This window comes from Triticum aestivum, chromosome 7D (assembly GCF_018294505.1).
Source record: "Triticum aestivum cultivar Chinese Spring chromosome 7D, IWGSC CS RefSeq v2.1, whole genome shotgun sequence".
NCBI lineage: Eukaryota > Viridiplantae > Streptophyta > Magnoliopsida > Poales > Poaceae > Triticum > Triticum aestivum.
In genome coordinates, this window is record NC_057814.1 from 15284052 (window position 1) to 15356140 (window position 72089).

Genomic DNA, 72089 nt, shown 5'->3' on the forward strand with positions numbered 1-72089 from the left:
TACATCTGGAAGGATTTTAATTTTTGAAGTTTTTATCATTTTCTTTTACTTTTTACAAAACTGAAAAGGCGATCAAGGGGGGGGGGGGGTAGAGTTTGAAAATGGGACCTTTAGTACCGCCTTCGTGCCACGAACCGGTACTAATGCCTCAAACCCCATTAGTACCGGTTGGTGCCACGAACCGGTACTAATGGGCATCGCACCCTTTAGTCCCGGTTCGTGGCACCAACCGGGACTAAAGGTCCCATTTGAACCGGGACTAACGCCTGTATGGTGCCCTTGTTGGGAATCGTAGCATAATTTAAAATTTTCCTACGCTCACCAAGATGCATCTATGGAGTCTACTAGCAACGAGGGGAAAGGAGTGCATCTACATACCCTTGTAGATCGCGAGCGAAAGCGTTCCAATGAACGTGAATGACGGAGTCGTACTCGCCGTGATCCAAATCACCGATGACCGAGTGCCGAACGGACGGCACCTCCGCGTTCAACACACGTACGGTGCAGCGACGTCTCCTCCTTCTTGATCCAGCAAGGGGGAAGGAGAGGTTGATGGAGATCCAACAGCACGACGGCGTGGTGGTGGATGTAGCGGGTCTCCGGCAGGGCTTCGCCGAGCTTCTACGAGACACAGAGAGGTGTTGCAGGGGAGGAGGGAGGCGCCCAAGGCTGTCGGTTGCTGCCCTCCCTCCCCCCACTATTTATAGGACCCCTGGGGGGGCGCCAGCCCTTGGGAGATCAGATCTCCAAGGGGGGCGGCGGCCAAGTGAGGGGGAAGGGGTGCCTTGCCCCCCAAGGCAAGGGGGAAGCTCCCCCCCCCTAGGGTTCCCAACCCTAGGCGCATGGGGGGAGGCCCAAGGGGGGCGCCCCAGCCCACTAAGGGCTGGTTCCCTTCCACTTTCAGCCCACGGGGCCCTTCGGGATAGGTGGCCCCACCCGGTGGATCTCGGGACCCTTCTGGTGGTCCCGGTACAATACCGGTAACCCCCGAAACTTTCCCGGTGGCCGAAACTTGACTTCCTATATATAATTCTTCACCTCCGGACCATTCCGGAACCTCTCGTGACATCCGGGATCTCATCCGGGACTCCGAACAACTTTCGGGTTTCCGCATACATATATCTCTACAACCCTAGCGTCACCGGACCTTAAGTGTGTAGACCCTACGGGTTCGGGAGACATGCAGACATGACCGAGACGCCTCTCCGGTCAATAACCAACAGCGGGATCTGGATACCCATGTTGGCTCCCACATGCTCCACGATGATCTCATCGGATGAACCACGGTGTCGAGGATTCAATCAATCCGTATGCAATTCCCTTTGTCAATCGGTATGTTACTTGCCCGAGATTCGATCGTCGGTATCCCAATACCTTGTTCAATCTCGTTACCGGCAAGTCTCTTTACTCGTACCGCAATGCATGATCCCGTGACTAACGCCTTAGTCACATTGAGCTCATTATGATGATGCATTACCGAGTGGGCCCAGAGATACCTCTCCGTCACACGGAGTGACAAATCCCAGTCTCGATCCGTGCCAACCCAACAGACACTTTCGGAGATACCCGTAGTGCACCTTTATAGTCACCCAGTTACGTTGTGACGTTTGGCACACCCAAAGCACTCCTACGGTATCCGGGAGTTGCACAATCTCATGGTTTAAGGAAAAGATACTTGACATTGGAAAAGCTCTAGCAAACGAAACTACACGATCTTTTATGCTATGCTTAGGATTGGGTCTTGTCCATCACATCATTCTCCTAATGATGTGATCCCGTTATCAATGACATCCAATGTCCATAGTCAGGAAACTATGACTATCTGTTGATCAACGAGCTAGTCAACTAGAGGCTTACTAGGGACACGTTGTGGTCTATGTATTCACACGTGTATTACGATTTCCGGACAATACAATTATAGCATGAATAATAGACTATTATCATGAACAAACAAATATAATAATAACCATTTATTATTGCCTCTAGGGCATATTTCCAACAGTCTCCATCTTGCACTAGAGTCAATAATCTAGTTACATTGTGATGAATCGAACACCCATTGCGTCCTGGTGTTGATCATGTTTTGCCCTAGGGAGAGGTTTAGTCAACGGATCTGCTACATTCAGGTCCGTGTGTACTTTACAAATATCTATGTCTCCATTTTGAACACTTTCACGAATGGAGTTGAAGCGACGCTTGATATGCCTGGTCTTCCTGTGAAACCTGGGCTCCTTCGCAAGGGCAATAGCTCCAGTGTTGTCACAGAAGAGAGTCATCGGGCCCGACGCATTGGGAATCACCCCTAGGTCGGTAATGAACTCCTTCATCCAGACTGCTTCCTGTGCTGCCTCCGAGGCTGCCATGTATTCTGCTTCACTTGTAGATCCCACCACGATGCTTCGCTTGCAACTGCACCAGCTTACTGCTCCATTCAAAATATACACGTATCCGGTTTGTGACTTCGAGTCATCCAGATCTGTGTCGAAGCTAGCGTCGACGTAACCCTTTACGACGAGCTCTTCGTCACCTCCATAAATGAGAAACATATCCTTAGTCCTCTTCAGGTACTTCAGGATATTCTTGACCGCTGTCCAGTGTTCCTTGCCGGGATTACTTTGGTACCTTCCTACCAAACTTACGGCAAGGTTTACATCAGGTCGGGTACACAGCATGGCATACATAATAGACCCTATGGCCGAGGCATAGGGGATGACACTTATCTCTTCTATATCTTCTGCCGTGGTCGGGCATTGAGCCGTGCTCAATTGCACACCTTGCAATATAGGCAAGAACCCCTTCTTGGACTGATCCATACTGAACTTCTTCAATATCTTGTCAAGGTATGTACTCTGTGAAAGACCAATGAGGCGTCTTGATCTATCTCTATAGATCTTGATGCCTAATATATAAGCAGCTTCTCCAAGGTCCTTCATTGAAAAACACTTATTCAAATAGGCCTTTATACTTTCCAAGAATTCTATATCATTTCCCATCAATAATATGTCATCCACATATAATATGAGAAATGCTACAGAGCTCCCACTCACTTTCTTGTAAACACAGGCTTCTCCATAAGTCTGTGTAAACCCAAACGCTTTGATCATCTCATCAAAGAGAATGTTCCAACTCCGAGATGCTTGCACCAGCCCATAGATTGAGCGTTGGAGCTTGCATACTTTGTTAGCATTCTTAGGATCGACAAAACCTTCCGGGTGCATCATATACAACTCTTCCTTAAGGAAGCCGTTAAGGAATGCCGTTTTGACGTCCATCTGCCATATCTCATAATCATAGTATGCGGCAATTGCTAACATGATTCGGACGGACTTCAGCTTCGCTACGGGTGAGAAAGTCTCATCGTAGTCAACCCCTTGAACTTGTCGATAACCCTTAGCGACAAGTCGAGCTTTGTAGATGGTCACATTACCATCCGCGTCCGTCTTCTTCTTAAAGATCCATTTGTTTTCTATGGCTCGCCGCTCATCGGGCAAGTCAGTCAAAGTCCATACTTTGTTTTCATACATGGATTCTATCTCGGATTTCATGGCTTCTAGCCATTTGTCAGAATCCGGGCCAGCCATCGCTTCTTCATAGTTCGAAGGTTCACCGTTGTCTAACAACATGATTTCCAGGACAGGGTTGCCGTACCACTCTGGTGCGGAACGTGTCCTTGTGGACCTACGAAGTTCAGTAACTTGATCCGAAGCTTCATGATCATCATCATTAACTTCCTCCCTAGTCGGTGTAGGCACCACAGGAACATTTTACCGCGCTGCGCTACTTTCGGGTTCGGAAGGGGTGACTATCACCTCATCAAGTTCCACTTTCCTCCCACTCAATTCTTTCGAGAAAAACTCCTTCTCCAGAAAGGACCCGTTCTTGGCAACGAAGATCTTGCCTTCGGATCTGAGGTAGAAGGTATACCCAATAGTTTCCTTAGGGTATCCTATGAAGACGCATTTTTCCGATTTGGGTTCGAGCTTTTCAGTTTGAAGTTTCTTGACATAAGCATCGCATCCCCAAACTTTTAGAAACGACAGCTTAGGTTTCTTCCCAAACCATAATTCATACGGTGTCGTCTCAACGGATTTCGACGGAGCCCTATTTAAAGTGAATGCGGCAGTCTCTAAAGCATAACCCCAAAATGAGAGCGGTAAATCGGTAAGAGACATCATAGATCGCACCATATCCAATAGAGTGAGATTACGACGTTCGGACACACCATTTCTCTGAGGTGTTCCAGGCGGCGTGAGTTGTGAAACTATTCCACATTTCCTTAAGTGTGCACCAAACTCGTGACTTAAATATTCTCCACCACGATCTGATCGTAGGAATTTTATTCTCCTGTCACGTTGATTCTCAACCTCACTCTGAAATTCTTTGAACTTTTCAAAGGTTTCAGACTTGTGTTTCATCAGGTAGACATACCCATATCTACTTAAATCATCAGTGAGAGTGAGAACATAACGATATCCTCCGCGAGCCTCAACACTCATTGGACCACACACATCGGTATGTATGATTTCCAATAAGTTGGTTGCTCGCTCCATTGTTCCGGAGAACGGAGTCTTGGTCATCTTACCCATGAGGTATGGTTCGCACGTGTCAAATGATTCGTAATCAAGAGACTCCAAAAGTCCATCTGCATGGAGCTTCTTCATGCGCTTGACACCAATGTGACCAAGGCGGCAGTGCCACAAGTATGTGGGACTATCGTTATCAACTTTACATCTTTTGGTATTCACACTATGAACATGTGTAACATCACGTTCGAGATTCATCAAAAATAAACCATTGACCAGCGGGGCATGACCATAAAACATATCTCTCAAATAAATAGAACAACCATTATTCTCGGATTTAAATGAGTAGCCATCTTGAATTAAACGAGATCCAGATACAATGTTCATGCTCAAAGCTGGCACTAAATAACAATTATTGAGGTTTAAAACTAATCCCGTGGGTAGATGCAGAGGTAGCGTGCCGACGGCGATCACATCGACCTTGGAACCATTCCCGACGCGCATCGTCACCTCGTCCTTTGCCAGTCTCCGTTTATTCCGTAGTTCCTGCTTTGAGTTACAAATATGAGCAACCGCACCGGTATCAAATACCCAGGAGCTACTACGAGTACTGGTAAGGTACACATCAATTACTTGTATATCACATATACCTTGGGTGTTGCCGGCCTTCTTCTTGTCCGCTAAATATGTGGGGCAGTTCCGCTTCCAGTGACCACTTCCCTTGCAATAAAAGCACTCAGTCCCGGGCTTGGGTCCATTCTTTGACTTCTTCCCAGTAACTGGTTTACCGGGCGCGGCAACTCCCTTGCCGTCCTTCTTGAAGTTCTTCTTACCCTTGCCCTTTTGAACTTGGTGGTTTTATTCACCATCAACACTTGATGTTCTTTTCTGATCTCCCCTTCTGCTGATTTCAGCATTGAATATACCTCGGGAATGGTCTTTTCCATCCCCTACATATTGTAGTTCATCACAAAGCTCTTGTAGCTTGGTGGAAGCGACTGGAGGATTCTGTCAATGACCGCGTCATCCGGGAGATTAACTCCCAGCTGAGACAAGAGGTTGTGCAACCCAGACATTCTGAGTATGTGCTCACTAACAGAACTGTTCTCCTCCATTTTACAGCTGAAGAACTTGTCGGAGACATCATATCTCTCGGCCCGGGCATGAGCTTGAAAAACCAGTTTCAGCTCCTCGAACATCTCATATGCTCCATGTTTCTCAAAACGCTTTTGAAGACCCGGCTCTAAGCTGTAAAGCATGCCGCACTGAACGAGGGAGTAATCATCAGCACGTGATTGCCAAGCGTTCATAACGTCTTGGTTCTGTGGGATTGGTGCATCACCTAGCGGTGCTTCTAAGACATAATCTTTCTTGGCTACTATGAGGATGAGCCTCAGGTTCCGGACCCAGTCCGTATAGTTGCTGCCATCATCTTTCAGCTTGGTTTTCTCTAGGAACGCGTTGAAATTGAGGACAACGTTGGCCATTTGATCTACAAGACATAGTGTAAAGATTTTAGACTAAGTTCATGATAATTGAGTTCATCTAATCAAATTATTTAATGAACTCCCACTCAGATAGACATCCCTCTAGTCATCTAAGTGAAACATGATCCGAGTTTAACTAGGCCGTGTCCGATCATCACGTGAGACGGACTAGTCAAGATCGGTGAACATCTCCACGTTGATCGTATCTTCTATACGACTCATGCTCGACCTTTCGGTCCTCCGTGTTCCGAGGCCATGCATGTCTGTACATGCTAGGCTCGTCAAGTCAACCTAAGTGTATTGCGTGTGTTCCGAGGCCATGTCTGTACATGCTAGGCTCGTCAACACCCGTTGTATTCGAACGTTAGAATCTATCACACCCGATCATCACGTGGTGCTTCGAAACAACGAACCTTCGCAACGGTGCACAGTTAGGGTGAACACTTTCTTGAAATTATTATAAGGGATCATCTTACTTACTACCGTCGTTCTAAGCAAATAAGATGCAAAAACATGATAAACATCACATGCAATCAAATAGTGACATGATATGGCCAATATCATTATGCTCCTTTGATCTCCATCTTCGGGGCACCATGATCATCTTCGTCACCGGCATGACACCATGATCTCCATCATCATGATATCCATCATTGTGTCTTCATGAAGTCGTCACGCCAATGATTACTTCTACTTCTATGGCTAACGCGTTTAGCAACAAAGTAAAATTTACATGGCGTTATTCAATGACACGCAGGTCATGCAAAATAATAAAGACAACTCCTATGGCTCCTGCCGGTTGTCATACTCATCGACATGCAAGTCGTGATTCCTATTACAAGAATATGATCAATCTCATACATCACATATATCATTCATCACATCTTCTGGCCATATCACATCACATAGCACTTGCTGCAAGAACAAGTTAGACGTCCTCTAATTGTTGTTGCAAGTTTTTACATGGTTTGTAGGTTTCTAGCAAGAACGTTTCTTACCTACGTATGACCACAACGTGATTTGCCAATTTCTATTTACCCTTCATAAGGACCCTTTTCATCGAATCCGTTCCGACTAAAGTTGGAGAGATAGACACCCGCTAGCCACCTTATGCATCTAGTGCATGTCGGTCGGTGGAACCTGTCTCACGTAAGTGTACGTGTAAGGTCGGTCCGGGCCGCTTCATCCTACAATACCGCCGAAACAAGAAAAGACTAGTAGCGGCAAGAAGAATTGGCAAACTCAACGCCCACAACTGCTTTGTGTTCTACTCGTGCATAGTAACTACGCATAGGCCTGGCTCTGATACCACTGTTGGGAATCGTAGCATAATTTAAAATTTTCCTACGCTCACATAGATGCATCTATGGAGTCTACTAGCAACGAGGGGAAAGGAGTGCATCTACATACCCTTGTAGATCGCGAGCGGAAGCGTTCCAATGAACGTGGATGACGGAGTCGTACTGTCGTGATCCAAATCACCGATGACCGAGTGCCGAACGGACGGCACCTCCGCGTTCAACACACGTACGGTGCAGCGACGTCTCCTCCTTCTTGATCCAGCAAGGGGGAAGGAGAGGTTGATGGAGATCCAGCAGCACGACGGCGTGGTGGTGGATGTAGCGGGTCTCCGGCAGGGCTTCGCCGAGCTTCTGCGAGAGAGAGAGAGAGAGGTGTTGCAGGGGAGGAGGGAGGCGCCCAAGGCTGTCGGTTGCTGCCCTCCCTCCCCCCACTATTTATAGGACCCCTGGGGGGGCGCCAGCCCTTGGGAGATCAGATCTCCAAGGGGGGCGGCGGCCAAGTGAGGGGGGAAGGGGTGCCTTGCCCCCCAAGGCAAGGGGGAAGCTCCCCCCCGCCCCCTAGGGTTCACAACCCTAGGCGCATGGGGGGAGGCCCAAGGGAGGCGCCCCAGCACACTAAGGGCCGGTTCCCTTCCACTTTCAGCCCACGGGGCCCTCCGGGATAGGTGGCCCCACCCGGTGGACCCCTGGGACCCTTCCGGTGGTCCCGGTACAATACCGGTAACCCCCGAAACTTTCCCGGTGGCCGAAACTTGACTTCCTATATATAATTCATCACCTCCGGACCATTCCGGAACCTCTCGTGACGTCCGGGATCTCATCCGGGACTCCGAACAACTTTCGGATTTCCGCATACATATATCTCTACAACCCTAGCGTCACCGAACCTTAAGTGTGTAGACCCTACGGGTTCGGGAGACATGCAGACATGACCGAGACGCCTCTCCGGTCAATAACCAACAGCGGGATCTGGATACCCATGTTGGCTCCCACATGCTCCACGATGATCTCATCGGATGAACCACGGTGTCGAGGATTCAATCAATCCGTATGCAATTCCCTTTGTCAATCGGTATGTTACTTGCCCGAGATTCGATCGTCGGTATCCCAATACCTTGTTCAATCTCGTTACCGGCAAGTCTCTTTACTCGTACCGCAATGCATGATCCCGTGACTAACGCCTTAGTCACATTGAGCTCATTATGATGATGCATTACCGAGTGGGCCCAGAGATACCTCTCCGTCACACGGAGTGACAAATCCCAGTCTCGATCCGTGCCAACCCAACAGACACTTTCGGAGATACCCGTAGTGCACCTTTATAGTCACCCAGTTACGTTGTGACGTTTGGCACACCCAAAGCACTCCTACGGTATCCGGGAGTTGCACGATCTCATGGTCTAAGGAAAAGATACTTGACATTGGAAAAGCTCTAGCAAACGAAACTACACGATCTTTTATGCTATGCTTAGGATTGGGTCTTGTCCATCACATCATTCTCCTAATGATGTGATCCCGTTATCAATGACATCCAATGTCCATAGTCAGGAAACCATGACTATCTGTTGATCAACGAGCTAGTCAACTAGAGGCTTACTAGGGACACGTTGTGGTCTATGTATTCACACATGTATTATGATTTTCGGACAATACAATTATAGCATGAATAATAGACTATTATCATGAACAAACAAATATAATAATAACCATTTATTATTGCCTCTAGGGCATATTCCCAACAGCCCTAGCCGCTCGAACCGGGACTAATGCTCACATTAGTCCCGGTTCGTAATGCAACCGGGATTAATGCTCTTTTCTGGCCGAACCAAAGCCCTGTTTTCTACTAGTGTCCCCTAGCCATGTATCCTCCCAGAATCTTGTGGAAGTATCATTTCGAACTACGAACTTTGTCCTATTGAAGAAAGCTGATTTCACTCGCATGAGTCCCTTCCAGAAACGCGAATCAGTCAGTCTTACCGTCACCTGGGATAAAGTTTTGGGTTGGAGGTACTTAGACGAAAGAATCTGTGCCCAAGTGGCATCCGTCTCTACTTATACAGCCATTTGCTTAGAAGACATATGTTCTTTACCTCTAAATTTTCAATGCCTAGACCCCCTGTTCCTTAGGCCTACAAATGATATCCCACTTAGCGAGTATGTACTTTATTTTTAATTCATCGCTCTGCCAGAAGAAACGCGGTCAATAAAAGTCTAGCCTTTTCCGTACTCCAACTGGTACTTTGAAGAAAGACAATAGAAACATAGGCATACTCATGAGAACCGAATTGATCAGAATCAATCGTCCTCCGTATGACATAAGCTTGCCCTTCCAGCAACTCAGTCTTTTCTCAAATCGATCCTCAATGCTCTTCCCCTCTTTGTAAGAGAGCTTGCGATGGTGAATTGGTATACCCAAATACGTGAAGGGTAAAGAACCCAATTCACACCCGAACAATTCTTTGTATGCTTGTTGTTCTTCTTTAGCTCTTCCAAAGCAGAACAATTCACTTTTTGTGGAAGTTAATCTTCAACCCCGATAATTGTTCGAACAAGCATAAAACCAGCTTCATATTTCTAGCTTTAACCAAATGATGCTCCATAAAGATGATAGTATCATCAGTGTACTGTAGGATAGACACTCCCCCATAAATTAAATGCGGGACGAGGCCACCTACCTGACCATCATCCATGGCCCTTCCTATTAAGATTGTCAACATATCTACGACAATGTTAAATAGAATTGGCGACATCGGATCTCCTTGTCGCAGGCCTTTGCGTGTCTGGAAATAATGACCTATATCATCATTAACCCTAATTCCAACACTCCCTTTTTGCCCACATGGAGGAGAACGAGCTCATCCTGCTGTCATCATCACCAAAGAAGACAACATTGAGCCCCGTTGCAGCGCCAAGCTCGTGTGTGAGCGCCGCCACCGCATTGTCCCTCATGCTGGCACTAAAACGCCATTTCAAATGACCCCATACGGATCATGCCTATCAGTGGCAGATCCTGACCTGACAAGAGGATCTACCCGTAGGTTGAATACTGCTTTGAGCACATCCAAGTCAGCAAACCACCTGAGCAATCATACCCTGGATGATTTCTGAATGGTATTAGATAGTTCTGGGGGTTAAGGGAGCTGAAAAAATTATCGGAGTCATGTGAACCAACGATCTTCTTGAGGGTAGTAAAATTTACTTTTTTTCATAAAACTATGGTTTTCCTGGATCTGCTAACGCGGCATTATGTTTCCAATCGAACATCATTTCTTAGAGATCGGATACTAAAATTTCATGAATCATAGTACAGTTCTAATTAAATTTAACCCAACAAATCACCTTGGTTTTTTACAGTCGCCTAAAAATTAGCACATGATATTGGAATTAATCTTGTTACCAGGTTATATGCACTCTGTTCGAACTTTGAAGATACACCCGTGGTCGTGTAATCCACATGACAAGGCTTACTAGTAAGGCAGCACAACTGATTCAGTCTAGAACATTAACAAGCAGTAGGGGAATGGCAACAGGCAAAACACACAATAAAGGCTGGGCGTCTCCTGCCAGGGCAGCAGGGCCAACAAGATATCGAGCCAAGCATCAGGGGTTAATATGTGTGTGGAATCTCTGCAATGCCTGATCGTGCGTGGCCCTGGTCATGCGCCAGCCGGCCAGCCTGCTTCAAAGCGCCATTTGGTAATAGATGCAGCACACATCTGATAGGTGGATCTAGTTAAGCCAACTCGATCTTACTCACTGGATTGTCCTTTTGTCCAACCTCAGTTTGCTGTTGACTGTCATCACTTGGTCTCTGTCTCTGATGGGATACATGTGTGTGTCAATTGGCAGGTCATTCTCACATTGAGATGCATGGTACAAGACTGTCGCGTGGCCCTTGATTAACCAAGAGCTGATAGTCGTGCTTCTGATAATTGAATGTGTATTGACATCACTGGAGGTGTCTCTGCCCGTAGAGCTATGGTGTTCTTCTTCCCAACGCCTCCTATTCCCTAATTTCTTCTTTCCAACGCCCTGTTGGTTTACCTAGTCTTTCATATATCAGCTCATCGGCCACCAAAAGTAGAAAGCATGGCATAAATGAGTTGGACTAGTAGAGCGCTGCTCAATCCTCTTATATATTGGTTACGAAGCAGCGGTATTGATGCACAGATGGCAAACAAGTAGTATTCATGGTTGGAGGTTTTTGCATCATATTAATTTTGCATTAATTTCAGGTCACACTCAAATTTTGAAATAGTGCGCTAAGCCTCTTAGCGGCGGACCTTTTTTAAATGCTATAGCATGCTATAATGGTGCTATAGCGAGCTATTTGAAATGTTTAATCATGTGTTTGGACAAAAGATCCTTAGCGCAGGACCTCTTTTAAACTCTATAGCGGGCTATTTAAAACCGTGGTCACAGTTAAATCTTTGCAAGGGCCAAGATTATATGCCTACGTCCTCCTTTTAAATCTTAAGCTTGGAGTGACAAGTTAAATAACCGCAAACTAATGCTAAGCTTGGATAGTAAGTCAAATCAATGAAACTGAAGCCGAAACTAACACAAACAACAAAGCTAAAGTTTATCAAAGCCTCATAATGCTTCATATTCCCGTTTACTCATGGCATCTCGAAGATATTCTACACTTTCAGTGAGGAAATGACACTACCACAGTATAAAATTGGCTGTGTGCGTCATGCTGATGCAGAGCCCGCGGTAATCCTTCTTTTCGAAAAAAAATATAACACTACAGATGGGAAGAAAACCTATATACTGGCAGGCGGCACCTATGACTACGAATATGCTGATCCACTGAAATGCATATTATGTCCTACGAATATGCCCATCCACTGAGGTGCATATTACATCCACTGCAGGACGAGCTTGATCCATCGAGCACCAATGACTTCGAATATACCGATCCATTGAGGTAAATGCATATTACATCCCAAGAGATTTTATACACTTCTCATGGTACATGACCTTTTTGATTAATTAGGTCTATAATTCACAGTTTGCATAGATTGCTCAACTCTTCTGCTATTTACTAAAAAAAAAAGATAGTGCATCTCATTCCTCCATAGTGTAACTAATCTTTCCATTTTGCAAAATGGTTCTGCACCAAAAGCTCTGTCCTCTTATACAATTCAAAATGTCGGTTGTCCCGACGAATTCAGGAACAGAACATCACACGAGTGCCGCTACCACTAGACTAAAAACTAAGGCCAGATCATGGGTTATTAGCACGAAGTGGAGTCTGATTAAACTTCATGCAATGCCAAGTCGGTCTTCACCGAACGCTCGATAAGTATATTAATATATGTGACGTGTCTGTGGTCATAATCTAGAGTCTTCGGTTGAGCTCTGCCTTGGCGTAGCCTAGTGGATACTTCAGATCAGTGCAATATAGTGCACCGGGGTGGCATTTGGGACTTGGTGATATGAAGCTTACGTTGTACATGTTATCGACGAAGGTGGTAGCCCAACGCCTGGGCGTGCCGCGAGACTGGGTGTCTTGCATATTGAATTTGGTCTGGAATTACATGGCACTTTCATTCCAATCGAGCCCTTACTCATAAGGACTCACAAGTAGGTCATGGACATCACCTCCCTTTGTGAAGGCAAACAAGCATGCCACAAACTTTATACTGCAGATCGGAAAGTTGAACTGCGGTAGAAAATAACAAGGTGTTGAAATATAATTGAGATTATGTGCTGACGTTCAATTGCACAGTACGTTATATATATATGTCTAGGGATTTTGCTGTTGGCTAGACAGTGTGAACTTTGTTTTAACCGGGGTGGACAGTGTGGACTTACCTGTAGCGCTCTTCCAGCAAATGGTGTTTTAACATCAGAAGAACACCTCGCTGTGTAGAACACACCGCCAACCGCATCTCAAGGTTCACAAGCACAAGATAACTACCATGACATGCAGTAAACAAGGGAGAGATTATATATGTGGCCAGATTGGAGCAAGAAATGGCTCAGACGTACATGCAGTCTCCAAACATCCCGTCGCTATGTAGACTGCACGGGATACCCCATTTCCACTTGTCATTCGACTGGACTAATATTCTCGTACTATGCGCTAGACTGAAACTAAGGGTGGCCTCCCCGTTGTCTCATATTCCTATTCTTGCACTCAAGAAAAAAAGATGATAAATCTCTTGAAATATGGGGTGACCACACACTCGGCGTGGGCGTGGTCTCATTTATATATGGATGGTGCATCATACATGCAGTGGTTGGTAGGAACAAATTTGTTGAGATGTTTTGTTTAAGGAAGATGTCCTCCATAATTGATGGCAGTCTCCAATGCTATACGTCATGGACACGCACGACAAGGACAAGGACAAGGACGAGGACAGTATGGACGACTCTATCGACACAGAGGCTTGGAAGAAGCTGAGCTTCAAGGACAATGCTGGCGGGTCTTCGCAAAGGGGCCGGCGCAATGGCGGTGGACTCGGCGGCGCCATCCTTCAGTAGGTCTTCTGGGGTGCAGGGTTTTGACCAGTACAATTTGTTGGCGCAGCTAGCCCAAGCACTCGCCAGAGATCACCGTGGACACGACCGGAGAGGAAGTAAACACATACAGAGGATATGATGGCGCACAAACACCTGCCGCATGAACGGCGTTTTTCTGTTTTCTCCTCGAGCTCGAACTCGAACACCACATGGAGTTACACAGGGGGGACGGGGGCTTTATACCCGCGTGCACTGACACGCCAGCCCACGCTCGAACGCACCCCACTCACACGACCTGCACGTCCCGCGCTCGGCGGCGCCATCCTTCAGTATGTCTTCCGGGGCGCAGGGTTTTGACCAGTACAATTTGTTGGCGCAGCTAGCCTAAGCACTCGCCAGAGATCACCGTGGACACGACCGGAGAGGAAGTAAACACATACAGAGGATATGGTCGCGCACAAACTCCTGCCGCGTGAACGGTGTTTTTCTGTTTTCTCCTGGAGCTCGAACTCGAACACCACATGGAGCTACAAGGGGGGACGGGGGCTTTATACCCGTGTGCACTGACACGCCAGCCCACGCTCGAACGCAGCCCACTCACACAACCTGCATGTCCCACACTCTGTGGCTCGCGCTCCCCGCGCGCACGCACGCACACTACGCGGCACCTGCAGTGCCCGACGCGGTCTCACCTCCCCGTCTAACTTGCTAACTGACGCACACACCCACGCGCACACACGCGCTGACACACGCACCCACCCGCGGGCCCGCGCATACACACGCCCGTGACTGCCACGGACCGGACTCAACGCGCCCAGCACACACACGCGCACAAGCCAGAGCCTGCTGTGGCTTATTGCATAACATACTCCCCCTAAGCCACGACCAAGAGGAGGCCAGCGTCCTCACCGTCAGCATCCGCCAGCAGCGCCCGCTCTGCCGCTGCTGCCACCTTCCTTGATCAAGTGCAGTCGCGCCGGAAGTGGCCGCGCTGCCCATAGTTGTAGCACCGGCCGCGCCGGTTCCCGCCGTTGCCCGACGCCACGCTGTTGCCGTCGTCGTTATCCCGTGCGCCGCCCTGATGCCGCTCCCGTGCTGCCCACTACGCCGCCCTCAGGAGCAGCTGATCACCCCGCGTTCGCCGCCGTCTTGTCCAAGACGCTGCGTCTGCTCGTCAAAGGCATGCAGCCGCCCGAGCGCGCGGTCGGGGACGTTGTCTAGGAGCTTCTTCACGAGCGCCGCGTCGTCGAGCATCGCTCCCAAGGTTGCGTAGCGCGGCGTCTACGTGCCCAGCCTCCCGGCTCGGACGCTGCTGGCGGGCACTGCTGGCGGACGCTGACGTCGAGGATGCCGGCCTACTCTAGGCCGTGGCTTAGGGGGAGTATGTTAAGCAATAAGCCAGGGCAGTCTCCGGCGTGTGTCTTCCCCCTCCGGTCGTATCCAAGGTGATCTCCGGCGAGTGCTTGGGCTAGCTGCGCCAACAATTCAGTTTGTTAGATTTATTAAGGGTCCTAATAATGCCCACTTGTGTGGCATACTAGACATCCGTCCACATATTTTGTGTGGCGTGAGCAGGAGGCAGCCCACACGGGCTGTGTGTGGGCGAACATTAGGATTGCCCACACGTGTGGGCGCAGCTACTTCGTGCCATACGCCCAACAAGTATTACTCATCCCCACCCCGTGCGTGTGGCACCAAGCAAATATGCCCACACGTCCTGGCGCAGCTACGTTAGGTACCCGCGGGATAACGATTTAGTTGCCATCCGGGATGGCAGATGTAGTTATCCGGGATGGCAAATGTAGTTGTAAAAGTATGGCAACTCTCTCTGTTTTGGTTAACTATAGTTGCCATGTCTAACTTATTATAGTTGCCGCGTGTAATCAAACCATAGTTGCCGTGTGTGATTAACTACTTGCCACCTAGGGTCAACCAATAGTTGCCACGTGTGGTCCAACGATAGTTGCCATGTATGGTTAATCACAGTTGTCATGTGTGTTTATCTGGTTGCCATGTACGCGCAACTGCAATTGTCGTCTAGCAACGAATCATAGTTTCATGTGTATTTACCTAGTTGCCACGTACGTGCAACTACAGTTGCCATCCAACAACGTACGAGTGTCGTGTGGGCGAAAAGCAGTTCGCCCACACGCGCGTGGACAAGGTGGCTGTGTGGGCAAAAACTAGTTCGCCCACACAGCACAGCTGGCAAACTGCGTGCTACGAGGCGTGTGGGCGAACTCTCCAATGCCCACACACACGATGATGCCCACGTGACAGTCAGATTTTAAAAGATTTTTTAAGATTCGTGCAAAATAGAATCAACGTGGATCAAGGCATGTGAGCGATGTACAAACATGCCACACGTGTGGGCGTTATTATTTGGGCTTTTTTTAATCACAATTCCTCTAAACAATCGCTGAGTCGATCTCCTACTAGGTAGGATAAGATTCTATATATACCTGATGGCTCCCCCTGTAATCAACTCAACCCAGAGAAAAAGGCAAATAAAATCGCTTTGTGTGTTCTCAGCGACTTGTGCTAGTTCAAATCGATCAACCCGGCGACGTTGTGTAGTTCGTAGCTAGCCGCCACTTAAGCATCCACCTGCTAACCAGCTTGCTAGCTTAGGCTAGTTCTGTACGCATAGTTTGCGTACGGCCGGAAAGTACTCGGCCGATTCCAGAAACGGGAGTGCTTACGAACTTGAGTAAGAATGGCAATTTAATCCATGGACATGGTTACCCACGGATACCCGACTTGAATGGGTAGGGTTTGGATACATTTTTACGTCCATGGATAGCACTCGAACCCGACCCGATTATTCATGGATAGGGCATGGACATAGCTATGATCCGTGGATATACCCGAACCCGACCCGATAGTATGACATGTGGGGCAAAATTCAATGATCCACACTATCCAACTTCTAGTTTATTTATTTTCTTTATAAACAAATGATAAATAAATTTTACAATCCCTCCCAACCGTAACTTACTCCACCGCCGCTTCAGATTCTGTTTTTTTAACAGACTCGTCTTGTATCTCCTCGTTAAACGACTCGGCATTAAGCAGTGACTCCGTCTCCTCGGCTTGCTCCTCCCGCAGCCCTAGGTACAGCCGCCGGCGCCGCCAGATCTTACTACTACTTATGGTGCAGCACTTCAGCAGCCAACGCCACAACTGGACAGTGGCAGTCCAATGCCCCAACTCCATATCCCCTCGACCCCTCCATCTCCGCTTCTCACGCACGGACAGGAACGACGGCGGGCCGGCGCAAGGCTCTGAGCTGCGATGCGGGGCGGCGCGACGTACAAGAGCGTTGCTGCGCGCAGGACAAGGAGCATGACGACACGGCTGTGCCGGCAGGCAGCCGCGCGCAGACCACGGCGAGGAGCCTGACCGTGCTGAGGAGCTTACGGCCACACCAAACAGCCGACGCTTAGGGTAATCTTTTATTCCATCAATCCATCTCTTGTATGCCTACCGTTCCTGTACGTGGGTGTGCAGCTTGTGCTGTTCGTGAATTTCTGCAAAATAGGAGTACTCTTGTACTTCAGTCTACAGTAGCAATTGGAGCAGAGTACTCTTGTACTTCAGTTTATACAGTACCAATTTCTGCAAAGTACTCTTGAATATCAGTATCAATTTTCACAGGTTACTAATTGAGTCACTGTTCGTTTTTGGTACATGGCATGATCCGTGGTTTGTATATATGCAAGTTAATTAGTAATTAGGTATTGCCACATAAGTGAATTTCAATCTGACATGTAATTTTGGCAGGTCTACCTTATTCTCTAAAAGAATAAAGATAGAAAATTAATTTAGGTTGCTAGTTACCATTCACTACAACTTACAGATCACAATATTTTCAGATCTGTACAGTTTATTTTTTGACTGAAATTGTACAGTCTCGATATTATGTACCTTGTCTAACTTTAATTGAAACTGAAGACTGTGTTTTTTTGCTTGTATAGATCAGTAGCTTCTCATGATGGAGCACAAGGCCCTGTTGTGGTTAGCCCTGGAAATGTTAACTCAGCTAGTAGCCCAACATCTAAATATTGGCATTAGGGGATAGCAACTCCACTCTATTTGCGAAATTTCAAAATGTTCTTGATGATGAAGAAGAAACTATGTTAACATATTCCACTCATGAAATTCCACTTCTAAATGTTGCAAACTTGCAATGTTTGTTCTGTTTGTTTCCATGATTTTAATAGCTGTTCTTTTGTTATGTTCACTTCAAGGACGAGTCTGATTCCATCATAACCGAAGCCTAGAAGATGATGCCTAGAACATTGAGGTGAAGAACGAAAGATTATTCCTAGAACATTCAGGTGAAGAATGGAATATGATGCATGGTTGTACCTGTGGTTACTTGATGTTGTGTGATGCCATTTTGTGAGAAACTAAGACTAAGAAATGATGCAGTGTTACTGCTCCAGTCTGCGTGGTGCTCGGGTCTTCAGTCTCTGGGCGTTGTGTCACCTTGTCTTGCATGAGGTGCGATGTAATAAGTTTCTTGCTGGGTCAGTGAACCGAGTTTCTGAACCTTGCATCTCCTTGATGTTCTGTGGATGTTGTTTCAAGGTGCTGATACCTCTTTTCTTTAATGTAGGTGCAACTGTTATTGGTCTATACTTGAATCTTGAATCTGAGAGCCTGAATCAAAGGGTTGGGCAATAGCCGGTTATCTAAAAAAAAAAATGTTGTGCGATTGCTATGATATGCACTTGTGAATCTGAGAGATTATTTGGTGATGTGAGAATTTGAGAGATTGTTTGGTGACGTGCACTTTTTTTATGTCATTTTGTTAGAATCTAAAAGATGATTTGATGTTGTGCACTTGTGCTATGTGGTTTTGTGAAAATTTGAGATCTTATGTGAATCTTGTGCACTTGTGCTATGTTTTATGTATACGCCCAATGGATATCCATACCCGATGGATATCATCGGGTTTGGACATGGACACTGTTTTTCGCCCATGGATTTTTTTTATGGACGGGCACATAATGTCTTCATGGATTTGGATATGGATTTGATATTGTTCAACCCGGACCGAACCCGATCCATTGCCATCCTTAAACTTGGGCGCGCTTGCCCTGCCTCTCTGCTGCCTGCGGGGGACCCGCCGGCCTCGGCGTTGTGTGACCCAGTGCTGACGGCGTCGTTGCTCTTCAGTGGAGAAGGCGCGTCATTGCCGGTGTTGTCTGTTGAACATGCACATATTGCATGCACTTATATAGGTCTGTGTTTTGTGTATTGCACCTGTCATGTCTCTCTCCCCTTGTAACTTGTATGTATTTTGAGAGAGATGGAACCTGGTATACCCACTGTATCTATATATGTGTGCCTAGTGCATGATCAATCAAATCATTGATGCATCCAATCCCTTTCTTCCCAACTAACGTGGTATCAGATAGCAAGTCGATCCCTTCCTAACCTTCCGCGATCTCCTGCCGTCGCTGCACCCGCCTCTCCCACCGCCGCTGCCACCTCCCTTGCAGCCGCGCGGCCACCCTCCTCTCCCACCAACAACCCTAACCCTAAAGCCGCCACGCCGCCGCCCCCACTCCCTACAGCCGTCGCGCCGCCGCTTTCCCTTCTCCCACTAGATCCGCCCACTCCTCCCTCTCCGGCGCCACCAACCCCTTCGCCGAACCGGATCCCACTGACATCCCAACCTGAACATCCACGAACGTGTTCCCGTTTGTCTTGATCCCAAGGACTCCACGTACTACGGGTGGAAGACCTAATTCTCTCTGGTGTTTCGCGAGTACAACCTCGTGGATCACGTCGACGGCTCCGTCGACTCCCGCGCCATGCAAGATGACTCCGAGTGGACCGCCATCGATGCCATGCTCATCCGGTGGTTTTTTCTCATCATCTCGAAGGACTTGTTTCACACAGTCGTGAGCGATGGTGATGATGCGCACGCCGTGTGGGTGAAGCTCAACGGCCTCTTCACCGACAATGGTCTTCACCATCGTGTTTTTCTGTAGCAAGAATTTTTTGGTTGTCATCAAGATGATAAATCCATTGATGATTACTGCGGACGGCTCAAGACGATCTCCGATGAGCTCCGTTACATCCGCGCCAAGATCGACGGTTATCTCTGCCTTAGCACGCTCACGTCCGGTCTCAATGAGGACTTCGGCAATGCCGAGGCCAACCTCACCTTGATGCCGAAGCCCTCCTTCCCCATGTTCATTGCATACCTGCGTTTGTAGGAACACCGGATGAAACAGGTGAAGTAGCGGGTGCAGCACACCGCCCTCGCCGCCGGCAGTCCACGCGGTGCCACGCTGCGGCCTACTCCGCCGGTGCCACCCACGCCACCGAGCTTCTTCCCATTTCCACCAGCGCCACCCCCCTCTCCCACGCCTCAACAGCAGCCCGGCGGTGGCTGGCGCAACAACCGTCACCGGGGCGGTCGCCCTAAGCAGCAATAGCAGCAGCGTACGGGGCGGCGTCCCATCAACAGCAGCCCACCCCGCCTTGGACCTACGGCACCAACCCGTGGACCGGCATCATCCACGCGTACTCCATGTCGGTCTCGCAGGCCCCAGCGCTGGGCCTCCTCGGGCCTCGGCCAGTGGGCCATCAGGCCTACCTCGCCGATCCGGCCGGTGTCAGCTACGTTGCCGCCCCGGTTCCGCCCTACGGTGGCCTCATCACGCTGCAGGTTCCTCCGCCATGGGACCCCGCTCTTCTGTCTGCACTGCACTCGGCCCCGTCACCAAATATCTGAAGTGGCGGTGGATACAGGTATATGGACTCGGGCGCCACCGCCCACATAACATCTCTTCCCGGCAACCTAACTTCCTCCACTCAGCTTCATATTCCAACTCACATCACCATTGGTAACCGGTCCTCTTTACCTATCACACATATTGGCCGTACTTCTTTTCCTTCCACATCTATGCCAGTCACCATGTATAATGTTCTTGTTTCTCCTGATTTAGTCACGAACCTTGTATATGTTCATCGTCGTACTCATGATAATCCTATTACCATTGAATTTGTCGATGTTGGTTTTTCTGTGAAGGACGACCATACCCGGATGGTTTTTCACCGATGTGATAGTCCTGACGAGATCTACCCGGTGCACTCCTCTGCCACCACCTCCACCACTCCAGTCGCCCTCGCCGCCAGTGTCGACCTATGTCATGCTCGTTTGGGAGACCCCAACTCCACCATTTTGCATCAAATTCTCCAGAGTTTTCCTTTCTCATGTAATAAGGTTGACGGCCATATTTGTGAGGCTTGATGTCGTGGCATGCACGTTCGTCTTCCCTTTAGTGCGTCCACAACTAATTCCACTTTTTCGTTTCAATTACTTCATGGTGATGTTTGGACATCTCCGGTTGCGAGTAACACGCGCTATCTCTACTATTTGGTGATTTTAGATGTTTTTTCTCATTGTGTGGACATTTCCTCTTCGTCGCAAATCCGATGCCATTGCCACACTCTCGACATTTTATTCCTATGTCACCACATAGTTCGGTCAAAACCGATGATGGAAAAGAATTTGACAATGTCGCCATTCGCAATCTTCTTGCTTCACACGACACCATTTTCCACCTAATTTGCCCCTACACTTCACAACAAAACGGCCGCGCTGAGCGCATCCTACGCACTCTCAATGATCGTGTTCGTACATTACTCTTTCACTCTAATGTACCTCCCCGGTTCTGGCATGATGTTCTCGTCACCGCCACCCTTCTTCTTAACATTAGACAGTGTCGTCCTCGTTGGAACTACGCCCCTCGCCAATCCTCTTCAGTGCGCCTCCATCGTACGATGGTCTCTGCATATTCGGGTGTCTCTGCTATTCTAGTAACGCGTCCACCATCCCCCACAAACTCGCACCACGACCACTTCCCTGCTGTCGGTGTCAGGCGGATCTCGGGTAGGGGGTCCCGAACTGTGCGTCTAAGGTCAATGGTAACAGGAGACAAGGGACACGATGTTTACCCAGACTCGGGCCCTCTCTGTGGAGGTAATACCCTAATTCATGCTTGATTGATCATGATGAATATGAGTATTATAAGAGTTGATCTATCACGAGATCGTAATGGCTAAAACTCTAGAAGTCTAGGCTGTATGATTATGTTCGTCCCTATGGACTAAGCCCTCCGGTTTATAGACACCGGAGGGGACTAGGGTTATACAAAGTCGGTTATACAGAAAGGAATCTTCATATCTTGGACGCCAAGCTTGCCTTCCACACTGAAGAGAGTCCCACCCGGATACGGGAAAGAGTCCTTGGCCTTGTATCTTCACATCCCAATAGTCCGGCACATGTACATAGCCCGGACGTCCGAGGACCCCTTAGTCCAGGACTCCCACAGTAGCCCCTGAACCAGGCTTCAATGACGAGAAGTCCAGCGCGCAGATAGTAATCGGCATTGCAAGGCGGGTTCCTTTCCGAATAGCTCTTGAAAACAACGACTGTGTCCGGCTCTGCAAAACAAATACCACATACCATCGTAGAGAATATAATATTCCACGAGTACAATCCACTGACAACTTTTTGTGGCGTGACATCACGTCACCACTCGGTTATTATTTTGAACCGTTTCTTATCTTGTCTTCCCACGTTTCGAGACGCGGTTTTATTGGCACGTCTTGTCGAAGCAGAGATCGTGTCCCCTTATCGCGGGATCCTCATCAATACGGGCATGGGTAACTCAACCATTTGGTTGGCATTATCCCTTAAGAATAGGCAAGTTTTGAGGTCTAGGTGGAGGAGACGTTTGGTATTCGTTGCCTTTATAAAGGGACCGAGACCTGTCTATCTTTGCGTCAACCTTTCCTCCAACCTCTCCAACCTCGAGTTCCAATACCCAAGGCTCAAATCGATTGCTTCGAGCTTCCCAATCATGTCTGAATCCAGCTCCCGGGGCCGGTGGGTGGCTTCCTCTGTCACAGAGGAGGATATCGCGAAACTCCGGGCGGCAAGGTACCTGACCGCGGAAACCCCCCACCGGCTTCCTGCTCAAGGGCAGGTTATCCCTACTCCCAGATCCGGCGAGAGGGTCGTGTTCATCTCACACTTCCTTCGAGGGCTGGGGTTTGCCCTTAATCCCTTCGTTCGAGGGCTCATGTTCTATTACGGGCTAGATTTTCATGATCTAACACCGGATTCCCTTCTTCACGTCTCGGCGTTTATTGTCACGTGCGAGGCCTTCCTCCGAATTCCCCCACACTTCGGCTTATGGCTCAAAACTTTCAATGTGAATCCAAAGGTAGTCGATGGGAAGCAAGCGGAGTGTGGCGGTACTGTGGTGAGGAAACTTACCAATGCACCTTGGCCAAAAGGCTCTTTTACGGAAGCTTCCGACCTATGGCAGCGAGAGTGGTTTTACATCATCGAGCCTCGCGGCATGAAGTGGGCGGCCACGCCGGCGTTCCGGTCCGGCCCTCCGTTACGGCTTGCATCATGGATTAACAAAGGGCTGGACTGGGGGTCAACGGACGAAGTGCAGACGCTACAAAGCCGTATCCGGAGCCTTCTCGAGAAGGACACCAGTCTCATCAACATGATCCAGGTGATGCTAATCTGCCGGGTCCTGCCGTGCCAGCGACGGCCCCTCTGCATGTGGGAGTTCAACCCGCAAGGACCACAGACTCTCCAGCACTTCTTTGGCATCACACACAAAGGAATGTGGAAGTTACTTTTTAGGACACGGAAACAATGGCCGGATACTACCGAGGACATCGGCCTCGACTGCAACCATCCGGATACCTCGGTAAGCCCTCGATTCCCGGACTTATTTTTAGCCGAATATTTTAACCATATACTGAAGAAACCGTCTTCGACCAAGGCTGGATCAAGAAGGCGGAGAGAATTAGGTGTTCGGCCCCTCTTCCCGAAGACTCGGCGGATCCTGTATTGACGAGGATCCTGACTCTGGTGCCACATCAAGGATCGGCAAAGGAGGACGAAGAGGAGAGCGAGAAGGCCAAGGGTACATCGGGCGCAATGTCCGGAGGGATTGAAGCCCCCTCTTTCGATGGGAAGAAAAGGGCCGCCTCCGAAAATTTGGAGGCGAAGGCTCCCAAGCGCGGGAAGATGTCCCCGGCGGGTGATTCAGACCCAGAAAGCGACGCTGTCACGCAGTTCCTTCGTAAAGACAAGCCTTCAGCCGAATCGTAAGCAAATACAGGTGTCCCAAACATGTCACATAGCTTTCCGATCACCATAGTAATATTCAGAATATATGTTTGTAGTCCGGCACGCAGTCTTCCTCAACTGTCTTCTTCTTCGGGGGATCTTCTTCCGGAGATGATGGAAAGCGAAACGCCTCCTCCGGCCTCCTCTCCCGGCAGGGCAGACGACACCGAAGTGTCGTCCCGGAGGATCCTTCCCGATCAGCAAGTGGTGCCGGAGGCAATAAAGACTGGGCCCGAAGGTGACACTTCCGTCGTCCTGAGTCCGGAGTATGCGGACCCTACGGGGTCCAACAATAAAAGGCCTGGCCTACCGGTTCGGAGCCGGGGACGATTCTAGAGTCGGATAAACATATTCCTCTGCAGGGGGTCGCGGCTCCCATGGCCGCTCCCAATAATCCGGGGGTGCCGCATATAGTGACAGGCATGCTGCAACGCGCGTCTGTCTCAGATGAGCACCGTACCTTAATGGGTACGGTGGTTGAAAGAATTCTATCTGCGAGAAGCAAATTGAATGAAGCCTGCATGAGCCTGCTAAGAGGCTTTGAGGTATGTATTGTCTTTAATGGAACTTTGACGTGCAAGAGTGAACCTGTATATAGGTAGTAACCCCTGAGACTCTGATTGGTGTTTTTAGAGTGGAGACGATCATAGGATCAAAACGATATTCTTCCTGAAATGATTTGATTAATTTGCCACACAGGCTGTTGCATCCATGACGACTGCTCAAGCCTCAGAGGTGGCAAGGCTGAAGGAGAAACTTGATGTGGCGGATGACGACAACAGGTGGCTCGACGAGGCGCAAGGTATGTTTTAGTTGGTACACGTACATGTTATAACATGAGCATGACGCTTAAAAATTTGTGTACTTATATATGTATAACTACAGATAGTGCCGCCGCCATGGAGGCCCTTTGAGCTGAGCTTGGTCAAGCCAAGGAGCAAGCCAGGATGAGCACTGCGGCTGCCGAGAAGGCAGCTAATGAGTTAAATGCCGAACAGGCCGCTTGGCGGTAGTGCGAAGAGAAAATATCTACCATGACACGCAAGCTACAGGATGCCAATGTTCGGTGTGAAGTCCTCGAGAAGGATCACAAAGCCAAAGCGGTCGATCTCTACAAGGCCTTACAAGAGGCTAAAGAGGCACGATCTGAGTCTAGGGCAGCTCGGGAGGAAATCCGGCAAGCTGGAGAAATAGCGGCTGGTAAGCCGTTTTTATTACAAACTAAGTTTGGCGATCTGAAGTATGCCCCTCTTAGACAAATGTGGAGCTCTCCGGACGCTTTCTTGGACTTGCCGAAGAGTGTCTCCGATGCGACACAGTTTTTTCAAGAGCAGGAAAGTCGTGCGACGGAAAAACTGTTCTGGTCGCAATTCAGCATGCCAGAGCGTCCGCTGTTGCTGAACAAACAGATGATCCAGTGGGCTGAGCTCCATAGGTTATCCGGATCTGCCCATCTCTAATTAAAAAAGGTAAAATAGTATTTTTCACCTGATTTAATTAGTACTTTTTCCATTGCCCGTTGTTAAAAAGAATGGTGGGTGTTCTGCCAACCATTCATTGACGCCATGCGTAACACTTTTATTTGCTTGGAGGTCGTGCGGGCAGCTGCTTTATCAGATGGGAGGCGTGCGAGCAGTTCGCTGCGCATGCTGGCCGGGAGGCGTTTAAGTAGTCCTCTGCTAAGCAGGCTCACTGAATAGTACGCCGGTGTAGGCTCACTAGGGAGCGAGCCCTTTGACCTCCATCACTGTCTGCCTCGCTCCAAACCTCACCATTAATGGTGCCTGAGCCGCTATTTAATATAGGTTGCTTGACTCTTCGCCTCCCATTCCCCTCTCCTATCTCCCAGACCTCGTCCTATGACATGGCGCACAAGGATCATCTGGCAATAATCTTCCGTCTTGTTTAAGCTGACTCCGATCCGGAGAAGATAGAAAATAAGGAGGAATGGGGCCTCGTGGACATGACCCTAAATGAGCTGGACGAGGCGGATGCTGCCCCTGTGCCTATCCTAGCTCCCGTCTATGCGCCCGCGTTAGTGACCTCCTGTCGGATCATGGAGAGGACATTGTGAAAGGTAAACATCTCTCTAGTAAAGTCATTTTTTTCTATAGGAGCCAAATATACATCTACTGTAATTGTGATACAACATTTCGTAGGCGCTTACCCTATCATCGGTTAAGAAACCTTGTCAATCCCTTGTGATTCTTGAGCTGGGACTGAGAGAGGTAAACTTCTCCCCTTTTAACATAGTTATATTCAATACGTATTAACTCTAACTCAAATGTTATATTAAGAGATTGTCCTGTGCAGTAAAAACTTCTTGAAGGAATCATGTGTTATTCCACTTATCTCATTCTTTTTGCATTGGAAGAAATGCACTATTTTGATCAACCTTTAGCTAGGAATTTAACCACTGGTCGCAGGCGAAACATGCTCTGCAAGTTGTATGGTCGAACATTGATGTTTTTTATTTGTGTAGGCACTTGCCCACCGTTGGCCTTCATGGACGAGTCAATGGAATTAACCTATGCATTTTAAATGCAAATTCAAGTTTGGCGTATTTTGTGTGTGTGTGTGTGTGTGTTTTGTTAGATAAAAACTTTAAATTATGGTACCTATGCATGGACCGTAAAAGCACCTTATCTTAGAGCATATATAACCTAAATGTTAGAGTACAACATAACCTGCCCTTGGCTAACTTATTTATGTAATGACATAGGTGGATAATTTTTATATAGTTTTGTGTCAAAAGGCTATTATCAAGATCAGACGGTTGTGATTTTGTGAAGATCAAATTAATTGGTTTCAAGGAGAGCAACTGGATGGCCATTGGTGTGACCGCTTCGACATATTCTTCTATGTTGTTCTGTGGCATGGTCCGTTCTCCAACACTCTAGACCGATGGTAATGGATTGCAAATCTATACCGTGTGGGTGCATGGGCGGATGCTCCAACCGATGCTTCTTCAACGACTTCTGGATCTCTTCTCAGGTGCCAAGTGGCTATTGCGGGTTTTAAAGCCTAGTATGGTGAAGTTGTTTGTAGGTGTCCATTTCCTTTATTGTTGGTTCAGTGCAATTTTCAATCTCCGACAGGCGACGCATGATTGGAGGAACAAGAAGGCTACCATGTTTTGCAATGCAATTTACTTTGCACTCGTCGGTCCGCATTAGTTGTCTTTCCAATATACTGGTTATCGTTTTCCTGGATAAATAACAAATATAATATGCACTTTGCCATGTCTCTTAATAAAAGGTTGGATGCTTCTGATTATTGTGAGAATGTGTAACACATGTTTCTCTACTTTTAACCTATATTGGAGAAAAATCTCTGGGTTTTTAATACCCCGTCACATGGAAGATTTTAGAAGATTAGTTCAGTGCAATTTTCGGTGCAATATATTTAAGTTAAAAAATAGATTGTATATTAATCCTCTGACACCATCTACATAAAGGGCATTGTACACATCACCCATGCAAACAAGATCATGTCAGCGCAAATCCTCTCCATATATAGAGTATGATCACCGCAATAGGAGCTTGCGAATCATGTGTAAGTGATACAGCACAACATTATACCATTGTGCCACCCCACTTGCATGGATCAATAATTTTTTATCTTTGCCTTGTTTCTATAGTATCTTGTTACTCTAAAAAGAGATTATCTCATGCAGCATGTATCCTCGTGTCTTTTATTAGCATTTTTGGTGTCCATTCCCATTATACCCACCGTTGGGCCAATAGACTAGAAGACACGCTTATTTACGGCTAGTTCAGCCACGCAGTCAACTCAGCTCAAATGGAGATGCTGTTGGGGATTCCCATCTCCATCACCATCTTCTCGTCCGTAGGATCACCGTCCGACGGCCTGAGCAGCACATACGGCACCATGCCAGCGCCGTGCCGGTTTTTTCGGTCAGGGTCACTGTTCCAATTGTCCACCTGCTCCACGATCTCCCTAGTCCTCTCCTTGAACTCCTCAAATGCCTGCCTGATCGCCCCATCCTGTTTCCATGACGGCTCTTCGTGCGTTCCCATGTACTCCTCGTCTGACGAGTGCGACGATAGGAGGTCCAAGATGGCAAGGACTATGGCAGCCTGGTACTGGGAGGGGAACGTGTCCAACAACACCTTCTCCGGCGCCTCCACAAATGCGCGCATGTCATCGGCACCCATCTCGGTCGGCATGTTCCTCCGGGTGAGCGTCGGGCGGTTGGGGATATACCCGGCCATGGGGTACTGCCCGAAGTTGACGGCAGCGTGGTGCGCTGAGGTGACCCACATGATGGTGGCCAGAGCTTGCGCCAGGTTCTCGTGGTCGTCCAACTCGGGCCACCATGGCTCATCCTGCTTGTCGGCGTGGCCTTTGGTGCGCACCTCCATCCACCAAGCCTGAAGCTCCTCGTCGTCGACGATGTCCGCAGTGCACGGGTAGTAGTGCTCGACGTAAGTCAACGCCCAGTGCTTGATGGCGTCCCAGACAAGAAGGCCGTCGTTGGCATAGGGGTAGTCCTCTATGGTCAGCTCCAGCTCGCCATCGTCCCTTCTGACCGTCATGCCCCTCCGGATGAGGTCTTCCGGCAGAGCCTCCATGTCGAATCGCCACTCTGGTCGTAAGCCACAGAGCTGAGCTCCATGGAGTACTCCCCCGGTGCGAAGGTGCCTTCGATGAGCAACTCACGAGCATGCGCGTTGATCTCCATGGTGAATCGGAAGTGCGGGTGAAGCAGGCGGTAGATGGGGTGCATCTGGCTGAGCTGCCGGTTGGCGGTGATGATGTAGGGCTCGGTGCAGGCATGCGTCCTCAGCCAGTGGCTGACGAGCTGGTGGACGCCGGCATCATGAGCCAGGACATGGGCCTTGGCCAGCTGCCACAGCCAGGACCCCGTGACGCTGCCGTCGCATCCAGGTGTGAAGACCTGGCGCCACTGCGGCTTGCGCTTGGACTTGGGCCTGGTCAGCTCGATGACGATCGGCCGAAGCGTGCCGTCGTCGGTGAGGAAAAAGAGGGTGCGCGAGCCGTACAAGGTGGTGTCGTCAAGCTTGCGGACCTTGTGTACGTATGGCAGCAGCAAGTCGTGGTAGTCCACCATGAACAACTTCTTGTTAGCGCGGGCCTCCTCAGCTGTCATGACACGTCTGATCTGCTCTTCAATCAGCTCTGCAGACTGCAGTGCTCAGAGAGTCTGCCGGGCCGTAGGTTGCCTCGTCCAGCTTGCTCTTGATAGGAAATTCCTGCATGTATAGTTTTCATATGGAAATTAGTAAAACAATCAATGAAGAATGTTCCTTTCCCGGAAAATGAAGGAAAAAAGGCACTGCAGTGGCTAGCTTTTAGAGAAAAGGCAGAGTGCCAGAGTTATAAATAAAGCCAGTATAATGGCAACATACCGTGACTACTGGCTTTATTTATAACTCTGCGATGGTTTGTCGCGCGAATTCCTCGTCTCTGAACCAAGCAAACTTGTCCCCTGCATTTCCAACAAGTCTACTAATTAGGCAACAGCAATTATCGATCCATTAAGCAAGCATGATGTACGTGTGTGGCCTTAAATGAATCTCTGGTGTACATACTGTCATGAATCTCGGGAGTTTCAAACTTGAAGACTCTGCGTATCTCCTCGAGGAACGCGGCCCCTTCGAGCTTGAAGAGGTGGAGCAGCTCGGTCTCAATCAAATCGATGACCAACCTGAGCTTCCCCCCTTCTGGCTGCACCGGCTGGTTCCTGAAGTTGTCGTCGTACAGTTTCTCAATGGCCGACAAGGAGGGGAAGCTCTGGCTCTTGTGTCGGGCCGTCTTTAGGCCCATGGTCAAGGCGTGCAACACTGACATGAACTTCTTTGTTTCAAACGCTCCCGTCTTGCGCTCACCGAAGGCACTAGTAGAAAACTGGGCTTTGCTCACAGGGCAATATTCACATTAGTCCCGATTCAGTCACGAACCGGGACTAATGTGAGCATTGGTCCCGGTTCGTGCGGCCAGGGGCCTACCGGGCCTCGTGGGGGCATTGGTCCCGGTTCGTCCGGCCCCGTTGGTCCCGGTTGGTGGGACAAACCGGGACCAATGGGCCTCGCTCCTGGCCCACCACCATTGGTCCCAGTTGGTGGCTTGAACCGGGACCAGAGGCTCACCCTTTAGTCCCGGTTCATACCACAAACCGGGATTAAAGGGTTGGTCCTAGTAGCGGTCAGAGTTTAGTCCCACCTCGCCAACCGAAGGGTGCTCACACCTGTTTATAAGCCCGTCCCTCTCTGCCTTGTTGAGCTCCTCTCAAAGTGAAAATAGATGCCCTTATACAGGGAATTTGACCTAAATTCACAGTAAATTTCTTTGAATTTCATAGAAATTTATTATGAATTTAGGTTGAATTTTCTCTATAGGCGCATCTATGTTCATTTTTTTATAGTAAATAAAATAAATAAACCTTAATAAAATAAAATAAAATAAACTATAGTAACTAAAATAAATAAACCTTAATAAATTAAATAAAAATAGCGGCAGTAAAATAAATAAAAATAAAATAAATAAAGTAAAATACATAAGTAATTAGAAACAAAATGGAATAAAATAAATAAGTTTTTTGTTGTAAGTAGAAACAAAACAAAATAAATAAAGCAAAAGAGAAAACAAAAAACAGAGAAAAAAAATTATGCCACCTACTGGGCCACCACGGCCTGAATACGACTTGAAACCCATCCATGGGCCAGGATTCAGGCCCGCAGAAGGCCCAGTAGGCCCCACAGGCAAAGAGAACGGTTAGGCCCGAAAGCCTGCAGTTGAGAGGAGCTCGAGAGGGTGGGCGCAGCAGCGCTTATAAACCACTCTCGAGCTCTCTCAACTAGCGAGGTGGGACTAAACTTTTGACGCGGGGCAGCACAAGGCCTTTGGTCCCGGTTGGTGCCACCAACCGGGACTAAAGGGGGGCATTGGTCCTGGTTCGTGGCACCAACCGGGACCAAAGGCCTTTAGTCCCGGTTGGTGCCACGAACCGGGACCAATGAGTTGCCTATATATACCCCATCGCCACAACAGAGCACTCCACAGTGCTCTGTTTTTTCTGGCCGGCGAGGGGAGGGCATTTGGGTGCTCTAGCTCACCTCCTATGCACATGAGGTGTTCGATGAAATGTCTGAGCCACACTAGTTAATCTTTCTCCTCTCGAAACTCGACCTCCGAGCTCCATTTTCCCCGAGATTTGTCTAGGTTTAGCGGTCCGTCACGTCCCGTCCCCGTCTTCACCGCCGTCGATCGTCCGCGCCGATCTCGTCGCCAGCACCACCGTGGTGAGCCTCTTGTTCTTATCTTCTTTCTGAAAGAAAAAAAATTCTTACTTTAGATAGATACTTGTGTAACTTTGTTACTTTTATTATTCCTCCTTATTACATAGTGCGATGGTTTTGGTATCCGCCCCCGTCGGCCCTCGTCCTGTCTATGATTCGGATGTGGTATATATTATCTTTTTATAACTATTTGGTTCATTTATTGTTTATGAAAAATATGCCGACGAACGTGACATAGATTTTATTTATCTAGGAGGTGGTTGAACCGGAAATTCTAACCGACCCTATTGTCGAGAGGTTAAATTTAGTTGAAGAAGAAAACAATTACTTGAAGGAAAAAATAAAAATAATTGAGGAGGAGAAGATGATATTGGAGTTGCATGTTGCGGATGTCGTCGATGATCACAAGATCAAGATGGATGCAATGCGCTTGAAGATTAGAAAGATTAGAAAATATGCCATTCATACCGAGGCTTGTTATCATTATGCCGTTGGATCAATTGCTACCTTGGTTGCGATTATGATCGCATTTGTTTTCGCATTGAAATGTTTTACATAGTTTCAATGTATGGTTTAATTAATTAGATGCTCTGGAGAGCTATATATATGTTGTTAGATGAGAACTATGTATGTACTTTGGTTTTAATGTGATGATGAACTTTTATTAATTTGGTCACTTAATTATCTATTCATGATGTTCTGTAATGGTTTTTGACACACTTAATTATATATAATACACAAAGATGAACCGGCAATGGATGTACGGTGACAGACACACCTCCGAGTACATTAAGGGCGTGCATGATTTTCTCGAAGTGGCTGAGGCAAACAAGCAGAATGGTTTTATGTGTTGTCCATGCCCTATATGTGGGAATACGAAGTCTTACTCTGACCGGAAAATCCTTCACACCCACCTGCTTTACAAGGGTTTTATGCCACACTATAATGTTTGGACGAGGCATGGAGAAATAGGGGTTATGATGGAAGACGGCGAAGAAGAAGAGGACGATGACAACTATGTGCCCCCTGAATACGGTGATGCTGCAATGGGGGAAGCTGCCGAAGATCAAGAGGAACCAGACGATGTGCCCAATGATGCTGCAAGGGGGGAAGCTGCTGAAGATCAAGAGGAACCAGTGCCCGATGATGATGATCTCCGCCGGGTCATTGTCGATGCAAGGACGCAATGCGAAAGTCAAAAGGAGAAGCTGAAGTTCGATCGCATGTTAGAGGATCACAAAAAAGGGTTGTACCCCAATTGCGAAGATGGCAACACAAAGCTCGGTACCGTACTGGAATTGCTACAGTGGAAGGCAGAGAATGATGTGCCTGACAAAGGATTTGAGAAGCTATTAAAAATATTGAAGAAGAAGCTTCCAAAGGATAACGAATTGCCCGACAGTACATACGCAGCAAAGAAGGTCGTATGCCCTCTAGGATTGGAGGTGCAGAAGATACATGCATGCCCTAATGACTGCATCCTCTACCGCGGTGCGTACAAGGATCTGAACGCATGCCCGGTATGCGGTGCATTGCGGTATAAGATCAGACGAGATGACCCTGGTGATGTTGACGGCGAGCCCCCCAGGAAGAGGGTTCCTACAAAGGTGATGTGGTATGCTCCTATAATACCACGGTTGAAACGTCTGTTCAGAAACGAAGAGCATGCCAAGTTGATGCGATAGCACAGTGAGGACCGTAAGAAAGACGGGAAGTTGAGAGCACACGCTGACGGGTCGCAGTGGAGAAAAATCGAGAAAAGTACTGGGCTGAGTTTGCAGCTGACCCAAGGAACGTATGGTTTGGTTTAAGCGCGGATGGCATTAATCCTTTCGGGGAGCAGAGCAGCAATCACAGCACCTGGCCTGTGACTCTATGTATGTATAACCTTCCTCCTTGGATGTGCATGAACCGGAAGTTCATTATGATGCCAGTTCTCATCCAAGGCCCTAAGCAACCCGGCAACGACATTGATGTGTACCTAAGGCCAGTAGTTGAAAAACTTTTACAGCTGTGGAATGGAAACGGTGTACGTACGTGGGATGAGCACAAACAGGAGGAATTTAACCTGCACGCATTGCTGTTTGTAACCATCAACGATTGGCCCGCTCTCAGTAACCTTTCAGGACAGACAAACAAGGGATACCACACATGCACGCACTGTTTAGATGACACTGAAAGTATATACCTGGACAAATGCAGGAAGAATGTGTACCTGGGCCATCGTCGATTTCTTCCGACCAACCATCAATGTCGAAAGAAAGGCAAGCATTTCAAAGGCGAGGCAGATCACCGGAAGAAGCCCGCCATGCGTACCGGTGATCATGTACTTGCTATGGTCAATGATTTACACGTAATCTTTGGAAAGGGTCCCGGCGGACTAGCTGTTCCGAATGACGCTGAGGGACACGCACCCATGTGGAAGAAGAAATCTATATTTTGGGACCTACCCTGCTGGAAAGAGGTAGAGGTCCGCTCTTCAATCGACGTGATGCACGTGACGAAGAACCTTTGCGTGAACCTGCTAGGCTTGTTGGGCGTGTATGGGAAGACAAAAGATACACCTGAGACACGGGAGGACCTGCAACGTTTGCACGAAAAAGACGGCATGCCTCCGAAGCAGTATGAAGGTCCTGCCAGCTATGCTCTTACAAAAGAAGAGAAAGAAATCTTCTTTGAATGCCTGCTCAGTATGAATGTCCCGACTGGCTTCTCGTCGAATATAAAGGGAATAATAAATATGCCAGAGAAAAAGTTCCAGAACCTAAAGTCTCATGACTGCCACGTGATTATGACGCAACTGCTTCCGGTTGCATTGAGGGGGCTTCTACCGGAAAACGTCCGATTAGCCATTGTGAAGCTATGTGCATTCCTCAATGCAATCTCTCAGAAGGTGATCGATCCAGAAATCATACCAAGGCTAAGGAGTGATGTGGCGCAATGTCTTGTCAGTTTTGAGCTGGTGATCCCACCATCCTTCTTCGATATCATGACACACGTCCTAGTTCATCTAGTCGACGAGATTGTCATTCTGGGGCCCGTATTTCTACACAATATGTTCCCCTTTGAGAGGTTCATGGGAGTCCTAAAGAAATATGTCCGTAACCGCGCTAGGCCAGAAGGAAGCATCTCCATGGGCCATCAAACAGAGGATGTCATTGGGTTTTGTGTTGACTTCATTCCTGGCCTTAAAAAGATAGGTCTCCCTAAATCGCGGTATGAGGGGAGACTGACTGGAAAAGGCACGCTTGGAGGGGACTCAATAATATGCAGGGACGGATATTCTTGGTCTCAAGCACACTACACAGTTCTACAGAACTCTACCTTGGTGACCCCGTATGTCGATGAACACAAGAACAGTCTGCGCTCCAAACACCCGGAGCAGTGTGACGACTAGATTACATGTGAACACATCAGGACTTTCAGTAGTTGGTTGGAAACACGTCTCAGAGGTGACACCACTGTTTGTGATGAGTTGTACTCGTTGTCCAGGGGACCATCTTCGACTGTATTGACTTACAAAGGATACGAGATAAATGGGAATACATTTTATACGATCGCCCAAGATCAAAAGAGCACCAACCAAAACAGCGGTGTCCGCTTTGATGCAGCAACCGAGAGGGGAAAGGACACATATTATGGTTACATAATGGACATATGGGAACTTGACTACGGACATGATTTTAAGGTCCCTTTGTTTAAGTGCAAATGGGTCAATCTGTCAGGAGGCGGGGTACAGGTAGACCCACAGTACGGAATGACAACAGTGGATCTGAACAATCTTGGGTACACTGACGAACCATTCATCCTAGCCAATGATGTGGCACAGGTTATCTATGTGAAGGACATGTGTACCAGACCGAGAAAAAGAAAAGATAAGGAAGCGAATACATCATACGATGAGCCAAAGCGCCACATAGTTCTTTCAGGAAAAAGGGACATTGTGGGAGTGGAGGGCAAGACAGACATGTCTGAAGATTATGAAAAGTTTCATGAAATTCCTCCCTTCAAAGTCAAGGCTGACCCAAGCATCCTGATAAACGATGAAGATTATCCATGGTTACGGCGCAATAAGCAACTGACACAAGCGAAGAAAAAGTGAAGACTTTCTCCCGCAACTATTATGATGATACCATGCCAACTTTGTAACAGACGAGTATGATAGCATTGTCCGTTTTGTACACGAAGTGCATCTAGTTTTTGCCGTAACCCTCTCAACTTTCTTGCACATGCTATGTGGATGAAATGATGATACCATGCCAACTTTCAACCTTTTCAGAGTTCATTTGAAATGCTTTTCAATTTTAGGGTCTTATAGCTCAAAATAATTAGTAAATGCATGAAAAATAACAAATGAAGTCAGAAAGGGTTGAAAATTGATGATGTGGCTTTGAATGGTGTATTTTGAACACACAAAAAGTCAGGAGTTCAAATAATTTTTAAAAAATGAAATCCCTTTGTAACAGACGAGTTTCCGTATGAAATCCTGATACTTCGAAAGAGATTGTCAGTTTTGTACACGAAGTGCATCCAGTTTTTGCCGTAACCCTCTCAACTTTCTTGCACATGCTATGTGGATGAAATGATGATACCATGCCAACTTTCAACCTTTTCAGAGTTAATTTAAAATGCTTTTCAATTTTAGGGTCTTATAGCTCAAAATAATCAGTAAATGCATGAAAAATGGTGCATGAAAAATAACAAATAAAATAAATAAGTAATTAGAAACAAAATAATATAAACTTTAATAAAATATATAAGTAGAAACAAAATAAAATAAACTTTAATAACATAAATAAAATTTATGAAACTAAAATTATCAAAGTATTTCTGTTCAAAACATTATAAGGAACCTCTAGTATTATTGAAACTAAAATTATATAAAATTGATGCAACTAAAATTATCGAAGTATTTTCTGTTCAAAATCATTGGAAGCAAAAATAATTTTCATAAAGAACTTTTTTTGTTAGAAACTTTAATAGCAAAAAGAATTATCATAAAGTAAAATAAATAAGTAATTAGAAACAAAATAAAATAAAATAAATAAGTTTTTTGTTGTAAGTAGAAACAAAACAAAATAAATAAAGCAAAAAAGAAAACAAAAAAAGGCAAAAAATAAAAATTATGCCACCTACTGGGCCACCACGGCCTGAATACGACTAGAAACCCATCCATGGGCCAGGATTCAGGCCCGCAGAAGGCCCAGTAGGCCCACAGGCATGTACGGAGAGGTTAGGCCCGTAAGCCTGCTTTAGAGAGGAGCTCGACAGCTCAGGCGCACCGCACCTTATAAACAGGTGCAACTCTCTCTCAGCTAGCGAGGTGGGACTAAACTCCCACCACCACGCCCCTATGCAAGGCCATTGGTCCCGGTTGGTGGCACGAACCGGGACCAATGCCACCCTTTGGTCCCGGTTCGTGGCACCAACCGGGACCAATGCCCCCCCTTTAGTCCTGGTTGGTGCCACCAACCGGGACCAAAGGCCGCCGCTTCCCGTCCTTTGGGCTGCTGAAAAGAGGCCTTTGGTCCCAGTTGGTGGCACCAACCGGGACTAATGCCCACCTTTAGTCCCGGTTGGTGCCACGAACCGGGACTAAAGGCTTTGCTATATAAGTTCACACTTAGGAAATTTTCACTCTCACCTTGCAGTTGCCGCCCCGACGACGCCGACGCCGCCCGCCGCCCCCGCCGTCGCCGTCGCCCGTGCCCGTCGTCGCCGTCGCCCGCCGTTGCCCGCACCCTCGCCGTCAGCCGCGCCCCTGCCCCGACGCGCGCCGCCCCGGCCCGTCCCCGTCGTCGCTGTCGCCCTGCCCCGCCCTTCGCCGCCGTCGCCCCCTACCCCGAGCGCGCGCCCACTGCCCCGTCGCCATCCTCGCCACCGACCCCGCGGTCCTCCTCACCATGGTCCGGCCGGCGCCCTCAATAGCATTTTTTCATATATATGCTTGTTTTTTTCATATATATGCTTGTTTTTATATATATGCTTGTTATCATAATTGTTTTTGTTCATATATATATGTAATGATTTTTTGATAGAATATGATGTTTTTCTCATAGATGATCACATATATGATGTATGCATGGATGTGGATGAAATATGATTTTTTTTGTTCATAGAACATGATGAAATATGAACAATGCATTAGGCAAAACCTTTACTCTTTTTCGAAATTTTCTATTTGAACATTTTTTATGAATGAGAGGAAAAAGGAAAATAAGAAGAGGAAGAAAGGAGAAGAAGGGGAGAGGAAGAAGAGGAGAAATAAATAAGAAGAGGAAAAAAGAAGAAAAAGAAGAGGAGAGGAAGAAAGGAATAGAAGAGAAGAAGAAAAAAAAGAAAAAATTCTATTTTTTCTTCTTCTCTCCTCTATTCCTTTCTTCTTCTCCTCTTTTTTTTCTTCTTTTTTTTCTTCGATCTTCTCCTCTATTCCTTTTCTTCTTCTCCTCTTTTTATTTCTTCTTCGTTTTCTTATGTTTTATCGGGCTTGTCGTCGTCGATATACCCCTCTCCCGATAACTTCAACACGAGGGGGGGTCGATATACCCCCTCCCCGATAATATTATTTTCCCATGTACGTATGTCGTCATTGTCGATATAACCCCCTCCCGATAACTTCAACACGTGGGGGGGGGGTCGATATACCCCCTCCCCGATAACATTATTTTCCCATGTATGTATGTCGTCGTTGTCGATATATAGAACTCCCTCCCAGATAACTTCGACATGATGGATGGTCGATATTTATACCCCCTCTCGACCGTGATAACTTATACCACGGGAGCACCCCCCGGCCCTCTCGCTCGACCAAAACTCTCGAGGACACCCAAACCCTAGCAATAATATTCACAATTTTATTTTATTACCATCATTTGTGTCGAGTTTCATTTATTCATATATATATGTACTGACCCCTTCTTCAAATTAGATGTTTCGGATGCGGGATGAACTCCTAGCAGAAGATCGTATGCGAGCAATTCAAGAGGAATTGGCGGCATTCTTCCTTGACCCCGTGATCGCTGAAAACGGAGAATACTATGTGGACCCTGTGTTCTTACAATTTAATTAGGAGATTATATTGTAAGAGATAATTATTGTATATATGTAGCCGGTAGTGTCAGATAGATATACGAGAACTTGTTGTTCGACCAATCTCTCGGAGAAGGAGAGGTGGTCGATATCACTTCTCTCTGTATGCATATGTTCATGACGATCTTCTGTTTCCTTCATCTGCTTACTAGCTAGCGTGTCTAGTCCTCTCCATACGTATATAGTACGTAGCGTCGACCAAGCACGGAGATAAGAGAGGACACTTCTCTCTATTAATTAGCTAGCTAACACAATATATGAAACACCTAAATTAACCCCCCAAAACCCCCCAACCCCCCCCCCCCTTAAAAAAACAAAACCCCAGCCCCTGAAATGCTGACGCGTGGATGCCTATTGGTCCCGGTTGGTGACACCAACCGGGACAAAGGCCCTGCCTATTGGTCCCGGTTGGTGGAACCAACCGGGACCAAAGGCCCCCCCGCCTGGGCTGGCAGCAGCGGCCACGTGGAGGACCTTCTGTCCCGGTTCGTGTAAGAACCGGGACTAAAGGGTTAGGGCTTTAGTAACGACCCTTTAGTCCCGGTTCGAAAACCGGGACAAAAGGCCCTTACAAACCGGGATAAAAGCCCCTTTTCCTACTAGTGAGGCCTTGTCCCGGGGCACGTAGATGTGGTCCGTGTGATTCCTCTCCTCCGCAAATGGGTCTTGCTTGCTGCGAGGACGGCCCGTGCGGCAGCGTCGCGGGTAGGGGTGCTCCTTGCCACCGAGCACAGGCCGCGTGGTGGGGTTCTTATCGTCGTCTGGGTTGCCTAGGTCATTGTACACGTCATAGTCATAGATGCGGTCGTGAGCCTTGCGCTCGCCACAGCCATTGCCACGGAGGACCTCGAGCTCGCGCTTGCGCAACCCCACGACGCCCTTGGGCGTCTGCGAAGGAAGGTACGAGCACTGCACCACACACATATATACATGCTAAATCTGTTAAGGGATCAGTGAATTTCAAAAAAGGAAAAAGTTAAGGGGATCAATGAATTAAAAAAAGGTTAAGTGATCAATGGTGTTTTCAACTCAAAAAACAAGGACCTCATTTATATGTAAATAAAGACTGATTGGATAGTTAATTAGTTGACGGACCGCGGGAAAGAAAACACGCTTGTCAGGGCTGCAGTGTGAGGGGTCGATCCAGGAGTTGCGGTGGAACGTGACGGCGGACTCCTCCTGGCCGGTGGGGAAGACCTAGATGTCCCCCAGCAACATCTCACTGTGGTGGTAGTTGGTGACCTGCACGGCACCGATGAGTCTGAACGATGCCGGCACCTTGAACCTGGCCGCCTTACTCATGTGCACTGTCACGGTGGCCTTCATTTCGGTGACTTGCCACTAGTAGAAAAAGGACCTAATGTGAGACACAGTAGTCCCGGTTTGATTTTGGTCCGGTACTAATGGTACCATTAGTGCCGGTTCGAACGACTATGCATTAATGCCGGTTCGTGTTGAACCTTTAGTACCGGGATCGTGCCACGAACCGGTACTAAAGGGGTGGTGGCAGGCTGGCGTCAGGCCGGGGCCCAACGATCACCTTTAGTACCGGTCCGTGCCATGAACCGGGACTAAAGGGCTAACCTTTAGTACCGGTTCATGGAACGAACCGGTACTAAAGGGGTCTGACCTATAGTCCCGGTTGGAGACACAAACCGGGACTATAGGGCAATTTTCAAACTCTACCCCACCCCCCCCCCCCTAATCGCCATTTCAGTTTTGAAAAAATCAAAAGAAAATGATAAAAACTTCAAAAAATAAAATCCTTCGAGCGGTAGTTATAGTACTACATCTACTAGTTAGGAAAATTTGGAAACTCCAATTTGGACATGTTTTGCAAAAAGTGTAGGGAAAATGTAAAACAGCTATAACTTTTGCATACGATGTCAAAAAAACGTATAATATATCAAAAAATTCAGCACGAAAATCCGCATACGATTTTGACAGCCTACGGTCTGTTTGCAATTTTTTAGAATCCTCAAATTCCAAAAGGAAAAAAAGATATGCTCAAATTTTAGTTTTTTTAGTTAAATCTGGTCAAACTATGGTCAAACTACTTATTCAAGAAGTATTAATGTTACTACATAATTATTCAAGAATATTAGTGTTACTAAATAATTATTTCAATTTTTTGAATTTTGGTCAAATCTGGTCAAACTGTGGTCAAAAAATATTAGTGTTACATATAATTACTGTTTTTTAGAATAATAGTTTCAAACTCAAACGGTGAACGTGTGACCTAATGCTCAAGCTAAACTGCTGAGGGTTAATAGGATTGTCAGCTTACATTTGTCAGGAAAACAACAAGTGCAGACTTGGAAAGTAGAGGGAATAGAACTCCGAAGTTAAGCGTGCTCAGCCCGGACGTGAAGTTAGACGATTTGGAATGAGTGATCCACACTTGAGTAGTTAAGAGGGGTGATTAGAGACTAAATCATCAAATAATTCAGAAAATTAAAAATCAAAATATTGCATGGGAGTTTTTTGTAAAATTGTGGAGGCACACTACCCCTTGGTTTTCCTATAAATAGGAGGTGAATGGGCTGCCAACTCTCCATCCTTGGATCTCACATGCACATGCTATGCTTTGCTAGCTCTCTCTCCCTCCCACGAAAAGAGTTTTTCGTAGAGCTGAAAGGCTGTCTGGGTTTCGGCAGGAACTAGTTCTGGACGGCGAAGCCCTGCCGGATAGCTGACACCGTATGTGTGCAACTTTGTAGAGAGATCGTAGTTTCGGTCTTAGTTCGTGAGTGCCTCCCGAAGGGCTGTCCGAGTGACTGTCCGAGTTTCGAGGGTCCTCCCGAAGGGCTGTCCGAGTGACTGTCCGAGTTTCAATGGTCCTCCCGAAGGGCTGTCCGTGACACCGTCTGGGGGACTGTCCGACCGCCTCCCGGAGGGCTGTCCGAGGGGCGGATGAGGGTACACATCCTCGCGGTTGGGAGGCTGTAAATCCTAGCTGCGGGGATCTGCACCGCCGATCGTCATCGACTCTACTTCCGCTACGCTACGAGTCGGTAACGAATATGATCAAACCTTGTATGCAGTCTCCATAGTGGTCCTGGGCTGGTGCGTAGGTCGGAATTTTTTTTGTTTTCTACTGCGTTACCCTACAGTACTGTCCAGTTTCTGAAATTTGTCAGCGGCAACAAAGCAGAGACATGTCTTTCTGAACCTTCGGGCAACTGTCACTATATACGTATGTGACACTGAAGAAGTTTCAGTCAAAAAAAATCTCTGAAAGCATGATGATTATGGAGCTTCAATCATGCTCGGTCGAGCTAACCAAGGATGCATATGAGGGGCTGTACGTGGCTGGGTTCTGTACTTGCTACTCTTTTTAGTTGGCTGTACGTGCCTTTGAGATTTCTGATTGTGCTGCTTCACCTTGACTAGCTAGTAATGAATCAGCCGCTGGAAATTACAAATCTTCACTCGTGGTTTACATAAATTCCATCTTTTTTTGCGCATCAAACATACTAGTAGTACGTATAGTATCTTTTTTTTACTCGACAACAAAATGATACAAAGATCACTTGGATTATACTATGTGTACACAAAATATATTTGGTGCTATCTGTAGCGGACATGACCACATGGTAATTCAAAGAAGAAATATGCCGGCATCCGCTTCTGGTGGCCGGCCATGAACCAAGAGAACTGGATCATAGCGGGTCTACAACGTCGTCCCCATGACCGACAGTGAACCCGCCGCCTGATGCTTCAGCGGAAGGGGAGGGGTCCCTACGCTGCATGGACCATGGTTGGGTTTTGGGTAAGGGAACGCGGTGGCCGGCGAGAGGGCAAGACACCGGCTGTGTACGCCGGCGGTGGCCTTCATGGGACCCAAGCAGCGGCGGCCTCCCGTGTTCTACTTTTCCTCGATGTTGGCGGGGGACGCGGACACGCTGTCTGCCGACTCGTCGATCTGCGCCGTCACGCAGCCTGCTTCATTCTCTGCCTGCGCGCGTCAACGACGGATGGCGCGGTCGTGGGAACTGGAGGTGCAGTACGACGTGGCGTCGTCGATGGTAGTGCCGACGCCCGTGCCGTCCTGCTCCCCGCCATGCCGGCCTGGAGCAACCCGCCACTCCTCCGCGAGCTGGCTTGGAGCGGCGAGTTGCTGAACCACGCGCTGGGTTGGGGAGACACATTGCTCCATCAGGGTAGGCATGGGAGGTGAAGCAGCGAGCTTCCTCGCTCGTATCCGGCGGGCCACCCAGCCGGCTTTTATGCTGGAGAACTGTTGTTCCTGCTCGTAGGATGCCATCGAAGGGTGGAGAAGGAGGAGATTGAGAGTGGACTTGGTGCTGCGGTTCTTGCCCGGCCAATGGCCTCGTTTAAATAGAGGGCGGACGGGAGGAGCTTGCCTGGCGTTGCATTTAATGCCAGCCGCTCGTGAACGGACGTGTGGCCGGGGTTGGTTCGTCGGCTTCCACGCGGGTTTAATGGTGGCGCTTGTCTGCGGGGAGGAGGTGTGTTCTGCCGGGCGTGCAACGGGCGGTGTCCTCACCCGGCGCGTCGCTTCAATGACGGAGGCAGTGAGAGGTCGCGTCCGCCCTGAGCCGCCTTCAATGTGGAGCGGCGCGCTCTACAGCGCCATGAATGAGGGCAGCTGGCGATGGGTTGAATTTCAGCCCCCTCCTCACGCCTTCCACCACTATATAAGGAGGTGGAGAGGAGCTCTCCATCCTGACTCCAACTCTCACACACATGGCATGCATGATCTGCCTTTCTTCTCTCCCTCCCACGAAATAGTTTCGTAGAGCCGAAAGGCTGTCTGGGTTCTGATGGAAACTAGTTCTGGACGGTGAGGCCCTGCCGGATAGACGACACCGTATGTGTGCAACTCTGTAGAGAGATCGTAGTTTCGGTCATAGTTTGTGAGTGCCTCCCGAAGGGCTGTCCGAGTTTCGAAGGTCCTCCCGAAAGGCTGTCCGCGACACCGTCCGGGGGACTGTCCGACCGCCTCCCGGAGGGCTGTCTGTGGGGCGAATGAGGGTATACATCCTCGCGGTTGGGAGGTTGTAAATCCTAGCTGCGGGGATCTGCACCGCCGATCGTCATCGACTCTACTTCCGCTGCGCTACGAGTCGGTAACGAAAATGATCAAACCTTGTATGCAGTCTCCATAGTGGTCCTGGGCTGGTGCGTAGGTCGAAAATTTTTGTTTTCTGCTGCGTTACCCTACACGAACTGGGCCTCAAACAAGATGCATTGCATGTGAGGGGATTGATCATATCTCTAGCCCATAGCCTAGTTGCACCTACACCAATCAGGGATGTGAACTTGTGATCCTTCCTTTCTTTACCCTAAAAAAATACTTTTCTTTCTTTTTTTTACTCCATTCCCCCCTTTGTAATTATCTTCTGCTTACACAGTTTTAAATATTAGGAAAAAGAAAAATGAAAAAAGATTTCCAGAAGAACGAATATAGAACGACCATTAACTACTGCCTGAGATTGGCGATACTCTTAGTTAACTAATTAAGCATCAATAGTTAATATTCTCTTATCAGGTGCTCGCTGCAACCAAGAAGTAACTTTGGCAAATAAGAAGTATGATGTTAACACCTAAAGTAGTCAAACATATAAAAATATGATACATGATGGGAAATATTTTGCTTCCATCATGTTTGCTTGGCTATGTAAAATGGCAACCAGTGATTAATACCATCTATCTGTGTAAAATGACGAACAATGATTAATACAAATGCAAGGCCTCCATGATCAATCTGTGCTCACAAGATGGCCGAATCATTTCACTATTTTACAAGCAGTATATTGGTGAAGAGAAGTTGCCGAGCAGAAAACATACATTCATGGGCAAGGATTCATTCAACTCAAATCTCTTGGTTCACTGATTAATACCAAAATAAAGTGAATGTTTACAGTAGACTCCGACAACCATCACCATTCAACCGACGGACACTGAACGAAAAATAAACAAACATGGGACAAGTGCAAGCGATGGGCAACACTCGGTGATCCTCCATTTTCAAAACGCAAAGTGTAGATTCAGAAACCGAAGCAAGTTCACAAAACTACATGTTTTACGGTTGATCCAAGACAATGCAAAAACCAAGTGTTGGCAGTGCCACTACACCATCATCTTGACAAACTGGTGGCCATACCACAACAGGATCGCCATTAAACTCTACACTTGCACAAAAGTGTTGCAGGCTCTTAATATCACTCTATTCATCCAAAAACACACACACCATCCATAGAGGAGGAAGCCAGAGAGCATCCTCGAGGACCAACATCGGAGAGCCACAGTCCCTGCATGCAGCAATCACATTCTGTCAGCGCATGAGAACTTCCATTCTTATATATATACAGAAACTCAGTGTCCCTTCAGCTAATATTTCTAGGTGCATAACAACCCAGTTAACACCATAGGAGATCAAACAAGGGTATAAAACTAAATGAAACGCAGTGCACCGCAGGAGAACAATGATATGGAAGACGATCAAGGAAAGCCCTAATATTTAGTAACAGGCCGCAACTTTCGACACAATTTATTGTGTTGGTAGAACAAAAAACAAAACTTCAAGCACGCTATGTTTAATTCAATCAATGTCTGACATTTTAGCCAGCCTACTATCAAAATTTTCAACCACTCAGATTGATCCTGGAAGGAATCTTGCTAGCATGTATTCAATATCCGCAATTTTAGCAAGCTTTCTCCCAGACTGGCCTCTAGCGCCCTCCAAGGCACACTCAGCATGCGGGGCGTGAGAGCCATGGCCAGGAAGCGCTCACAGCTATGTACTGGTCATTAGATAAAAAAGTTCAGACTGTACTGCAGCTAGAACAATAAACTCGAAAGATGCTTCGTAAACAATGGACCAAACAATGGACCAGTAGGTAGGAAATTGCAGCTTGAACTGTTCATACGACGAATTTGTACTGCAACAAAGACAAGTCTGGCGATGACATTACCGGCTCAACATGGCAGCATCATACTCATGGGCGACGCCGAGGAGCAGGTCGAGGACCAGAACCAGCTTACCTTGAAGGAGCAGAGCAGGTTGAGGAGCACCGGCGTTCTTCGGCACCGGTGCTAAGCGCACCCTTGCGTCTCTCCTTGGCGTCGAGCAGGACATGGCTGCAAAGAAGAAGCAGGGTCAAAATAAATACCATTTCAAGATGCTTGGTCCCAAACTATATCAGAAAGGTTTAGGTCAACTCCAACGGTAATCACCAAATGGACATCATCAAATGTCCGCGGACACGTCCGGACATGTCCGTGGGCAGTCGGGCGGGCGTCGGCCATCCAACCATATTCATCAAATGTTTGCCCCTTGTCCAATGGCGAGAGGAGAGAGAAGGGAGGAAGAGGGCAAAGTGGGTTTACGGTGGGGTCCGAGACTGAGTTGGCATCGTCTGCGGACGTCCGGACTACCCCAAACCTCCCCCTAGTTTGGGGACGGTTTATGGGATTTCGGACATCCGGACCAGTCCGCGGACATTAGGTGACCACCGTTGGATGACTAAAAGTGCCTGGATGGTCTGGACATTTGGGGAAAGATTTGGTGATCCGTGTTGGAGATGCCCTTACCAACAAGCTGCTCCTGCAATGCTCATGGGTTACAGGGAGCAAGCGATTAAGCAAAAATCATTTAGTAAACATGGTATTTTTCTAGCTTGAGACAAAATTCTGATTCAGCTATTCACAAATAACCCACCCCTGCTTAACAGTTTGAGGTTGACTTCGCGATGTAAGTAAAAAAATAACTCCTGTTATTTGTTCAATAAACAAATTTAGTGAAATCATTTGCCTCAGTTGGGATTCAAAATGATGGAACATTATATTTTATCAAATAAAAAGCACAATGCTAAGGTTATCTATTGCTTTTGGTTCCCTGAATTCAGCAATCAGCAACATGCTACTTCCATTCCTAATAAAAAAACTTGAATTAATTTGCCACAATTTAGTCAGCCTGCTAAACATGCAGAAGTTGGCATCATGATATGAACTTTTCTCAACAAAATTAACTCGAAATTAATCTTCTCCAAAGCACAATACATAAATAGCTCTAGTACTTTAGGAACCTAAACTGCCTACAAAAAATATTATAGACAGTGGCTCCTTCCTCAAAAACCAAAATTGATATGTGTAATTTTGTTAAAAAAATACATGTACGTGCCTTTGAGATTTCTGATTGTGCTGCTTCACCTTGACTAGTAATGAATCAGCAGCTGGGAATTACAAATCTTCACTCGTGGTTTACAGAAATCTCCATCTTTTTTTCGCGCATAAAACATACTAGTACGTATAGTATCTTTTTTTACTCGACAACAAAATGATACAAAGATCACTTGGATTATACTATGTGTACACAAAATATATTTGGTCGTATCTGCAGCGGACATGACCACACGGTAATTCAAAGAAGAAATATGCCGGCACCCGCTCCAGGTGACCGGCCATGAACCAAGAGAACTGGATCATAGCGGGTCTCCAACATCGTCCCCATGACCGGCAGTGAACCCGCCGCCTGGTACTTCAGTCGGAGGGGAAGGGTCCCTATGCTGCATGGACCATGGTTGATTTTTGGGTAAGGGAATGACGATGGCCGGCGAGAGGGCAAGACACCGGTTGTGTACGCCGGCGGTGTCTCGGCGGTGGCCTTCATGGTACCCAAGCAGCGGCGGCCTCCCTTGTTCTACTTTTCCTCGATGTTGGCGGTGGACGCGGACCCGCTGGCTACCGACTCGTCAATCTGCGCGGTCGCACAGCCTGCTTCCTTCTCTGCCTGCGCGCGTCGACGACGGATGGCACGGTCGTGGGAGCTGGAGGTGCAGTACGAAGCGGTGTCATCGACGGTAGTGCCGACGCCCGTGCCATCGTGCTCCCCGCCGTGCCGGCCTGGAGCAACCCGCCACTCCTTCGCGAGCTGGGTTGGAGCGGCGAGTTGCTGAACCACGCGTCGGGTTGGTACGGCACATTGCTTCGTCTGGCAGGCGCGGGAGGTGGAGCAGCGAGCTGCCTCGCTCGTATCCGGCGTGCTACCCTGCCGGCTTTTATGCCGGAGAACTGTTGTTCCTGCTCGTCGGATGCCAACGAAGGGTGGAGAAGGAGGAGATTGAGAGCGGACTTGGTGCTGCGATTCTTGCCCGGCCAATTGCCTCGTTTAAATAGAAGTCGGACGGGAGGAGCTTGCCCGGCATTGCATTTAATGCCAGCCTGCTCGTGAACGGACGTGTGGCCGGGGTTGGTTCGTCGGCTTCCACGCGGGCTTAATGATGGCGCTTGAATGTGGCGAGGAGGTGTGTTCAGTCGGGCGTGCAGCGGGCGGTGTACTCGGCCGGCGCGCCGCTTCAAGGGCGAAGGCAGTGAGAGGTCGCGTCCGCCCTGAGCCGCCTTCAATGTGGAGCGGTGTGCTCTAAAGCGGCATGAATGAGGGCAGCTGACGATGGGCGGGAAGTGTTGGGTAACGCAACAGAAAACAAAAAATTTCCGACCTACGCACCAGCCCAGGAGCACTATGGAGACTGCATACAAGGTTTGATCTGTTTCGGTACCGACTCGTAGCGCAGCGGAAGTAGAGTCGATGACGATCGGCAGTGCAAGTCCCCGCAGCTAGGATTTTACAACCTCCCAACCGCGAGGATGTATACCCTCATCCGCCCCGCGGACAGCCCTCCGGGAGGTGGTCGGACAGTCCCCCGGACGGTGTCACAGACAGCCCTTCGGGAGGACCTTCGAAACTCGAACGGTCACTCGGACAGCCGTTCGGGAGGACCTCAAAAACTCGGATGGTCACTTGGACAGCCCTTCAGGAGGCACTCTCGAACTAAGACCGAAACTACGATCTCTCTACAGAGTTGCACACATACGGTGTCACCTATCCGGCAGGGCTTCGCCGTCCAGAACTAGTTCCTGTCGGAACCCAGACAGCCTTTCGGCTCTACGAAAAACTCTTTTCGTGGGAGGGAGAGAGAGAACCAGCAAAGCATGGCATGTGTATGTGAGAATGGATGGAGAGATGGCAGCCATTTCACCTCCTATTTATAGGAAAACCAAGGGGTAGTGTGCCTCCACAATTTTACAAAAAACTCCCATGCAATATTTCATACATGAGGGTGTTAATTGCAAAATGGGGTACCATGTGGAGCTCACATGGAGCATGCCCACCTTGGCTGGCCACACTAGGGGGGAACCCCCCCCCATGAGGTGTCTTGGTCTCCCATCTCTTCTAGAAGCCTTTTTGGAATATTCCAAAAAGGTGCTTTTCCAAAAATATCCAAAAAGCACTTTCAATATTCATGACGACATTTTTCAGCGTCCGTTCGAACTGAAAATATTTATGTGGGCTTAGAAAATTTCCAGTACCCACTAAAATAATTTTCAACGCTTTCCGGAACAATTCCGGATTAGTGATTTTCATCTGCGAAAAGCATCTGAAAGGCTGTCTGGTTCCGGTGGGAACTAGTTCTGGACGACGAAGCCCTGCCGGATAGATGACACCGTATGTGTGCAACTCTGTAGAGATCGTAGTTTCGGTCTTAGTTCGAGAGGTCCTCCTGAAGGGCTGTCCGAGTGACCGTCCGAGATTCTGAGGTTCTCCCGAAGGGCTGTCCGAGGATCCGTCCGGTGGGACTATCCGAGGGACTGTTCTGAGGTGCTCCCGAAGGGCTGTCCGAGGATCCGTCCGGTGGGACTATCCGAGGGACTGTCCCGAGGCCTCCCGAAGGGCTAACCGGAGATCCGTCCGGGGAGCAGGCGAGGGAGTACATCTTCGCGGTTGGGAGGTTGTAAATCCTAGCTGCGGGGATCTGCACCGCCGATCTTCATTGACTCTACTTCCGCTGCGCTACGAGTCGGTAATGAAAATGATCAAACCTTGTATGCAGTCTCCATAGTGGTCCTGGGCTGGTGCGTAGGTCGGAAATTTTTTGTTTTCTGCTGCGTTACCCAAACAATGGCATTAAGAGCCTTGTTATGTGTAGATGTAGGTTGCGATCTAGAATACATAGAGATGTATGGGTGTTGCACAATATAATTAGGTAGTAGATGAGATCTATTGCTGAAAATTATTTGTGCGGGTAGCAGATGAAATCTGTTAGCCGATGTTCCTGTTGCTTCCCCTGAATTTGCGCAGTCCTGATCTTGACGGCATGATGGAGTCTCACAAAGTTTTGGCAATCCGCGATCCTTTCATGCTGCTCCTGAGTATGCTGATTGACAGATCAACGAAGTGCTAATAGTTGTTTGGGTTCCACCATAGTTGAGAAAGATGGATGTTTCGCAGACAAAAGGGCAATGCAGATGTGATCTGCACTGGGGTCACGCGTATGACGAAGTTTAGTATGGGGCTCGAGATTTTATTATCTCATGTTTCATACACCCTGGAATGTTAATCTAGTGACTTGGATTATCATACTTGATGATGGACGTTGGTAGCTTCGGTTTGCTTCAAAACCTTAGAAGCCACGTAAAACAAGTTTTTGCATAAACCGATCAGAGGCGTCTAACTTGGTTTTGCAGGATGGTTTGCATGTGCATATGATGTGGTATAGCAGAGCTCATATTAGTTTGATTATGTATGAGATGACTATATGATGTAATATTAACATGACCTGCGTGTCATGATTCGGCATGATGGCTGGAGCCATATGATTGCACTTTAATGACCTGCGTGTCAACCTTATGTAATGCACTTATTTTATTAGCTATAGAGATAGCAATATTATTTGGTGCATCGACAAGGTGGTGGCAATCTTCGCGAAGGCAGAACACCTACGCGAATGCCGAAGAACAAAGAAATGAAAGACTTCTCCGTCAGAAAGGGCTATACCATATCATGCTATTATGAATTGCCTGAGATGTTTATCCCTTATGATGCACCCTTCTTGATTACGCGGTAGTCGCTTTTTATTAGGGTGATCTCACACAAAAATATCAAGTAGTTAGTGTTCTCCCAAGTGTAGCACCGTCACGACACCTAACTTTTCGGGGTGCGCCATGGATACATGGGTACGAACGATTAGGGATGTGTGAGGCGGGTGAGGTCAGACCTCGCAGCAAGATCACTTGGTTGTCTTAACGTTCATGGCAGGATCGTCCTGAGCTCGGAACACACGCATCGAAAGATGAACAAGAGTCACATAGAGATGTGATCGGCAAGTTGGCCTACCGATTAAAATTCCCGTCATGAGATGATGATTCTATGGCGATGAATTGAAGTCTGGATCTTGTATCGCTCAAAATAAATTATGAGAGATATTGATTTGAGTGGGAGCGCAGTATTGAATTAACTTCTTTTAATTCCCAGTGCAATTAATTTTGAACACTGTCTAAGTGTAGTTTGTATAATAGTTGTAGAATTATGGCTCGCGTTTCCACCTTCCCTATTAAAATTTAATAGCTGTTAAATATCTGGTTAAAACTTTACGGTTGGTAAACGTAATATGAGGATTGTCCTCAAGAGTGCCGAGAAGGACTTTGTCCTATCGCATACTTTTGGTATTCTCCCGCTAATGCTATGGATGATATGACTCTCGTCCTTCGATCCAAAGGCTAAAATTCCGTTACGGTCAAGTGAAACATGTTTGCTTCCATGAGACCCGGACTTCGAAAGTTTGGATAGTTATGTGATATTCATGGAATCTGAAAAACATTTTCAGAAACAAACAAAGGCTAAAAGATATGAGATATCCAAAGCAATGTTTGTTTACAAACTATTAGTAAAGGAGTTTACTATGCATAAGACTGATAAGGGAGGGATCCAGTAGAACGCCTGTCATATGATGAAAGGTGAATAAAACAACAACTTAAAGAGAAAGGAAGTGTCCGATTTCACGACTAGGAATTCCGGGGCTAACACCACTCTTAAGTTGAATGCTTCTTCTGAGGGTAGGAGAAATACTGAAAGTTAAACTGTTAGAAGTATATAGGCAGAAAGAAAGAAGACTGGAATATCCAGCTCATGTATGAATGTCATACAAGTTTTTTGATGTATAGAAGGCTAGTCAAAGATATAGTTCTTAGGAATTATGGTTAAACATGTTAATCACTAATTCTTGGGTATTGTGAGTTAATCACAAAGATACCCGCTCGGTTACATTCTGTTGCAACTCGATGTAAGAACTACTATGGCATGAAAGACTAGCCAGGAATGAGGTTTTGATACACGCTGGGAATATAGTAAATGGTACTATACTTTCCATCGGTGTATTACCTTCTGTATTTAGTTTCATAAATCATTTTAGAGTTTCACACTCTAGCACTTTGCATAAGGTATCTTGCAAGAAGGTTGTTCATAAGAGAACTTTTGATGTTCGGTGTTATCAATAACATAAGGGCCATACTTTCATTATGAATGAAACGTATGTTATGAATATTGATATTAATACATTACCTCTGGGTTTACTTTCATGATTCATTTTAGAGTTTCATACACTCTAGCCCATTGCACAATGTTTGTTGCAAAAGAGTTGTTCATAAAAACAACAATTGTTGTTCAGTATTATGAATAACATGAAGGGCCATGTTTCCATCCTAGATGGGATGTATGTTATGAATATTGATGTAAATATGATACATCCATAACACTGACGCTAAATGTCGCAAGACTAAAAGAATACCACACAAGTGTGGCACTACATTTGGTCACATTAGAGAAACCCGCATGGAAAATTCCATTATGATGGATTTTGAAGTCGTTTGATTTTGAATCATCTGACACTTGCAACTTTCCTCTGAAAAGTGAAGTGACTGAAATACCGTTCACAGGCCATAAGGAACGAGCAAAGAACATATTGGTGATCACACATTATGATGTGTGTAGTCCAATAAACGTTGTTGCAAGTACTGGATTTATCTATCTTCAGAAATGACTCAAGTAGATATGTGGATATTTACTTGTTGAGACGTAATCTAGATCTTTTGAATTCATTCATAAGGTTTTCAAAAATGAAGTAGAAGTTATTGTAACAAGAAAATTATGTTTCTACAATTTGATTGCGGAAAGGAATATTTGAGTTACAAGTTTAGCGAATGTCTGATGAATTATGAAAGGGGTTTCATAACTTGCACCTTCAGGAACACCACTGCAAGTGGAAAGTCCGTGAAGATATAATCGAACCATTTATGACATGGTAAGATCAAAGATGACATAAATAAATTTGCCGTTATCCCTTTTAAAGTGATGCTTTAGAGACCGTGGCTTTTACACTGAAAAGAGCTCCATCGGGTATGTTGAAATGACGTCATGGTATGGTACGCCCAACCATGTTATATCTTTTCTTAACATTTGGAATATGGGGCTTGTGTAAAAGGTTACAAACCTATTCCAAATCAGACAAGTGATACTTTCTAGGTTATCCCAAGTCATTGGGTATTCCCCCACCACTATACCGAGGCAAAGGATTTTGCCACAAAACAGTATGCTTTTAGAGAGAATAGTTCTTACAAAAGGTGAGTGGGAGGACAGTGCAACTCGACGAGATAACCAGTGTCTTCGTCATCAGGTCAAAGGAAAGGAACCTTGAAAGTGATTCCAGAGTTTCCTACTGCGACTGATACGGAAGCCTCTACATGAGATGTATGGACTTCGGTCGAACTTGCAGCTGAACCACGTAGGCAAAGCTCGTGCAAACCTATCAGGTGTGCAAACGAGATATTGTTGTTGGACAATAGTATACCTACAATACACAAGGAAGCGTTGATGGTCCCTGACTCCGGAATTGGCTAAATGCCAATACAATCCAAGATAGTTTCCATATAAATGTTTCAAGATTAAAACCTTGATACACCTTTCGGAAGACTTAGAGTCTAACAAATATTTATGAAACTATAAACTGATGTGGATAAAATGTTTTATCCATAAAGCTCGACTTGTTGAAATAACAAGTTCAAGGAGTTGACTACAATGAGGTGTTTCACTGTAGCGATGCTTAAAGTCGGTTCGGGTTGAACTAGCAATTAAAACATATTTCAATCATGAGATATGAAACATGGATGACGAAAGGATTTCCATCTGATGGAAATGTAACCAAGGACTTGCATGTGTTACAGTCCAAGGTATTTTGTCAGACCAGAGGATGCTAGTAAGTATGCAAACTTCAGAGTTCTAGCAATGGACAGAAGAGAGCAAAATGGAGTTGGAATCTTCGTGTTTTGATGAAATGGTCGAAAAGTGTTTTTGACTTCATCAATGGGTAACGAAGATGCTTGTTTTTCAAGAAAGTAAGTGGGAGCATAATAATATTTCTAAAAACCTTGTGTGCTTGACACATTGTTAATTGGAAATAAAATTTCTTGACACAAATTATTACTTCATTTGAAAATAGTTTTTCGATGAAGTACTTTGGCTAAATAGCCTCAATATTAGGCATGATGATCTATGGAGATAGATTTATCTAATGAGGCTAAGCAATGAATACATATTGACAAGGTGCTAAAACCTTTTAGCATTTAAAACGCCAAGGAGTGATTCTTGCCGAAGTCACATGGGAAGAGTTTTGCAAGACTCGGTGTCTCAAAACACAGATGAGCAAAATACATGATGGTGATTCCACACACTCTTGTGTTTGGATTAATCATGTATTCCATGGTATGTAAAAACAACCAGATATGTCTAATACTCCAAAGTTTTGTTGCGAGTATAGATACCAAAGTGATCAAAGTACTGATCATGGGACAACAGTGAAAGATGTCATTGAGTACTAGAGCAGTACTGATGACATGTTTTCTCGCAAGCAGAGATTATGAAATGCTCGTTGTAAGTAATTACATCGATACAGTCTTCATCAATGCTCCATGCGATTTTCGATTTAAGTTAAGGGTTTTGTGTAATACACAACATGGTGGCACGGTAGTTGGAAATTGTTCCAAACAAGATACTGTGGCGAATTCTATAACAATGGCTAAGTATGTTGACAGTTTAGAAGTGACATGGAAGTTGTTGAATCATATAGTTCATTCATGAACTTAGTATGGTTCCAAGATGGCTTTGGTCTATTGGACACTATTTCAGATAGTTGCTCCATAGCTCAGTCTGAGGAATCAGGTTTCGACCAATGATTCACACATGTGCAAAGCCAAGTCCGCACAAAATATGAATTTTGTGAGAGCGTGAAAACGCGAGGATATGCAAAGTTACACACGGAGCTGAAGTTGTCAGATCCGTGACATCAGGCTATACCACAAGCGAAGCATATTTTACACCAGTATGCCATAGGTGTAAAGTGTATTAGCATTGACTAGATTATTGACTCTAGTGCAAGTGGGAGTCTGTAGGAGATATGCCCTAGAGGCAATAATAAATGTTATTGATCATCTCTTTGTTCATAATTAGGTTTATGTTCCATGCTATAACTGCTATGGTTCTCGAGTCTGCAATAACCACGAGGCTCGAAGGAAGACTCATATGCACGTGTGGGATAATAAACAGTAAAATGTATTCCTAGTCAAGCCTCTATGACTGGCTCAAGTATTGCATGATGATCCTGTTTTCCTGATAATGGGCATGGCTATGCCGGCAATTTTGAGGGCACAATGTTAGAAGAACATTTGTGTTGAATCGACCCGGTTGATGTTATCCTATGAGATACATTCGACATAAGTTAATGGATAAATAACACAGAGAAGTTAATGTTTGCATAATTCCTTAGACCATGAGAGTGTCGAGTTTCTTCATGCTTGCTTCATGAATTTTGGGGTTTGTTAAACGTCATCCGTAAATGGGTGGCTATTACGGCGGCTTACGGGTTCATGGAAAAGTGTGTCAAGTAACTTGATAGCTCAAGATTGGGATTTGCTCCTCTGACGATGGAGAGATATCTCTGGGCCCTCTCGGTGTTACGGTATCCATCATCATCTGGCCAGACACTTTGTGATTTGATCACAGGGATGTCAAAACACGGGAACGAGAAAAGAGAACAATACTGGTAACGAGGTAACTGGCATAGTGGACAAGTTGTTGATCCACGGGGATGCCTACATGTATCACCTCGGGTATTTGTAACATATCGCGAAGCAACAGGAATAGCACACGGCAACTGGAGGTTCACTCGAATATTCATTCGTGTGGGTATAGGGGTCAATATGGGTGTCCACGGCTCCGATGTTGATCATTGATCGGAAGGGGTTCCGGGTCATGTCTATGCTTCACCGAACCTATAGGGTCACACGCTTAAGGGTCATCTATCTGTTGAATACTAGACAGGGAGTCTGAGAGAAATTCACCAAAAAAGTTTCGGAGAAAACGGAAGAGTTCCGGAGAGAGAGCGCCGGAAGAGTTTCGGCAAAACCGAAAAGTTGTTTCGGAGTGTACCATAAAGTCAAATTGGTTTCGGTACATGCCTGGAAATTATTAGAAGGTACCAGAATTGTTCCGGTAACTTCTGAGATTTTTCAGAGATAAAAACCGGAAATGTTCCGGGACTGCCGGAACCGCTTTAGTTGCTTTTCATAGATGAAAATCACTAAACCGAAAAGTTGTTTCAGAGTACACCATAAAGTCAAATTGGTTTCGGCACATGCCTGATAATTCTTGGAGGGTGCCAGAATCGTTCTGGAAACTTTCTGGAATTTTCCGGGATGAAAACCGGAAATGTTCCGGAGCTGCAGGAACCGCTTCAGATGCTTTTCGCAGATGAAAATCAGTAAACCGGAATTGTTCCGGGTCGCGTTGAAAATTATTTTAGCGGGTACTGGAAATGTTCTAAGCCCACATAAATATTTTCAGTTCGATCAGATGCTGAAAAATGTCATCATGAATAGTGAAAGTGCTTTTTGGAAAGCCACCCTTTTGGGCTTTTGCTCCAAAATATCTTTGAGATGACATGGATGGATGTGGCTGAAATTTCAGCCCCTCCACCCCTCCTTTTCCGATAAATAGAGGTGGAGGGGGCAGCCCAAAACTCATCCCTTCTCACATACAAATGCCATGCATGATCTGGCTTTCTCTCTCCCTCCCAGTGAAATAGTTTCATAGAGCCGAAAGGCTGTCTGGGTTCCGGTGGGAACTAGTTCTGGACGGCGAAGCCGTGCTGGATAGATGACACCGTATGTGTGCAACTCTGTAGAGAGATCGTAGTTTCGGTCTTAGTTCGAGAGATCCTCCCGAAGGGCTGTCCGAGTGACCGTCCGAGATTCTGAGGTCCTCCCGAAGGGCTGTCCAAGGATCCGTCCGGTGGGACTATCCGAGGGACTGTTCTAAGGTCCTCCCGAAGGGCTGTCCGAGGATCCGTCCGGTGGGACTATCCGAGGGACTGTCCCGAGGCCTCCCGAAGGGCTAACCGAAGATCCGTCCGGGGAGCAGGCGAGGGAGTACATCCTCGCGGTTGGGAGGTTGTAAATCCTAGCTGCGGGGATCTGCACCGCCGATCGTCATCGACTCTACTTCCGCTGCGCTACGAGTCGGTAATGAAAATGATCAAACCTTGTATGCAGTCTCCATAGTGGTCCTGGGCTGGTGCGTAGGTCATAAAATTTTTGTTTTCTGCTGCGTTACCCAAACAATATTACCATCAATATTTATAACATACATCTCATCCCATGATGGAAGCATGCCCCCCTTATGTTATTCATAATACTGAACAACAATTGTTCTTTCATGAATAACACTCTTGCAACAAACTTTATGCAACGGGCTAGAGTGTATAAAACTCTAAAATGAATTATGAAAGTAAACCCAGAGGTAATGTATTATTATCAATATTTCATAGCATACATATCATTCATAATGAAAATATGGACCTTATGTTATTCATAACACCGAACATCAAAAGTTCTCTTATGAACAACCTTCTTGCAAGATACCTTGCAATGGGCTAGAGTTTGTAAAACTCTAAATGAATTATGAAAATAAATACAGACGGCAATACACCGATGGAAGGTATAGTAACATTTACTATTTTCCCTGTGTATACCTAAACCTCTTTCCTGGCTAGTCTTTCAGGCCATAGTAGTTCTTACATCGAGTTGCAACAGAATGCAATCGAGCGGGTATCTTTGTGATATAACTCACAATACCCAAGAATTAGTGATTAACATGTTTAACCATAATTCCCAAGAACTATATCTTTGACTAGCCTTCTATACATCAAAAACTTGTATGACATTCATACATGAGCTGGATTTTCCAGTCTTCTTTCCTTTTTCCTTTACACTTCTAAGAGTTTAACTTTCAGTATTTCTCCTACTCTCAGAAGAAACACCCAACTTAAGAGCGGCGTTAGCCCCGGACTTCCTAGGCGTGAAAGTTTCACTAACACCCTTCGGACACTTCCTTTCTCTTTAAGTTGTTGTTTTATTCACCTTTCATCATATGACAGGCGTTCTTCAGGATCCCTCTTTTAACAGTCAAATGCATAGTAAACACTTTACTAATAGTTTGCAAACAAACATTGCTTTGTTTGTATCTGAAAATGATTTTCAGTTCCATGAATATCACATAACTATCCTAAACTTTCGAAGTTCGGGTCTCATGGAAACAAACATATTGCATTTGACCGTAACGGTATTCTAGCTTTTGGATCGAAGGACGAGAGTCACATCATCCATAGCATTTGTGGGAGGATACCGAAAGCATGCGATAGGACAAAGTCCTTCTCGGCACTCTTGAGGACAATCCTCATATTATGTTACCAACCATAAAGTTTAAACCAGATATTTAACAGCTAATTCAATTTTAATAGGGAAGGTGGAAACGCGAGCCATTCTTCTACAACTATTATGCAAATCACACTTAGACAGTGTTCAAAATTAATTGCATTGAGAATTAAAGAAGTTAATTCTATAGTGCGCTCCCACTCAAATCAATATCTCTCATAATTGATTGTGAGTGATACAAGACCCGCATTGTCATTCAACGCCATTGAACGAGATGAACACTGATGGCGCGAACTTCAATCGGTAGGCAAACTTGCCGTTCACATCTCTATGTGATTCTTGTTCATCTTTCGATGCTTGTGTTCCGAGCTCATGACTTTCATGCCTGAACGTCAAGACAACCAAGTAATCACGCTGTGAGGTCTCAACTCACCCGCCTCACACATTCCTAATCGTTCATACCCAGGGAGATCCTATGATACCCCGAAAAGTTAGGTGCCGTGACGGTGCTACACGTGGGAGAACACTAACTACTTGATATTTTAGTGAGAGATCACCCTAATAAAAGCGACTACCGCGCAATCAAGAAGGGTGCATCATAAGGGATAAACATCTCAGGCAATTCATAATAGCATGATATGGTATAGCCCCTTCTGACGGAGAAGTCAAACATTTCTTCGTCTTCGGCATTTGCGTCGGTGTTCACCTTCGCGAAGATTGCCACCACCTTGTTGATGCACCAGATAATATTGCTATCTCTATAGCTAATAAAATAAGTGCATTACATAAGGTTGACACACAGGTCATTAAAGTGCAATCATATGGCTCCAGCCATCATGCCGAATCATGACACGCAGGTCATGTTAATTTACATTATATAGTCATCTCATACATAATCAAATTATTATGAGCACTGCTATACCACATCACATCACATGCAAACCATCCTGCAAAACCAAGTTAGACGCCTCTAATCAGTTTATCCAAGATTTTATTTTACGTGGCTTCTAAGGTTTCAACCAAACCGTAGCTACCAACGTCCATCATCAAGCATGACAATCCAAGTCGCTAGATTAACATTATGGGGTGTATGAAACACGAGATAATAAAATCTCGAGCCCCATACTGAACTTCGTCATACGCATGACCCCCGTGTAGATCATATCTGCATTTCCCTTTCGTCTGCGATTTCATCTTTCTTTTGACTATGGCAGAATTCAAAGAACTAAAGCAATTTCATGATCAGCCAGAATCATGGATTGCCAGAGGTTTGTCCAATTCCACCATGCTGTCTCGAGATCAGAAATACGCAAATTTCAGGGAAGCAACAAGAACCTCGGGTAACAGATTTCATCTGCTACCCGCACAAAAAATTTCCAGTAATACAACTCTTCTACTACAAATTATATTGTGCAACACCCATACATCTCATGTATTCTAGATCGCAACCTGCATCTACGCATAGCATGGCTCATGATGCCACTGTTGGGTAACGCAGCAGAAAACAAAATTTTTCCGACCTACGCACCAGCCTAGGATCACTATGGAGACTGCATACAAGGTTTGATTTGTTTCGTTACCGACTCGTAGCGCAGCGGAAGTAGAGTCGATGACGATCGGCGGTGCAGATCACCGCAGCTAGGATTTTACAACCTCTCAACCGCGAGGATGTATACCCTCATCCGCCCCGTGGACAGCCCTCCGGGAGGCGGTCGGATAGTCCCCCGGACGGTGTCGCGGACAGCCCTTCGGGAGGACCTTCGAAACTCGAACGGTTACTCAGACAGCCCTTTGGGAGGACCTCAAAAACTCGGACGGTCACTGGGACAGCCCTTCGGGAGGCACTCTCGAACTAAGACCAAAACTACGATCTCTCTACAGAGTTGCACACATACGGTGTCATCTATCCGGCTGGGCTTTGCCGTCTAGAACTAGTTCCTGCCGGAACCCAGACAACCTTTCGGCTCTACGAAAAACTCTTTTCGTGGGAGGGAGAGAGAGAACCAGCAAAGCATGGCATGTGTATGTGAGAATGGATGGAGGGATGGCAGCCATTTCACCTCCTATTTATAGGAAAACCAAGGGGTAGTGTGCCTCCACAATTTTACAAAAAAACTCCCATGCAATATTTCATACATGAGGGTGTTAATTGCAAAACGGGGTGCCATGTGGAGCTCACATGGAGCATGCCCACCTTGGCTGGCCACACTAGGGGGGGACCCCCCCATGAGGTGTCTAGCTCCCCCATCTCTTCTAGAAGCCTTTTTGGAATGTTCCAAAAAGGTGCTTTTCCAAAAATATCCAAAAAGCACTTTCACTATTCATGATGATATTTTTCAGCGTCCGTTCGAACTGAAAATATTTATGTGGGCTTAGAACATGTCCAGTACCCACTAAAATAATTTTCAACACGTTTCGGAACAATTCCGGATTAGTGATTTTCATCTACGAAAAGCATCTGAAGCGGTTTCGGCAGTGCCGGAACATTTCCGGTTTTCATCCCAGAAAATTCCAGAAAGTTTTCAGAATGATTCTGGCACCCTCCAAGAATTATCAGGCATGTCCCGAAACCAATTTGACTTAATGGTATACCCCGAAACAACTTTTCGGTTTCACCGAAACTATTCCGGTGTTCTCTCCGGAACTTTTTCGGTGTGTCCGAAACTTTTTCGGTGAATTTCTCTTAGACTCCCTATATAGTATTCAGCAGATAGATGACCCTTAAGTGTGTGACCCTATAGGTTCGGTGAAGTATAGACATGACCGGAACATATTTCCGATCAATGATCGGCATCGGAGCCATGGACACCCATATTGATCCCTATACCCACACGAATGAATATTCGAGTGGACCTCAGTTGCCATTTGCTATTCTTATTGCCTCACGATATGTTACAAATACCCGAGGTGAGATTTTCTGCATCCCCGTGGATCAACAACTTGTCCACTATGCAAGTTACCTCGTTACCGGTTTTGTTCTCTTTTCTCGTTTCCTTGTTCCGGCATCCCTGTGATTAAATCACCTTGTGTCTGGCCAGACGATGATGGATACCGTAACACCGAGAGGGCCCGAGAATATCTCTTCATCGTCGGAGGAGAAAATCCCAATCTTGAGCTATCAAGTTACTTGACATACTTTTCCATGAACCCGTAAGCCGCCGTAATTGCCACCCATTTACGGATGACGTTTAACAAACCCCAAAGTTCATGAAGCAAGCATGAAGAAACTCGATACTCTCATGGTCTAAGGAATTATGCAAACATTAACTATCTCTGTGTTATTAACCATTAACTTATGACGAATGAATCTCATAGTATAACATCAATTCGGGTCGATTCAACACAAATGTTCTCTTAGCATTGTGCCCTCAAAGTTGCTGGCATAGACATGCCCATGATCAGGAAAACAGAACTATCATGCAACACTTGAGCTAGTCTTAGAGGCCAGACTAGGAATACTTCTTACCGTTTATTATTCCACACGTGCATATGAGTCTTCCTCCGAGCCTCGTGGATATTGCAGACTCGAGAATCATTGCAGTTATAACATGGAACATAAACATAATTATGAACTCGGAGATAAATAATATCATTTATTATTGCCTCCAGGGCATATCTCCTACAAATAAATGCCAAACTTGGCCCTATTGAGGAGCAGCGTAAAAAAATGAATCATCTATGGTTCAAACTCACAACCTCCACTTCCACAAAGAAGTCTACAACCACCCAAGCTAGCTCAAGTTTTGTTACAATATATGGTTCCTTAATAATAGTCCCACCTTTATTCTTTATATCAAATTTCACCAATTTATATACATCTGTAAATTGTCTAAAATATCAGCAACCCACATTGAGAATCAAGAAACAGAGGAAAAAAAGAGAAACACTGTACAAAAGAAGGAAACATGCATGCATAATTATGCGGGACTGTGGGAAACAAAACAGAGAGACTTGACGAGAGAGAAAAATGATTTGTGCATGCTGGGGAACTAATTAAACGGGATTGATGGTAATTAAACGAGATTGATTTGATGAGAGGAAAAAAGGGAGGGATGCTGCTGTGGGTAAGTAGAGATTTGATGAGAGAAGAAAGCGGGGGAGAGGCTCTTGCTGCATGCTGGTAGTAATTAAAGTGGGATTTGATGAAGCTGGGCCTCGCCCTTTGCATGCATGGCCTTTAGTAATTAAGCGGAAACTAAAGAGAAGGATTTCATGAGGCTCGCTTGGGACGACGATAGGAGAGCAGCATATTAGTGTTAAAAAAACAACAATACATGAATGTTTTTTGTGCGACGAAATTATATTTTATTTAAAAAAATACCTGATTGATTGTACGTCGTTGATGCAACCGGAATACACGACACTGGAAGCCTGGCCGTTGCTGCTGCAAGCGGGATGTGGTATTCCAAGACCGAACACCCTATGCATCTAGCATAAGCATGCCAATGCAACACCAGTTGCCACTATTCTTTTTCACTGCAAAAGTTGGACTGCCATGGTGCAACCGACTATGCATATGTTGCAAGTACGGTCGGTGGTATTTCAAGTCGGGAGGACGATGTTGCAAAGCCGACCACATGAACGTTACAGGGATATCTGATATCTATGTAAAGTCAAATGCATATCATTGCGAGGTCAATCGGTGTTATTAAAAATTGTATGGGTGAAGCTATAAGCTAATTAAGTGTAGATTTTAATATTTTGGAGAAGTAAGTTTTCTTTGCATTGTTGTTAAGGCTGGTTTTGTGACTAATGCGCAGCTGATATACATTTCTTCTACATCTCCGTGTGAGGCTCCCTGTCGTGGCTCCATCCCATGCTATCATACCATGCGGTGGATGTTTCGATGAAAACACCAGTTTTCTCTCCATTGCAACGGCATACGGGTCTAACTAGTTGTATCCTATTTGCCTCGGAGATTTTAGGTAACATGGTGATGATGTCTAGTTCAAGCATTTTACATCAAGTTTCATCTTTTCTTGTGGGGTACATCAAGTTTCTCCTAGTGGAGATGAATAAACAATTTCATTAGATATATTCTAACCACCTCCCATCAGTACTGGAAAATTATATTGGAAGATCATCAGCGCGAGGAGCCCAATTAGGTTTCATGGCGAAGGAAGCATGCTTTATTTCATTTTCAGAAAAGGGGCTAGTAAGAGTAAAGTTTTCCAGATCAAACAACTTTTCACGAAATTTCAAGAATATGTCCAGATTTGGGTTCTTCACATTTTTCTGATTAAATTTCGTATCTAAATATTTAAATCTAAGCTACAGTGGAATTTATTTGATTTATGCAAGTTATATCAATATTCTAAAATTAATAAAGTAATAGAATAGTATAAAAAATCATGGGCCAAAACTAGAAAAGGGCTGTCTATACGGTGCCTTCAGGCAAGGCGTATCTATACTACCCTTACTGCTATTATACTCACTTGAGCGATGAATAACTAAATCGCAACGGGATACAACCCGTCTACTCATAGGTGTTGGTAGGTGGGTTATTGGGTTTTGTTAAGTTAGGTGCAGCAAAAAGGGCTGGCCTATTTAGTACTCTTTTGAAATAAAAAACGTTATTAATTAACCGACTATAGCCTTTCAAATTTAATTGTTTGGGGTTGCTCAATTTTTTTAATCGTTTGGGCATCAAGCAAACTCTGATTGATGTGAAATTTGAATGTACCCTGTGTAGACTATAATGAGGCCACCCAAAATAATTCAAGTCATTTGAAGATCACTTTATATTTTTTGTGAAAATATCCCCATTTTATTGAATAAATTGAGTTTGCACTATGAGTAGCTGATACTGGAAGGATAAAATCATGAAATAATTTGGGTAGCTCCCAAATATATCATGAAGGCTAGAGGCATGGTTTGGGGAAAAGCCTAGGTGTAGAACACCGAAATAGAGAAGGGGTGTACTTGTTCACCATTTAATAAAATAGTAAATGAAATATGCAAATAATTAATTAAATTCAATAATTATATCAGCATGCCGAAAAATCCATGATTGCATACACGGAACTATCGTAGAACATGGCGACCTGAACATTCTCTGCAGCCTTAGCTCATGCATATGTGGCCAGCAGTCACTGTGGCAGAGGCTGGCGATGACAACGGCGCCAAATCTCGGCGAGAACTTTTAGAGTATTGAGAGGCTGCTGCCCCAGCATCGATGTTCCACCGCCTATGCTTCATCACCCAAGGCCACCACAATGTGCTTTTAGGGAGCGCTTCCCGTGCGAAAAGTTAACCTTGATGACGGCGGCAGGGTGGGGAGAAGAGAGGAGACGGCTGGGGCGGCGACCTTTTAACGATTGCCCGAGTCACCTATCAACGAGCGACATGGTTGAAGAAAAGAACTGAACAAAATGGTCTAGCCATTAAAAATCTTAACCTTCAAATCCTCACATATATGAAACACAATGAAACATGCCTTAGTTGTCTATTTTAATACCAAGATAAAATATTTAATTACCACACAAAGTATGGTTTCACATATATTTATCATAGCAAATGGACGATAACAATAAATCTGGGTGGGAGTCTCTGCAACTTGTTATTACACGATTGTTTTAACAAGCTTTTACAGTATGAAACAGTTGTATAACAAAGGATATGATGGTCCCTATGGCCCCATACGAAGCATATTGTTCCAGCTGCCGACGTTATTCTGTGTAGTGTTCTTCCTTTCTTTTTCGAGGGGAGTGTAGTTCTGGTTTATATACTGGAGTGGTAATTCGTAGCCGGGTATCGATGTATGCACCCGGCCCATGCTCTGTCCGGCTGGTCCGCTGGTCGGATGCACTCCCAGACGGCACTGTTGCACTTGAACCCGGATCCAAACGCAATCATCCATACCGTGTCGTTCTTCCGCATTCGGCCCTTGGCTTCGATGTACGCCAGCTCATACCACACCGTGCTGCTCGACGTGTTCCCGAACCGGTGAAGCGTCATGCGCGACGCCTCCACTTGCTCGTCTGACAGCCCTAGGCTGCTCTGCACCTTGTCAATAACCGCGCGCCCGCCGCAGTGCACGCAGAAGTGGTCGAATGCCTTGCGGAAGCCGGGGACGTGCGGCTTCACGGTCAGCCCCAGCTTTCTGGCCACAAAGGACATGGCGAAGAGCAGCTGCTCCGAGAGAGGGAGCACGAGGGGCGCGACGGCTCTGATGTTGGCTTTCAGGGCGTTGCCGGCGACGGCCAGTAGATCCTTGGACAGGTTGACACCTAAGTTGCCCTCGCCGTCCTCTTCCTGGAAGACGCACGAGTAGGAGCCGTCGTGCGTGCCCGTGGTGCTCGTGCGGACGAGGTGCGAGAGGCGGAACCGCGCCCTGTCCTCGGACGTGGACAGCAGCACGGCCGCGCCGCCGACCCGGAACAGGACGTTGGAGAGCTGCATGGGCCTCTCCTTGCCGGTGTAGAAGTTACAAGTGATGATCTCCGTGGAGACGACCAGAGCGTGCTGCGTCGCGCCGTGGCCCGTTGCTTGCAGCAGGCCGGCCGCGAGACCCGCCGAGATCACGCCGGCGCTGCATCCCATACCGGAAAGGTTTACGGCGCGGACGTCATCACGGAGCTTGTATCTGTTCACGATCATGTCGCTGATGGACGGCACTGGGGCGAAGACGCTGCAGTTGACTACTAGTATGTCGATGGCGTCTGCGGTGACCACCGTCTTGGCGAATAGGTCGTCGATGGCCGAGAAGACGACCAGCTCCGCCTCGGCGCGGGCCTCCTGGAAGCTATTCTGTGCCGGCATATACAGGTCGCCGGCGGGCAGTCTGGTCTCCTCGCCGATGGCGCTGCTTTCGAGCATGCGCGTCATGAAGGAGACGCTGTGCTCATCGAACAATGGGTTGAGGTGAATATGCTCGATGAACGTGGCTCTTGGCATACGACAGCTGCCAATACCCTGGAAGCAAGCATAGTCGACGAGGTATACGGTACGGCGGCGCTTCATCAGCTGTACGGTGGCCAAGCCGGCAGCTAGGAGACCGGCCAGGACGAGGTGGATGGGTTCACAGGCGCGGAGACAGCCTAATACAATGTCAACAATGGCCACGAAATGCCTCGGGTGAGGTATCAACGCCATAACTTTGAATCGCTGAAACTGTGTGGAGTCTGTGCGTCTAGGTCTATGTTCTGTAAAGGCGCACACGTTGCCGAGTAAGCTACTTGTGCGGTGCTCTCATTTATGGAGAACCACGTGCGCGTCTTACCATTTTTTTATTTGCAAAATGATAACTTATCTTTCTGTTATATAAGGGCATCTCCAATACTGACCCACAAATTCGCTACCGCATCCGTCCGCGTAATTCATGCAAACCGGCTGATTTTCATACAAACCAGACGGAATTTATTACATTTCGAACATATTTCAACTAAATTATAGCGGGCTAGGCTATGAATCTCCATTCTCACACGATGGTTTCCCTACGTTCGGCACCGCCGCTCATCGGACATGCATGAGCCCCAGACGTATATGCTTCAGCGGCAGGGCAAGAGTAGCCTCCGCCTCCGTGAAGCATGGTGTTGGCGCTCGAAAATGGCATGATCACAAACAGTGACATGAGGCTATAACAAGATGAGGTTAATATTATGAGTTCATGTCACTATTCAATGGATCTCTTCAAGATGAACCCAATAGATACGAAGATGGTCCAATACGGAGCTGAGATGCAAAAGGTATCAGAATTTCGGAGATACCTGTGTTGACATCAGATTAGCAAATGGATCAAACCACCTCAAGATGACCTCAAATCAAAAATTATTCAACATGAAAGTTGACCATCTCGTCGAAACGGTTGATTTTGATATAAAACTCATTTTTTAATCCGAGATCGTATGCAAACGTTACAACCTGATCAATGTGCTGCTGTCAGAAATTTGGGCTTGGCCGGATCATCCGGGCCTAGAGCCGGACATCCGGGCCGGAGGTCGTGAGAAGCCTGAATTTGGTTAGATTTTGATGATTTGGACGGCAAGGCAAGTCCTGTTCTTGTACGGCCGATTGAACAACAACACACAATCGTAAACGCATCTACAACTTTTTCATCTACGTTTTGTCTCTCCCTCGTTCTTTCTAACTCGTTCTTCGTGTTGGAGAGCTGTGAATCTCGAGGCTCTAGGGGTGGCTTGACCGACCTAGGGCAGCCCATAGCCTCCGCACTCCCCGAAGGGGTCCCTCCTGGCAGTGTGGGGTCTCGGGTCCTCAAAAGTTCTCTCCGGTCATCTTGCGAATCGCGCTTCCGGTGAGACTCCTTCGACGTGAGCTGCGGTGCATCACCCCCGGCGTCGAGGGTACACGTGATGTGTTCGTGTGAGAACACACTTTTTGACGACTCCGCTGGTGATCTAAAGAGCAATCATTATCATCATCCATCATGTCGAGAAGTGACAAGATTCCTAAGCTATCTAAAGTGGATGCCGGGAACATCATCAAGCCCAATTTTAAGGAATCAAGTTCCGTGGGGATTACAAGAAGGCACGTGAATAGAAAGAGTTGTAGGAGTTCCTTGGGAATTTCAAGAAGGATCGTCAAGGCAATATCACTCCCATTGGAGAAATCAAGTTCCCTCCTCTACAGGCCGAACAAGTTATACCCTCTGTGAGTAATGCCTTCTCGCCTGGGGTATGGGCTGAAATGATTGTTGCATTAATGATAGCAATAATCTTTTATACCAAATTTTCTTTGAGAATAGTGATACTAAAAAATGCCTCAATCATCTAGTGGTAATGTTGGTGTGCCTACTACCGTAGAATTCCCTAATCCAACTTTACCTATTTCATCGGAACCTCCCGTGCTGATGAACTATTATCCTAGCCCAACAAATCAAATTGTTGTCGCACCCATTAATCCAATCATGAGTATGCCAAGTTCGATGGTGACGCCGAACCAAGCCCTACCTATAGGTGCAAATGCTATTACATCACTGCCACAAATCACACCTACAGCTACTAACCCTACTCCTCCTATACCAATGCCACAAGCTTCATCGTCCACTACGGATGATGGTCTAGCTAATCTTGGAGAGGAGATGGCTAAGATGCTCTGAGCGAATTTTGGAGTTGAGTTGCCAAGGAACCGTATTTACCAAAAGCCATATCCAGAATACTTTGATGCAATTCAATTCCCTCCGGGATATAAAATTCCAGATTTTGTTAAGTTTACTAGAGAGGGCACAAAAACCACATGGGAGCATGTTAGTCAATACTTGGCACAATTAGGTGAAGCGGGCTCACTAAATGAATTGAAAGTGCGTTTGTTTCCTTTATCATTAACCTGTACCACATTTTCATGGTTTGCCGCTTTACCACATGGTTCTATTCGTTTATGGTTGCAACTAGAACAAAAATTTAATGATCATTTTTATAGTGGCGACAATGAGCTTAAGTTGTCACATCTTACATCGGTTAGACAAAATCATGATGAATCGGTCTCCAATTACGTCAAGAGATTTAGAGATACAAAAAACCGGTGCTATAGTTTGGTGATAACCGAGAGAGATTTGGCTGGTCTTGTGCTTAGTGGTTTGAGAACTCACATTAGAGAAAGTCTAGAAGGCTTTGAATTTTTAAGTATCAACCAAGTCTTACAAAGGGCTTTGGCTCAAGAAAGCCGAAATAATGATCTTAAAGAGGTGCATAGGTATAAAATTGATCGTCCTAGGATGGATATGGTTGAATATGGTAGTGAGCACTCGGACGATGAGGGTGATATTTATGCTACTGAATTTATTTGTCCATCTAAGGCCAAACCATTTACTTGTAATTATTTAAAGCCGATTCATACGAATCGTCATGAAGAGATAAAATTTACTTTCAACATTGCTAAGTGTGATAAAATATTTGATGCTTTGTTGCAAGCAAAGATTATTAGAATATCTCATACTTTACCGCCGTTTGAAGAGTTGAAACGGCGTGCTTATTGCAAGTATCATAATTCTTTTTATCCTGCTACTAATGACTGTAAATTTTCGATGACAGATACAATCGGCCATTAACGAAGGATGATTGAATTTTTCTGAGATGCAAATTGATAAGCAACCGTTCCCAATGCACACCATGGATTTGGAGGGAAAGAAGATGTTAATTCGGCCCAACATAGCCGAATCAGCTAGTAAGGATAATATTGTCATTGGTGAGCCAAGGAAAAATAAGGAGAGCGGCAAGGTCTTGGGGAGACAAGTGGTGCTTGACACGCAACCCAGTGGCAAGGAGATAATCAAGATCACCATCGAGAATCCTACACTCGGGGGGCAACCACAAGTGCAAGAGAACACTCATGTCAAATTTGTTAAGCACAAGAGTCCAGAGGTTGGCAAGTGGAAGACGAATGAAGCTAAAGTGCAGCGCAAGAGAATCAAGCCAACTTTTCATATGTTGTTGTCCAAATATGCCAATCAAGCAGCCGGTTCTAGCTCTAACTGGTCATCAAATTTGAAGCGCTCAAGATCACCTCCGAGGGAAGAATTTCAACATCACGCAAGGCCACATGGGTCATGAGCACCAGGACCATGGATGGTGCCACCCCCCTATGCGCCATACTACATAGGAGGCTTCAATGGAGGGTATGGGCAGCCCCCAATGGCCCCTTATGCTTTTCATCCGGGGTGGGCAGAACCAAGGAGACCCATTCATGAGAGGATTTCTTATCTCACAGAAGGCCGTTTGAACAAAGGTGTCGGCCAATGAAAGATAATCAAGGAAGGGTTGGCAAGCAAGTGTGGTGTGCTAAATCACCAAGTGCCGAAATATCAGAGCCTAGCAAAAAAAAGGAGAAGAATACTAGTGATGAAACTACTATGATAGGCACTAAAGAATTCACAATCAAAGAGCCGATTATTGTTGATAATCTGAGTGATTCTAATAAAGATTTGGCTGCTGTTCAGCAAGGTCCCATGGCTAATGATCATGAAGCTAGCACAAGCAAGGCCAAGTCGAGGGATCCAAAATATACTCACCCTAAGTGGTGTCCTTCCGGTCTGACCAGGGCACAAAAAGGAGATTGTAGCACGTAAGGAGCCATGAGAAGGAGGAACAAGAAGCAGAGAAGCAAAGTGATAAATTTTTCAATGAAAGTTGTCCCATGGTACCCCAAAAACAAGTGTGGAAGCCTAAGCAAAAGGAAAACGTAGCTGCTTCTGCATTGATCATAGTAACACCTACACTACCAATGGAGGACGGTGCGGCTACTATTACATCGTCCACTTCACCTATTACTTCCTCTTCACTTGGAGATATTTCAGAGTCTGGGGACATCCTTGAGGAAGGAGATGAAATGCTTGATTATGAGTCTACACCGGTTCATGAAGGTATGGATATTAATATGGTGTATTACATACCCGCTGAATTTCGTGCTATAGATGAAGAAGGCGAATTGGCTCAGCTAGATTTTGGTCCTAGAAATGCAATATTCGAGAAGCCATAAGAGCCGGTGACGCACTTGAAGCCATTGTTCCTTAAAGGTCATATTAATGGATCGCCGGTTACAAGAATGCTTGTCGATGGTGGTGCTGTGATGGATCTTATGCCATATCCGGTCTTCCAAAAATTGGGGTTGCGTGATGAAGAGTTAATAAAGACCAACATGGTGCTTAATGGATTTGAAGGCAAAGATAAAACTGAAGCCAAAGGTGTAATGTATGTGGATCTTACGGTGGGAAGCAAAACTTTGGCTAACGCATTCTTTGTCGCCGAGGTGCAAGGTAACTACAATGTGATATTAGATTGTGATTGGGTTCATGCAAACCAATGCGTGCCATCTACTATGCACCAGCTTTTAATTCAATGGGTTGATGATGAAGTAGAAGTCATTCATGCAGATAATTCAGCTTGTGTTGCATTGGCCGATGCATCGGTGGATTAGAAGCATCCCAATGATACTTGCTTTTATGGGGCGCGACTTATCAAAATTTGATTTTCTTCGCGCTAAAAAAGTGGTTTCGTGCCTGTTTCTTTAAAGATGATTGGTGTTAATCGGCTCCAAGGTATGATGTATTTAAATGGATTTTATCTCAGAGTGGTTGCAAAAATGTCTTGTTGAATATCCGTCCAATGAGAACGATATGTATGAGTCCATAGAGGAGTTAGATGATATGGATAAATTAGGACAAGGTTTTACGTCAGCCGATCCATTAGAGGAGATAGATATAGGAGATGGTTCAATTCCTAGGCCGACATTTGTAAACGAAAATTTTAGAGCCGATCATAAAGCTAAGTTGATCGAGCTATTGAAAGAATATGTTTGTTGCTTTGCATGGGAATATCATGAGATGCCAGGTTTAAGTCAAGAGCTATTGGAGCATCGGTTTACCTACAAAGGCCGGTTTTAGACCGTACAAGCAATTGGCCAGAAATTTTAATCCAAAAACATATGACCGGATCAAGGAAGAGATCGGTCGTTTGCTTAAAGCTAATTTTATTAGACCTTCCAGGTATGCCGAGTGGATCTCTAACATTGTACCAATGGAGAAGAAAGGCTCCGGCAAGTTGGGGGTGTGCATTGATTTTAGAGACTTGAATAGAGTTACACCCAAAGATGAGTATCCCATGCCCATAGCCGATATGCTTATTAATGATGCTTCTGGACATAAGGTCATTAGCTTTCTTGATGGTAATGCAGGGTATAACCAGATTTTTATGGCCGAAGAGGACATGTCCAAAACCGCTTTTCGATGTCCTGATTTCCTTGGTTTATTTGAGTGGACAGTGATGACCTCTAGACTAAAAAATGTCGGTGACATGTATCAAAGGGTCATGAATTTAATTTTTCATGAAGGTTGATACATTGAGGTTTATATTGATAATATTGTTGTCAAATAAGATGCTTTTGAATCCCATCTAGCCGATTTGCGCTTAGCTTTTGAGAGAATGAGAAAATATGGACTAAAGATGAATCCTTTGAAGTGTGCTTTTGGTGTACCGGCTAGAAATGTTTTGGGTTTCATTATTCATCAAGATGGCATAGAAATTGATCCCAAAAAGATAGAAGCTATACAAAAGGTGGACGCTCCAAGATGCAAGAGAAATGTGCAAAAATTCCTTGGCAAGGTCAATTATTTGAGGAGATTCATAGCCAACTTGTCAGGGAAGGTTGATACATTCACTCCTATTTTTTGGTTAAAAATGAAACTAATTTTACTTGGGCGGCAAAACAGCAAGAAGCATTTGATATGATCAAAA

The 72089-nt window shown here is 46.2% G+C and overlaps 1 long non-coding RNA gene and 2 pseudogenes across 1 annotated transcript; 1 reads left to right on the forward strand and 2 right to left on the reverse strand.

The window, feature by feature from the left end:
- Positions 1–16856: 16856 nt before the first annotated feature.
- LOC123164319 (uncharacterized) lies at positions 16857–18337 on the forward strand. Its single transcript, XR_006482300.1, has 2 exons — positions 16857–17229; positions 18033–18337. It is a non-coding gene; the product is annotated as an uncharacterized lncRNA (long non-coding RNA).
- Positions 18338–27762: 9425 nt separating this feature from the next.
- On the reverse strand, positions 27763–39663 carry LOC123170624 (lipoxygenase 2.1, chloroplastic-like; annotated as a pseudogene).
- Positions 39664–64100: 24437 nt separating this feature from the next.
- LOC123165285 (3-ketoacyl-CoA synthase 5-like) lies at positions 64101–65997 on the reverse strand (annotated as a pseudogene).
- Between the last annotated feature and the right edge of the window lie 6092 nt (positions 65998–72089).